General features: G+C 46.0%; 2 protein-coding genes across 4 annotated transcripts in view; one reads left to right on the forward strand and one right to left on the reverse strand.

The window, feature by feature from the left end:
* Positions 1 to 20,634: 20,634 nt before the first annotated feature.
* MXI1 (MAX interactor 1, dimerization protein) lies at positions 20,635 to 58,719 on the forward strand. Of its 2 annotated transcripts, none has more exons than XM_069754272.1 (6): positions 20,635 to 20,850; positions 41,927 to 42,059; positions 46,773 to 46,802; positions 49,771 to 49,885; positions 50,150 to 50,321; positions 50,989 to 58,719. In XM_069754272.1, the coding sequence occupies exons 1-6, from the start codon at positions 20,664 to 20,666 to the stop codon at positions 51,150 to 51,152; spliced, it is 801 nt and encodes a 266-aa protein (XP_069610373.1). In that variant the 5' UTR covers positions 20,635 to 20,663; the 3' UTR covers positions 51,153 to 58,719. The 2 variants fall into 2 exon arrangements, with proteins under 2 accessions (XP_069610373.1, XP_069610374.1); XM_069754273.1 differs by lacking the exon at positions 20,635 to 20,850 and adding an exon at positions 40,458 to 41,207.
* An 11,646-nt stretch (positions 58,720 to 70,365) lies between these two features.
* The window catches only part of SMNDC1 (survival motor neuron domain containing 1), an 11,933-nt gene continuing 10,209 nt past the window's right edge, over positions 70,366 to 72,089 (reverse strand). For both annotated transcript variants that reach the window (XM_069754274.1, XM_069754275.1), the window contains exon 6: positions 70,366 to 71,833. In XM_069754274.1, the coding sequence (XP_069610375.1) occupies positions 71,696 to 71,833 (138 nt within the window). In that variant the 3' untranslated portion in view covers positions 70,366 to 71,695. The remainder of the gene's footprint in view (positions 71,834 to 72,089) is intronic.

Genomic DNA, 72,089 nt, shown 5'->3' on the forward strand with positions numbered 1-72,089 from the left:
GTTTTCTTGGCATGTATAAAAATGTAAGTGGCGAAGGCTTCGGATGAGCCCGAGGGAAGTCGTGGGAGGACGCACTGACTATAAGGAGGCCGTAGTTATCGCCGTCAGCACCGACAGATGACAGCGGACACTAATAAGGGCCACTATCTGCGGACTGATAGCCCCCGGCACACTGAAGTCTCTTCCGCCACTTTGTCTCCTTTGGAATTTCCACAGAAAACTCCTGGACAAAACAAATAATGGCCGTCACTTCAGAGATGGCTGATGTCAGGGTGAGCCATTAGGACGGACTCTGAGTTGTGGTCTGCTGATGTAAAGGCAGATATGGGGGCTTGTATATGTGGGCTTGTCTATGGGGGCCTGTCACGTACCCACTTCTCAGCACGCGACTTAGATTAACCCTTGCAGGCGCAACCCCATCTCCCCTCTCTCAGTCCAGCATTCAACCTCTGTCCTATGCTGTAATGGGAGCATAAATCACACACCGACCCAGGCCACACACCCGCTCATACACGCTGCCACCACTCACCGAACACACGGGCGAGGAGTCCCGGAAATATTACTACTACTGTCTTCCAATCATGAGGCTCACACAGCTTAAGGCTATGGATTCCTTAGAACATGCAAGGTTCAACTTGTTAAAGTTTTATTCTTTAATACAAAAAGGTTCAGTGCTTACAGTAAGAAAAGGTATAAAAATATGATAATTAAAAGACATACAACTTATGCAAAACAGTATAAAATAACAGGAGAAAACTTACAGAAATATCTAACTTTGTAGTCTTTCTGCTCCCTGAAGGGGGGGGACGAATATGGACTGGAACACATCAGCTTGGCTGCCCCTTAATCTGTGAACACCGATTCTGTGTGTACAGGCCTAATTTATAGAGTTAACTTGGAGGTCAAATTTCTAGACCACCCTCTCATGTTAATATTTTTAATTGCTTGTTTGTGACTGGACCATGAACGCTCCACCAATGAATATATTATTTCCTCTGAAATTCTCTGTGTAAGTTTCTCACAGATAGTGTCAGGCTGTAAGTGACATCTTCCTTCAAAAGAGCCGAAGGTGTTAAATGTTTCCCCTTCCTGGTTCTTAGCAAGTCCCCCTGGCGAGATTGGAGACAGTAGACTGCTTTCTCAGGATAACATATGCTGTGACAACTGTGAGACCTGCAGTCTCAGGACAGATGTTAAATTACTGCTAGCCACACATATATACCTATACATATTTCACTACAGGGCCTGTCTATGGGGGCTTGTATATTGGGGCCTGTCTATGGTGGCTTATATATGGGGGCCTGTATGCCCCTCTAAGGTTGTGTCTGCAGAGCTCAGAATCCATTCTTCACCAGGTACCTTCAGAAGGAACATAGTCCTTTCCAGTTGGATGCTGCTGTTATAATGAAAACTTCTGCAACATTCTAATATACTTTGTGCCCAATTCATCAGGATCGGCGTTGTTCACCAGAAAGGGGGATTCTGGAGTCAGAGGCGCAGGACTCCTAATTAATCAGACTTGTCTGTAAAGTGACGTGCCCCTCTGTGAACCCCGCCAGCCACAAATCTTACTTTAGCTGTGCCCCAGTCTGAAATTTTAGCGGAGCTGTTCAAAACTGATTTGAAAGCACAAAACGTCTCTACGTTTTTTGCACAAATCAGCGTTGCGCAAAAACTTTGTGACATTTAAAAGTGTTTTACGGCAGAATTCTGACATAATTGCATTGATGAATCGGGGCCTATGGGTTTCAATTATTCATCATTTTCACGATCTTGGCTTTCTGTCAGTGATGGAAAACATTTGTTGTTTGTCTTTAAGCTGAAGAAGGTTGGAGAGCTTGTATCTGATCTGATCCCTCCTCTGTGGACTCCACACTGACACATTTTCCCCCATTGATACATTGTAGCAATTATCATTACGGCTCAGTAATAGCTGTTGATGACAACATCCGGCACCGACATCCAGTGTGTGAGAACCAGCCAAAATGAGCCCAGAAATAAATTTCACAGATTGTTCCCAGTCCTCGGGCTCGTGGAGATGACCGAGTTTTGGGACCATGTGTGATCCGACCGTGCTGCCCTGAAGCTGGCAGGATGGCTGGAGCCGGCTGCTTTCCCCCCTGTGCTCCTCACATGCTGTAGAGCAAAGCTGCCCTACTAGAGGCCTGGACCAACCATGGCATTGGTCAGGACTGTTAAATGGTCAGGACCGCACCGACCTAGGCAAAGCTAGAAGTCGGGGGCTCGGAGCGGTGCACCCCAGAAAATACAAACTTCAGAAAACCCCTTTATGGGTCTGTATGTTTAGCATGGACCCTGTACAGCACCACGCAGAGTCCATTGCTTCACATGAACATTGAATATTATAGCAACACAATGTTCTATGGGAAGAGTCCAGAATTCATCGTAGACATCCGCTGCCCTGCCCCCACCCCGGTACAACCACAGATAGGACACGATGGTCACCGTCTCCATTGCACCCACTTGACAGGTTCTTGTGAGGAGTGGGAAAGCTGGCCCAGTAAGCCTGGGGGAAAATGCCCCTTGTGCCCTCCCTATGCTGCAGCCCTGCTGTCAGTCCCCATTGTATGGGGTCACATTACAGGTAGACGTGTATTGTCTGAGGGGAGCAGGTGCACTGTGTACGGTCTATAGGATTCTGAGCACAAAAGCTGCAGGAACATTGTGCAACGAGAGCAGATGATGACGTCCCTCCACCCGGTGACCACACACTGCTGAGGACTGAGGGGGTCACAAACTTATCAGTTATATTGATCAGTGATTCATCAAGTGCTTTACAGACCACAGGTCAATAATAGTGATGATTGAGCAGTGAAATGCTGAGCGCTGGGATCGGACATGTTGGACGCACGGACGTGCTGGACTTGAATAGCGACTGTTATAACCCGTCACCTCTATCATCAGTAGACAGTGACCGCCCGTCGCCTCCATCATCAGTATCCAGTGACCGCCCGTCGCCTCCATCATTAGTATCTGGTGATCGCCCGTCACCTCCATCATCAGTATCTGGTGACCACTCGTCACCTCTATCATCAGTAGACAGTGACCACCCGTCGCCTCCATCATCAGTATCTGGTGACCGCCCGTCGCCTCCATCATCAGTATCCAGTGACCACCCGTCGCCTCCATCATCAGTATCCAGTGACCGCCCGTCGCCTCCATCATCAGTATCTGGTGACCGCCCGTCACCTCCATCATCAGTATCTGGTGACCTCCCTTCACCTCCATCATCAGTATCCAGTGACCGCCCGTCGCCTCCATCATTAGTATCTGGTGACCGCCCTTCACCTCCATCATCAGTATCCAGTGACCACCCGTCGTCTCCATCATCAGTATCTGGTGATCGCCCTTCACCTCCATCATCAGTATCTGGTGATCGCCCGTCACCTCCATCATCAGTATCTGGTGATCGCCCGTCACCTCCATCATCAGTATCTGGTGACCACCCGTCGTCTCCATCATCAGTATCTGGTGATCGCCCTTCACCTCCATCATCAGTATCTGGTGATCGCCCGTCACCTCCATCATCAGTATCTGGTGATCGCCCGTCGCCTCCATCATCATTATCCAGCGACCGCCCATCACCTCCATCATTAGTATCTGGTGACTGCCGGTCACCTCCATCATCAGTATCTGGTGACCGCCCATCACCTCCATCATTAGTATCTGGTGACTGCCGGTCACCTCCATCATCAGTATCTGGTGACCGCCCATCACCTCCATCATTAGTATCTGGTGACCGCCCATCACCTCCATCATCAGTATCCAGCGACCGCCCGTCTCCTCCATCATCAGTATCTGGTGACCGCCCATCACCTCCATCATCAGTATCCAGTGACCGCCCGTCGCCTCCATCATCATCATTATCCAGCGACCGCCCATCACCTCCATCATCAGTATCCAGTGACCGCCCGTCGCCTCCATCATTAGTATCTGGTGACCGCCCATCACCTCCATCATCAGTATCTGGTGACCGCCCGTCACTAATAGCGGCACATGCGACCACTATGGGGCCCGTGAGTTACAGGGGCCCGCCTAGAGCCAGCCCCCTCCCCCCGAGCACCGTATTCAACTGTATGGCCATCCTCTGTATCACTGCTCTGTATACACCACATATGATAATAGGACGCCCTCTTATATTGGGGTCTCGGCCATCACTGCAGGTTACAGAGGACGGTGCTGCTCCCAGGGGGAGATCAGGACAGTCCGGTAATCCCTCCATCACTTCCGACCTTATTAGCTCCTCTCCTTCCACAATGTTTTGGCTGACGAGGGGATTATACGTCTAGAAAGACCTCCGGACAACGGGATCCGATCCTGTGTCTCAGCCGCCAATATTACATTCTGAGCCTCTGACAATAAATCAGGAGGGGGTGGGATGTACCACAGTGGCACAAGTATCAGATACAGCAGCTCAGCCGAAAGCATCACACATGATAAGATTAGATACACAGCTATCACAAGTGACAGGATTAGATACACTTGCTAAGCAGACAGTATCACACAAGATTAGATACTGCAGCTCAGCTAAAGTTTTGGAATGAACAAGTCACAGTCTAGACCTTAATCCTATAGAAATGACCTGAAGCAGCTGCTTATTGCAGAAATAGACCAATGTAACAATGAAACGCATACCCTGATGAAGCGAGGCGAAACGCGCGTTGGGGCGCTAGGGCCGCATGCCACACTAGCTTCCTTGGAATGTCAGTACTTTTCCTCCTCTTTGGGACGTGTGCTTTGCCACTAAAGTTTTCATTGGACTGATATGGACTAGTATGTCCTATATACTGTGTGGATAGTGAGGATAAATAATACATCTAGTATGGGAATATACTGATAGCAGGTGGATTTCCATGTGCTCCTCCATTGTGTTACTCTGCTAATATGTAGTTGATGTTTTACTTATATAAGCATAATAAACATTGTATTTTAAGAGACGATATTCAGCTTATCCTTCTTTGATGGGATCGGTGATATTGACGGCTTCAGTCTACAGTCTGATGTGTATGGGGGCCGTCATCTGTGATACGGATCCAGCATGTCCGATGCCAGATGGGGGGACGATCTCAGAAAGAGAGAAAGAGATCCTGTGTATGGGACAGTCAGATGAGACAGCTGCCAACCGACCCATTGACAGATGTCCAGTGTTTATGGGGGCTTTATACGTATGATATGAGAAAGTATCACACTTTACAGGCTTAGATACAACAGTATATACTAGATACAACTTGTGTCAGCTGTACATATATAATTAAATGCAGAAGATACCCAGGTTATATCAGCTGTACATATATAATTATATATAGGAGATACCCAGGTTATACCAGCTGTACATATAATTTATATACAGGAGAAGCCCAGGTTATACCAGCTGTACATATAATTTATATACAGGAGAAGCCCAGGTTATACCGGCTGTACATATATTAAAAAAAAAAAACCAAGAAAAAAAGACAGAGCCGCTTACCTTCCGAGGCCTCAAAAACAAATGCACTAACAGGGCGCAGTGGCCCCATTTAAAGATGGCGGCTACACAGGTGCAGCAATACCAATGAGACAGCCAGCCTACAATCAGGGGATTGGCCGTTAGGAACACCAGTGCAACAAAATTAGTGCATTTATTTTGAGGCCTCGGCAGGTAAGCGGCTCTGTCTTTTTTCTTGGTGGTTTTTGCAGATTTTGGGGGGATTATCATGTCCTCTTTTTGTGGTTCAGCTGTACATACAGGTCCTTCTCAAAAAATTAGCATATAGTGTTAAATTTCATTATTTACCATAATGTAATGATTACAATTAAACTTTCATATATTATAGATTCATTATCCACCAACTGAAATTTGTCAGGTCTTTTATTGTTTTAATACTGATGATTTTGGCATACAACTCCTGATAACCCAAAAAACCTGTCTCAATAAATTAGCATATTTCACCCATCCAATCAAATAAAAGTGTTTTTTAATAACAAACAAAAAAACCATCAAATAATAATGTTCAGTTATGCACTCAATACTTGGTCGGGAATCCTTTGGCAGAAATGACTGCTTCAATGCGGCGTGGCATGGAGGCAATCAGCCTGTGACACTGCTGAGAGGTTATGGAGGCCCAGGATGCTTCAATAGCGGCCTTAAGCTCATCCAGAGTGTTGGGTCTTGCGTCTCTCAACTTTCTCTTCACAATATCCCACAGATTCTCGATGGGGTTCAGGTCAGGAGAGTTGGCAGGCCAATTGAGCACCGTAATACCATGGTCAGTAAACCATTTACCAGTGGTTTTGGCACTGTGAGCAGGTGCCAGGTCGTGCTGAAAAATGAAATCTTCATCTCCATAAAGCATTTCAGCCGATGGAAGCATGAAGTGCTCCAAAATCTCCTGATAGCTAGCTGCATTGACCCTGCCCTTGATGAAACACAGTGGACCAACACCAGCAGCTGACATGGCACCCCACACCATCACTGACTGTGGGGACTTGACACTGGACTTCAGGCATTTTGGCATTTCCTTCTCCCCAGTCTTCCTCCAGACTCTGGCACCTTGATTTCCGAATGACATGCAAAATTTGCTTTCATCAGAAAAAAGTACTTGGGACCACTTAGCAACAGTCCAGTGCTGCTTCTCTGTAGCCCAGGTCAGGCGCCTCTGCCGCTGTTTATGGTTCAAAAGTGGCTTTACCTGGGGAATGCGGCACCTGTAGCCCATTTCCTGCACACGCCTGTGCACGGTGGCTCTGGATGTTTCCACACCAGACTCAGTCCACTGCTTCCTCAGGTTCCCCAAGGTCTGGAATCGGTCCTTCTCCACAATCTTCCTCAGGGTCCGGTCTCCTCTTCTCGTTGTACAGCGTTTTCTGCCACATTGTTTCCTTCCAACAGACTTACCATTGAGGTGCCTTGATACAGCACTCTGGGAACAGCCTATTTGTTGAGAAATTTCTTTCTGGGTCTTACCCTCTTGCTTGAGGGTGTCAATGATGGCCTTCTTGACATCTGTCAGGTCGCTAGTCTTACCCATGATGGGGGTTTTGAGTAATGAACCAGGCAGGGAGTTTATAAAAGCCTCAGGTATCTTTTGCATGTGTTTAGAGTTAATTAGTTGATTCAGAAGATTAGGGTAATAGGTCGTTTAGAGAACCTTTTCTTGATATGCTAATTTATTGAGACAGGTTTTTTGGGTTATCAGGAGTTGTATGCCAAAATCATCAGTATTAAAACAATAAAAGACCTGACAAATTTCAGTTGGTGGATAATGAATCTATAATATATGAAAGTTTAATTGTAATCATTACATTATGGTAAATAATGAAATTTAACACTATATGCTAATTTTTTGAGAAGGACCTGTATATAATTATACACAGGAGATGCCCAGGTTATACCAGCTGTGCATATATAATTATATGCAGGAGATACCCAGGTTATATCAGCTGTGTACTTTATATATCACATGCATATACTATAGCTGTTGGTTGAGAAGGTACATGGTATAACATAAGCTTGTTGTGTTCCATCATGTATTCCTTGTACTGGCCCATTTTCGGCCCCTTGTCCCTATCAATATGCTCTGGAGCTCTGCACAGATGGGGAGCACAATTGTCACTAATAAAACAGGTTTGATCTTCAAATAGTGAGCGCCGGGCCGACAGCAGGTGATGGGCAGCGAGGATTATAACTGGCTGCTGCTCTGGTCGGGAACAGGTGCAGCAGAGGCCGCTACTAAAATCCTGATTATTCCGAACACTGATCATACGCGATAAACAGCACAGAAGGTAAAGACTGCACACAGTGACTGCACGGGAGGAAGAGGCTGCACACAGTGACTGCACAGGAGGGAGAGACTGCACACCGTGACTGCACGGGAGGGAGAGACTGCACACAGTGACTGCACAGGAGGAAGAGACTGCACACAGTGACTGCACAGGAGGGAGAGACTGCACACCGTGACTGCACGGGAGGGAGAGACTGCACACAGTGACTGCACAGGAGGAAGAGACTGCACACAGTGACTGCACAGGAGGGAGAGACTGCACACCGTGACTGCATGGGAGGGAGAGACTGCACACAGTGACTGCACAGGAGGAAGAGACTGCTCACAGTGACTGCACGGGAGGAAGAGACTGCACACAGTGACTGCACGGGAGGGAGTGTAGTCATTGTTTAGCATCTTCTGTGCAGTCACTGTGTGCAGTCTCTGCCTCCTGTGCACTCACTGTGTGCAGCCTCTGCCTCCCGTGCACTCACTGTGTGCAGCCTCTGCCTCCCGTGCAGTCACTGTGTGCAGCCTCTGCCTCCCGTGCAGTCACTGTGTGCAGCCTCTGCCTCCCGTGCACTCACTGTGTGCAGCCTCTGCCTCCCTCAGGCACTGTGACTGTACAGGAGGGAAAGAGATTGCACACTGTGTGTGGATAGGAGCCACATGGCTAATAAACCAACGGCAGAGACAGTGTACCTGTATCTACGTCAGTGTGCAGCCGAGTAAGCCAATCTACCACAGTTGGTGCTACAGCTGGCACATCAGGAGACCAGTAAGCTGCTTATGCAAGAGATCCAGCAACAGCGGCACCATATATGTATACACACACACACACACACACACACACACACACACACACACACACACACACACGCATTATATATGTACATGCAGCGCGCCCAGGGTCATGGTTGTTGCAGTAATATCATTCTCCTCTAGGGGAGAGTGGTGTTACATTTGGAGGCAAAGACGGACAACCGAATCCAGGTATCACAAACATGCAACACATTTCACACTCCAGGCCACCAGGGGGAGCTCTGCTCCTATTTATTAGGGCACTCTTCACACTTAGGTAAAACTGGTGACCTGTAGGGAAATTTAGTGAGTTGCTGGCTGAGCTTCGCTCAGGTAGTTGGTCCCTGACAGGGGTGGGGTCCTGTCAGAGATCGAGACAGAAGGACGCGGAGCTGTGCCTGCCCTGAGAGCTGCAGCTTCCAGAAAGAGACACTGAAGGAGAACTTTATTGCAGAGAGGGTGAAATAAGTCATAGCAAAAGAGTGGACACCAGGAGGGGAACAGCCCTACACAGGCCGCCTCCTTCTGAGCCGCAGGATCCCGATAGCCAGAACACTGAGGGAGCGACAGTCCTTTATGCCTTGCTCCAGAGACCGGCAGGACTGCTAATTTCACGTTACCTGTCCGCCCCTACACCCAGGAGACAAGGTGGCACCGCTTAGAGGCTGGGGCATGATAGAGTCCCTGTAAAATGCCTCAAGCCACCTGTCATACGGGTTTGTCCTATCCATCTGTGGGACAGAGAGAGAGACATAACATCTACAACATCTGTGAGGACATTATGAGAAGCTCAGCAGTAAGGGACTACAACACCACGGCGCTAGAGGAAGGCTACTGATTTCCACCTGGATAAGGGGACTCTGGATTTGCCTCCAAACCGGCCGGACTCTGCCTGCCCTGTGATCTGGTGCTCTGGACTGTGGATCCTGAAGTCTTCAGTAAAAAGGTAAAGAGACTGCAACCTTGTGTCCTCGTTATTACCTGCGCCTCTCACCATCCACCATCCACCTTACTGGGAAGCCCTGGGGACACACTTCACCTGTGGGAAGGTATACCATCTAGCTGCCATAACATCACCCCAGCGGACCCCTAAGCAGCGTCGGTCACCCTGACCGAATACCACAGGTGGCGTCACGAACACAAACTCTATCCCTTTTAAGACCTTTCCCTTTTACACGGACGTCCCAGGGCCACGGACCGGGTCAGCCACCGTGACATCCCCCTGTGAACCGCAGGACCCGGTACGGAGTACCCCGCTGCCCTTGGGGGCTCTCCATACACACAGTATATATTGTGAGGCAGAGAGGAGGATCATATACGAGGGCCGGTATGTGGCCCCCAGGATATGTATAGAGACATATTAATCCTGCTGGAACACATTGGGATTACAGCAAAATGTCTGTGGTTACAAGGCAGAGTAAAAGTGAGTACAGATTTGGTTGAAATAGTTGACCAAGTCAGATTTTTAGGAAAACCTGACATGGGCTTTTATTTTTACAGGGATTTGTAGGTTTGGTAGTGGGACGAATCCCTCCCTCCACTCCGGGTGTTGGGAGGGGCTCTATGTCTACAATTCCTATTTAAAGGGAACCTGTCACCTGAATTTGGCGGGACAGGTTTGCGGTCATATGGGTGGGGTTTTCGGGTGTTTGATTCACCCTTTCCTTACCTGCTGGCTGCATGCTGGCCGCAATATTGGGTTGAAGTTCATGCTGTGTCCTCTGAAGTACACGCCTGCGCAAGGCAATCTTGCGACTTGCGCAGGTGTGTATTTCGGAGGACACAGCATGAACTTCAACCCAATATTGCAGCCAGCATGCAGCCAGCAGGTAAGGAAAGGGTGAATCAAACACCCGAAAACCCCACCCATATGACCGCAAACCTGTCCCACCAAATTCAGGTGACAGGTTCCCTTTAAACTCTGGCCTTGGATGTGTTAGTTTTTGGTTTTGCAAGCTGCAGAGCAGGAGGCTCTGTGCACACAGGCCAGTGTGGAGCCAAAACAGAGCCAAGGACTTCAAAGCAGCTGATGCACCCAAGAGGTATATGGTGGTATAGTCGTCCATGGTAACAGGGTTGGAAACGGACTGTTATGAGGCCCCGGCTGCGAACCGGAGGATATTATTTATCTGTTTATGTGAGTTTTCTGGAATAAAGACATTTTATATTGGGGTTTCTGTGGTCCCCGCCTATCTCTCGCACTGTGAACACTGCTGTACTACAATATGTGCACACACCTATACATAAGCTGCAGCAGACGCACCCATAAGGCTCAGTGACGGCGACAAGTCATCTGGGGTCACATTTATGAAGAACTTTGACATTCATCACTCACCACTAGTGTTCAGCGATACTTTCCGATATTTCAAAGTATCGGTATCGGATGGTATCGGCCAATACCGGCAAAATATCAGATCTCGCCGATACCGATACCCGATACCAATACAAGTCAATGGGACACAAATATCGGAATGTATCCTCGATGGTTCCCAGGGTCTGAAGGAGAGGAAACGCTCCTTCAGACCCTGGGATCCATATTAATGTAAAAAATAAAGAATAAAAAATATGGCTATACTCACCCCTCTGAAGGACCCTGGCTGTCACCGCTGCAAGCGTCCGCCTCCGTTCCTGAGAATTGCAGAGAGTAAAGGACCTTCGATGACGTCGCGGTCAGGTGACCGGTCACCTGACCGCTCACGTGACCGCTCACCTGACCGCGACGTCATCGAAGGTCCTTCACTCACTACATACTCAGGAACGGAGGCGGACGCTAGCAGTGATGACAGCCAGGGTTCTTCGGAGGGGTGAGTATAGCCATATTTTTTATTTTTATTCTTTATTTTTTACATTAATATGGATCCAAGGGCCTGAAGGAGAGTTTCCTGTCCTCCAGACCCTTGGAACCATACGCACCGCACACGCCAATTCCGATTTCCGATATCACAAAAATATCAGAACTCGGTATCGGAATTCCGATACAACACGTATCGGCCGATACCCAATACTTGCAGTATCAGAATGCTCAACACTAGTCACCACATGAAAGCCACCACTAACCACTGTATAGCATCTGGCAGTCAGAAAACAATATCCACAGTGTCCCCATAATAACAGTAATATCCATAGTGTCCCATAATAACAGTGATATCTACAGTGCCCCCATAATAACAGTGATATCCACAGTGCCCCCATAATAACAGTGATATCCACAGTGCCCCCATAATAACAGTGATATCCACAGTGCCCCATAATAACAGTGATATCCACAGTGCCCCCATAATAACAGCGATATCCACAGTGCCCCCATAATAACAGTGATATCCACAGTGCCCCATAATAACAGTGATATCCACAGTGCCCCCATAATAACAGTGATATCCACAGTGCTCCCATAATAACAGCGATATCCACAGTGCCCCCATAATAACAGTGATATCCACAGTGCCCCATAATAACAGTGATATCCACAGTGCCCCCATAATAACAGTGATATCCACAGTGCCCCCATAATAACAGTGATATCCACAGTGCCCCCATAATAACAGTGATATCCACAGTGCCCCCATAATAACAGTGATATCCACAGTGCCCCCATAATAACAGCGATATCCACAGTGCCCCCATAATAACAGTGATATCCACAGTGTCCCCATAATAACAGTGATATCCACAGTGCCCCATAATAACAGTGATATCCACAGTGCCCCCATAATAACAGTGATATCCACAGTGCTCCCATAATAACAGTGATATCCACAGTGCCCCCATAATAACAGTGATATCCACAGTGCCCCCATAATAACAGTGATATCCACAGTGTCCCCATAATAACAGTGATATCCACAGTGCCCCATAATAACAGTGATATCCACAGTGCCCCCATAATAACAGTGATATCCACAGTGTCCCCATAATAACAGTGATATCCACAGTGCTCCCATAATAACAGTGATATCCACAGTGCCCCCATAATAGCAGTGATATCCACAGTGTCCCCATAATAACAGCGATATCCACAGTGCCCCCATAATAACAGTGATATCCACAGTGCCCCATAATAGCAGTGATATCCACAGTGCCCCATAATAACAGTGATATCCACAGTGCCCCCATAATAACAGCGATATCCACAGTGTCCCATAATAACAGTGATGTCCACAGTGCCCCCATAATAACAGTGATATCCACAGTGCCCCATAATAACAGTGATGTCCACAGTGCCCCCATAATAACAGCGATATCCACAGTGTCCCATAATAACAGTGATATCCACAGTGCCCCATAATAGCAGTGATATCCACAGTGCCCCATAATAACAGTGATATCCACAGTGCCCCCATAATAACAGCGATATCCACAGTGCCCCATAATAGCAGTGATATCCACAGTGCCCCCATAATAACAGTGATATCCACAGTGCACATAATAACAGTGATATCCACAGTGTCCCCATAATAACAGTGATATCCACAGTGTCCCCATAATAACAGTGATATCCACAGTGTTCCCATAATAACAGTGATATCCACAGTGCCCCATAATAACAGTGATATCCACAGTGCCCCATAATAACAGTGATATCCACAGCGCCCCCATAATAACAGTGATATCCACAGTGCCCCCATAATAACAGTGATATCCACAGTGCCCCCATAATAACAGTGATATCCACAGTGCCCCATAATAACAGTGATATCCACAGCGCCCCCATAATAACAGTGATATCCACAGTGCCCCATAATAACAGTGATATCCACAGTGTCCCCATAATAACAGTGATATCCACAGTGCCCCCATAATAACAGTGATATCCACAGTGCCCCATAATAGCAGTGATATCCACAGCGCCCCCATAATAACAGTGATATCCACAGTGCCCCCATAATAACAGTGATATCCACAGTGCCCCCATAATAACAGTGATATCCACAGTGCCCCATAATAACAGTGATATCCACAGTGCCCCATAATAACAGTGATATCCACAGTGTCCCCATAATAACAGTGATATCCACAGTGTCCCATAATAACAGTGATATCCACAGTGCCCCCATAATAACAGTGATATCCACAGTGCCCCATAATAGCAGTGATATCCACAGCGCCCCCATAATAACAGTGATATCCACAGTGCCCCATAATAACAGCGATATCCACAGTGCCCCATAATAACAGTGATATCCACAGTGCTCCCATAATAACAGTGATATCCACAGTGTCCCCATAATAACACCGATATCCACAGTGCCCCCATAACAACAGCGATATCCACAGTGTCCCATAATAACAGTGATATCCACAGTGCCCCCATAATAACAGTGATATCCACAGTGCCCCATAATAACAGTGATATCCACAGTGTCCCATAATAACAGTGATATCCACAGTGCCCCCATAATAACAGTGATATCCACAGTGCCCCATAATAGCAGTGATATCCACAGCGCCCCCATAATAACAGTGATATCCACAGTGCCCCATAATAACAGCGATATCCACAGTGCCCCATAATAACAGTGATATCCACAGTGTCCCATAATAACAGTGATATCAACAGTGTCCCCATAATAACACCGATATCCACAGTGCCCCCATAACAACAGCGATATCCACAGTGTCCCCATAATAACAGCGATATCCACAGTGTCCCCATAATAACAGCGATATCCACAGTGTCCCCATAATAACAGTGATATCCACAGTGTCCCCATAATAACAGTGATATCCACAGTGCTCCCATAATAACAGTGATATCCACAGTGCCCCCATAATAGCAGTGATGTCCACAGTGCCCCCATAATAACAGCGATATCCACAGTGTCCCATAATAACAGTGATATCCACAGTGCCCCATAATAGCAGTGATATCCACAGTGCCCCATAATAACAGTGATATCCACAGTGCCCCCATAATAACAGCGATATCCACAGTGCCCCATAATAGCAGTGATATCCACAGCGCCCCCATAATAACAGTGATATCCACAGTGCCCCATAATAACAGTGATATCCACAGTGTCCCCATAATAACAGTGATATCCACAGTGCCCCCATAATAACAGTGATATCCACAGTGCCCCATAATAGCAGTGATATCCACAGCGCCCCCATAATAACAGTGATATCCACAGTGCCCCCATAATAACAGTGATATCCACAGTGCCCCCATAATAACAGTGATATCCACAGTGCCCCCATAATAACAGTGATATCCACAGTGCCCCCATAATAAGTGATATCCACAGTGCCCCATAATAGCAGTGATGTCCACAGTGCCCCCGGATGTAACACACATACACACACACCTGCGCATATGCAGCGACGAGGCGCAATGATCCATTGCGCAGGCGCATCAAACCCCGCACCTATACTTCCGGTTTATGACATCACACGCCGAAGCTGCGCCTGCTTCCGGCTTCTCGCACCTGAGACCCAGGTAAATAGAATTGAAATGGTTTAAATAGCGCGGATACCATAGAAGGAACATACTCACCTTGAGAAAGACACCTTTGTTTGTCGGAACGCGTGGGCTTCCACACTCCCTCATATACTGGCTGCACCGCTGCTCTAAGGGACCAGGGGGCGACCGCAAAGTGACTGTAGACGACTGTTTGGGGATAAGTATACGTTTTTCTCTCCCACTAAGTTGCTCTGGGCTAACCAATTGTGCACCCCGCACAGACACTATTGATTCAGAATTTTGGTGGTGCCAATAGGAACATCTCTGGAGATCTAACCCTGGTTATAGTTATAAATCTTTACATAACTGTATATGCATATTTGCCTTGTTTAAAATCTGTGGGCACAAGTGAATACTTACCGCAATATACTAGATACAGTCCCTCTCACTACATCCAGGATTACCAGTCCAGAGGCCCCATGATATAGACAACATTGGTATATGATCTCTCAATGCAGCATTATTGGAAGTTATAAATCGGTGCAAGATATTTTAAGGCCAGACTATATGTTTATATAAAGTAAATGTATTTCACATGTAATGGTGGATTTTGTAATAATGGAGCTATTTACTCATTGGAGTAATTTTAATTGTTTTTAAATTGTGTGTAGCATTTCCTTGTAGAAATAAAATTTGATACTTTATTGCAACAAAAATTCTTTTGTGGAGTTCCAACCTTGGTGGGCATGTGCTTTTTTCTTTCTTGAAATTTTGAGGTACACAATACATGCCCGGTAGTGAACCCATTTGTCTTATATGTGGTATCTTGGATGGTGCCCACTGAACTAGGTGTGTTTTTACACATACACACACACGTCCCTCCCTTGTACATTATTTGTCTGACGACCCTCAGAAATAATCTGAATTGATATTTGCTTCGCTTACTGTTCTATAATGAAAAAAACAACTTCTATCCCTTTAACTATATGACTCTTTCTCGCCCTAGAATGGACTTTTATAGAATTTCTAGGAAACCTGGAGGAACAACGAGGAACACTGAAGATCTCTGAGAAATGTCCGTATCATCCCGCTATCTGGATGACAGAGCCCGCTCCTCTTCCCCGGCCCTGGAGGCCATTATCGCTGACATAGCTCCAGGGCCATTGACCAAAAGTACAAGAAGATACAAACAGTCATAAAAAGTCACAACTATGGATTCCAGAGTCTGGGAGAAACTGAGAGGACTGGCCATTTAAATTATTGTGTCATGCCCCGCCCCCTCAGGTCTTGCCCTTGGCATTACACAGTGCAGCAGATGTGCCTGGAGGATCCCTTTAAGGACAAGTCATTGACATTAAGTAGCCTTATCTCTCGATTCAGGACCTTATTATTAGGGTGACTAATAAAAAGACAAGTCATAAACTGACTAGCCATCATGACTGCAGTATGGGTCCACATGGAAGGTCAGAAACACTCTGCAATATCTCTGCTTTCTGTCACTGAATTGGGACATGAGAGGCCGATATCCTTCTTGTTCTTGTTGTTTGGATTGTTACAGGTGAGAATCTGATACAATGTAGCAGCTCCTGCATCTGTGATACTTGAATCATAAGGGATTTTTTTGCTTTTTGACATAAAATGTTTCTATTTACAAACAACAAGCAGAGATGTGAAAACCATCAGAAGAATGTCCAAAAATGACCAAATTCCGTCCATTGCAGCAGAGTGTTTGCCTGCGGGCAGAACTTGTGTCTGTTTCTAGTCCTGGCACCATTAAGCTTCATCCTCAGCAGCAGATTGTCCATTGTCATCTTCGCACCTTGGTCGGCCGGACCTTGGTGAGACCAGAGCAGAAAGCAGCCACAGGCCGCAGGATTTCAGGCCTTGGTGCGGAGGGATTACAGGGGGCATTCACAGAAAGATTAACCATTCAATGCCAAGGAGGAGCAGTGCTCAGGAATGATGGGGGTGGTATATTCCATTGCTTGGACCAGGAAACTAAAAAATGATGGGACTGTGTTTAGATGGAGCATTATGTCAGCAGATTTACCAAAGCTACAAAGTGAATGTGAATCAGTGTGTGATAATTGTTGGGGATTTTGTGCAGTGTCGCACATATAAAAGCTGCCAGACAAAAGAACAACCGCTTCCGACTGTGATTTAGGACACCTATTGGTCACTGTGCAAAAAAAGTCATGATAAACGGCAGCGGCAAGAAACACTCCCCCTAGTGGCGGGTACAGAGATGCCCCTTGCAACAACAGTATTTGGGCCCCTGGCGTGAAGCAGAAAGTATCCCCTAAATACTTTATAAAACTCTTCCAGTAATTGCGAGAAATGAAACCCATTGGTCCCTTACATGAAATCTAGGACACCGTAGGAAACTGGTTTTATTTGGACAATGGACCCCTTAACCTACAGGGCCCCTCTACAACTGTACAGCCTCTATCAGCTGGATCCGGAAGACACTCTCCCCTATCAGCCTCCTCTCTTTAGATACCTGAATTGTTTTATGTTTTTTTTTTATATGTTACCATTATATGTTCATTTCAGCTGTTGTGTGTGCACACGAGGAATATCACAATTTCTGGTCGTTATAAGACTTGTATCCTGCATTTTTCACCAGTATTTTCCTCTGTGAGCTCTTATCTCTAATTTCTTAACCCAAACATGGGGGATTCCAGATTTACTGTCTCCATGAAATAAAACTCTTACTAGAAAACAACAGCATGGAAGAAAAAACACAGCAGTACTGCTCAGTGTAGCTGTGCATCCAGCTCCAGAGTGAGATAAAACACTTACTAGAAGACAACAGCATGTAGGAAATTATGCAGGAGACTGGTCAGTGTAGCAGTGAATGAAGCTCAGGAGTGAGATAAAATACTTGAAAGCAACAGTATGGAGGACATTATACAACAGTACTGGGCAGTGTAGCTGGAAATTCATCTGAGATAAAACACTTACTAGAAAGCAGCTGCAGCAAATCCTGTTTTGGGCAGTATGGGTCTCTCTCTGTCTTTTTTTCCCTAGACCTTCCCCCTCCTCTCCTAGATTTTGGTAACTGTAGCCTGACCCCAAGGACAGCTGAGAGTCTGTTGTGTCTTAAGACAGATATTAGCAGTTTTCAAGAGTGAATGATGCGTTCAGGAGAAGTGGCTCATAAGTGGAGAAAGAAGCAGATTTCTCTGATAAAATATATTCTAAAGTTTCTCCTTTAGTCTTATTCCATTAATTTATGTAGTTTATTTAGAGTACAGCCACCATTTAAGTGCAAAGTTGTGAATTTTGTCAATTTACTTGATTTCTATATTATGTTGAATCAGTCAAAAAATGCTAAAATATTTAGAATGAAGAGTCCTAATTCTAAATATTTTTCTTTCCACTGGCTAACACGGTACCAAGATGTATATATCTCCTGTATCAAAAAATACTACTCGCTTGTTATTTTGTTTCTCAGTTTTATATGTATCACTTTTGAGAGTATTGATATTTTGAAGTTGTTTTCATGGTGACATTTAGAATTTTTCAGGCTCCGAGCACTTTGTTACAGCTCCACGTAAGATTTATTATACAGGTGAAATGCAGGCTATGTTTACATGTTGTGTTTTTGCTGTTGTTTTTTTTTATTTTTTTTATGCCAAGTATAAGCTGCAAAGCAGGTTTTGCTTGTTTTTTTGCTTAGGTTTTGCTGCGTTTTTGTCAGCATACATTTGTCTCTTGTGCATGCTGATAAAGTTTAGTGCTTTAAAAAAAATCTCATTCAACTTCATTAGGTTTTTCACTTAGAGCAAAAACAGCAAAAAGGCAGAGGTTTACCTGTCCAGGCCTCCAAACAACTGCACTGCAGTGGACCCATGAGGTTAAGATGGCGGCTACTAGGCTGTTAACCTGGATGCTGTGCATCTCCATTGTGTGAACAGCGCCTCATGCAGTCTTTTATGTGCAGTAATGTGCCACGCAGCCGCCCCCTCCATTAGTTAGTGAGCGGTTGCCTCATCGTATTCTTGCACCTGTGTTGCTGCCATCTAAACCACATGGGTCCACTGCATCCTGATAGTGCGTTTGTTTGGAGGCCTGGGCAGGTAAAGATTTCTGCCTTGTTGCTGTTTTTTTTTCAAAATTTTTGGAGGATCTCTGAATCCTCTTTTTGCGCTCTAAATGAAAACAGAAATAGCACAGCAAAACCTGATCCCTGCGTTTTTTTTTTTGCTGAGTTTTTTTGCTTATTGCTTTCAATGGGTGAAAGACGCTTGAAAAACCCCCACTAAGGCTATGTGCACTCGCTGCGGAATGGTGTGCGGATTTTTCCGCACTGATTTTGGTAAATCCGCACTGTGGAATTACCTCGGTTTTGTGTGCGGATTTCACCTGCGGTTTTACACCTGCGGATTCCTATTATGGAGCAGGTGTAACCCGCAGCGGAATCCGCACAAAGAATTGACATGCTGCGGAATGAACACGCAGCGTTTCCGAGCATTTTTTCCGCAGCATGTGCACTGCGAATTTACTGCGGAATTACCGCGGTTTTGTGTGCGGATTCCACCTGCGGTTTTTGTGCGGATTTCACCTGCGGTTTTACACCTGCGGATTCCTATTATGGAGCAGGTGTAAACCGCAGCGGAATCCGCACAAAGAATTGACCTGCTGCGGAATGAACACGCAGCGTTTCCGAGCGTTTTTTCCGCAGCACGTGCACTGTGGATTTTGGTTTACCTGGTACTGTGCACATGGCCTAACAGAAGTGACATGCTGCATTTTGCAAAAAAAAAAAAAACAAGTTCTTTGACAAAACAGTCGGAAAAAAAAAAAACCGAGGAGTGCATGACATTTCTGAAATCTCATAGATTTTGCTGGTATTGTGAAACGCAGCTGAAAATTTGCTTAAAAAAAAAAATCTGCAATGTGTGAACATAGCCTTAAGGTGAACCCCTGCGTCATACAGTGCTGCACACAGGCACAATATGGCGGCATGTGGAGCGACTATAGCGCATCGTACACAGGGGCGCAGTGTGCCCACGGGACGCTCATGGGGCCGAGAGGCAGTTTAGCCGAGGTCATCACACCGGCAGCCATTGGCCATGTAGAGGTAACTATGAAATCGCGCTCGACCTCTGACCCCGGTACACTGTATATTCTGGCTGATCTGTTTACAATCAATATTGTATAAATTGTTCAGATTTCTGACTTTCTCTTTCGCTGATCCGCCATGCACTGAATGCCTTTTACACTATTGTGGTACTACAGGTGCCAGCATGCCTGTGCATAAGCCAGATAGTAAAAGTTTACTGTTACATTGTATCACATCACATGCTGGGCCTCTGGGTCACATAATCTACAAAAGTTACAAAATGAAGCTAAAAAGTTACTTTTAGCTTTACTAAGGATTTAACCCCATATTTCCCCTGCCAAGGAATAGTGAATGGCCTCATGGCTGGAGCATGGGGGCAGGATGCTGGGTTTGTTGCCTGTATTGGTTGCACACTTGTCTGGTTGCTGGGTGGGACTGACTGTCCGGGGTTTAGGCGGTTAAACCAGTCGTCTGGCGGTAACTGTGCAGTGTCTGCTGCCTGCTGTCTATGCTAATGTAGGTCAGCCGGCGGCACTAGGACCGGCCCGGCCACCGCCTGCATCCAGTGAATAAAGTGCACAGGGGGTTAGTGTGGAGCCCCCCAGGACAGGGCGAGCAGATCATCCCGGCAGACATGGTCAGAGGGCGGCCCAGGAAGGACAGCATGATGGACACGGGCTCCCAGGTGCCCAGGTGCCCCCTGACCGAGCTGCTGGGCACTCAGGGGCAGGACATGGGGCACATCACTACTTTCCTGGACAATGTGCAGATCTTGCTGGAAGCTGCCAGTTACCTGGAGAGACTGGACCAAGACAGGAAAAGTAAGGCTGGAGGGGTCCGGGGTGTGAGAGAATGGGGGGCACAGTCCAGGGGCTGCAGAGAGACAAAGGATGGGGGTCTGAGTGCAGCCTGGTCCATTGTGCCTGGTGCCAGCCTGGCAGGAGATGGCAGGAGCAGGAGATGGCACTGAGCCATGAGCCTGCTGGAGGCCTGTGTGAGCCCGGACGGCAGAGGCTCCGGCTGCACAAAACTGCACAACTTTCATGGTTCTTCTTGTTCTTTTTTTTTTGTCCAGACAAAGAGCAGGCACCATCCCATTGTTAGCAGCCAGAACCTGCCAGCAGCAGCCCGGGCACTGGGCATGTGCCCCTGCAGCCACTATGTGCCCCCACATAAAGCACCGATCGCCCTCATATACAGTGCAGTGTATGTATGGTCTGTACATGTAACTGGTCCTGCACCTATGTATCTGTCCCCACATAAAGCACCGATCCCCCCCATATACAGTGCAGTGTATATATGTTCTGTGCATGTAACTGGTCCGGCACCTATGTATCTGTCCCCACATAAATCACCAATCCCCCCATATACAGTGCAGTGTATGTATGTTCTGTACATGTAACTGGTCCTGCACCTATGTATCTGTCCCCACATAAAGCACCGATCCCCCCCATATACAGTGCAGTGTATGTATGGTCTGTACATGTAACTGGTCCTGCACCTATGTATCTGTCCCCACATAAAGCACCGATCGCCCTCATATACAGTGCAGTGTATGTATGTTCTGTACATGTAACTGGTCCGGCACCTATGTATCTGTCCCCACATAAAGCACCGATCCCCCCCATATACAGTGCAGTGTATGTATGTTCTGTACATGTAACTGGTCCTGCACCTATGTATCTGTCCCCACATAAATCACCAATCCCCCCATATACAGTGCAGTGTATGTATGTTCTGTACATGTAACTGGTCCTGCACCTATGTATCTGTCCCCACATAAAGCACCGATCCCCCCCATATACAGTGCAGTGTATGTATGGTCTGTACATGTAACTGGTCCTGCACCTATGTATCTGTCCCCACATAAAGCACCGATCGCCCTCATATACAGTGCAGTGTATGTATGGTCTGTACATGTAACTGGTCCTGCACCTATGTATCTGTCCCCACATAAAGCACCGATCCCCCCCATATACAGTGCAGTGTATGTATGTTCTGTGCATGTAACTGGTCCGGCACCTATGTATCTGTCCCCACATAAAGCACCGATCCCCCCCCATATACAGTGCAGTGTATGTATGTTCTGTACATGTAACTGGTCCTGCACCTATGTATCTGTCCCCACATAAATCACCAATCCCCCCATATACAGTGCAGTGTATGTATGTTCTGTACATGTAACTGGTCCTGCACCTATGTATCTGTCCCCACATAAAGCACCGATCCCCCCCATATACAGTGCAGTGTATGTATGGTCTGTACATGTAACTGGTCCTGCACCTATGTATCTGTCCCCACATAAAGCACCAATCCCCCCATATACAGTGCAGTGTATGTATATTCTGTACATGTAACTGGTCCTGCACCTATGTATCTGTCCCCACATAAAGCACCAATCCCCCCCATATACAGTGCAGGGTATGTATGTTCTGTACATGTAACTGGTCCTGCACCTATGTATCTGTCCCCACATAAAGCACCAATCCCCCCCATATACAGTGCAGTGTATGTTCTGTACATGTAACTGGTCCTGCACCTATGTATCTGTCCCCACATAAAGCATCAATCCCCCCATATACAGTGCAGTGTATGTATGTTCTGTACATGTAACTGGTCCTGCACCTATGTATCTGTCCCCACATAAAGCACCGATTTCCCCCCATATACAGTGCAGTGTATATATGTTCTGTACAATTAACTGTTCCTGCCCCTATGTATCTGTCCCCACATAAAGCACCGATTCCCCCCCCCCCATATACAGTGAAGTGTATGTATGTTCTGTACATGTATCTGGTCCGGCACCTATGCATCTGTCCCCACATAAAGCAACGATCCCCCATATACAGTGCGCAGCTTCCCTGTATGTTCTGTACATGTAACTGGTCCTGCATCTATGTGTGATGTATCCTTACCATACATGAATGTTTGCCTCCTGCGCTGGTAAGATTTACACTTATGTCTACAGTCACCTCATATACAGCCATGTGCACTGACCCAGGTATAGAGCCTGCTCCTAAAGATTTACTGTATGATCTCCTACATATAAGTGTGTGATACTATGTGATCTGCTCCTACATGTGTGATACTATGTGATCTGATGTTATGTGTGCTTGCTGCTAGTATTTCCCCTTTCCTGTTTGCTCTGATACTATAGGTAACTCATCTATGGGTCATGGACACTACATGTGTCTATACTGTGTGAATTCTCTTATAGATGTGCTGTGTGCTGTATTCCCATGCGTATATACTGTGTGCATTCTCTTATAGATGTGCTGTATTCCCATGCGTATATACTGTGTGCATTCTCTTATAGATGTGCTGTATTCCCATGCGTATATACTGTGTGCATTCCCTTATAGATGTGCTGTATTCCCATGCGTATATACTGTGTGCATTCCCTTATAGATGTGCTGTATTCCCATGCGTATATACTGTGTGCATTCCCTTATAGATGTGCTGTATTCCCATGCGTATATACTGTGTGCATTCCCTTATAGATGTGCTGTATTCCCATGCGTATATACTGTGTGCATTCCCTTATAGATGTGCTGTATTCCCATGCGTATATACTGTGTGCATTCCCTTATAGATGTGCTGTATTCCCATGCGTATATACTGTGTGCATTCCCTTATAGATGTGCTGTATTCCCATGCGTATATACTGTGTGCATTCCCTTATAGATGTGCTGTATTCCCATGCGTATATACTGTGTGCATTCCCTTATAGATGTGCTGTATTCCCATGCGTATATACTGTGTGCATTCCCTTATAGATGTGCTGTATTCCCATGCGTATATACTTTATACCTTGTGCTGCATTCCCTTACAGATGTGCTGTTTGCCCCATACACTGGGGGGGGGGGGGGGGGGGGTGGGGTATTAGTCGGTATCTGGGGCATCAGGGCAGTGACTGTTCCTGGGGTTTATTGTCTACTGTGATGCCGGCACTGCACGTGTCATCAGGACACAATGAGCCCCCAGTGCCCGGAGGAGGGTGGTCCTGTGCCCGCGGGTGTAACTCTGCACCCCCACCTGGGGCAGAATGTATCCACGGGGCAGAAAGGTAGAGGCCAATGATCCCGAGGCCGGAGCTCCACATCCGAGAATGGGCCCCGCGGTCTGATCTTATTATTATAGGGCTACACGGTGTCTGCTCCCCAGGACGGACCACCATCATCCGCACATGGCATTGGGGGTCTCCAGTGAAGCCCCCTCTGCACAGCGCAGATACAGAACTTCATAAATAGCTTCTATATTCCACAAACTACTAAAGATCCCGGCTGGTCGCTGTTTAAGGTCGGTGACCGGGGGTCTCACCAGACAGAGGAGATTTCCCTCTGTGCCCCCCATCTGCACCTGTAGATTAACCCTTAGCAGTGACTGCTCCAGTGCAGCTGCACAGACCCCCACCCTCCCTGTCTGCGGTGGTACAAAGACCCCGTCTGTCCCCAGCATGTGGCTCCAATCCCGCGGCCATTGTGTCTGCAGACTCCTCTGCTCCAGAGTAAAGTGCAGCCCTTCTGCGGGTATATAGCTACATACTGGGGTATACAGGTGTATACTGGGGTCTATAGCTACAGACTGGTGTATACAGGTGTGTGTGTGTGTATATAGCTACATACTGGGGTATACAGGTGTATACTGGGGTATATAGCTACATACTGGGGTATACAGGTGTATACTGGGGTATATAGCTACAGACTGGTGTATACAGGTGTGTGTGTGTATATAGGTGTACACAGCTACATACTGGTCTGGTGTATACAGCTACAGACTGGTGTATACAGGTGTGTATATAGGTGTATACAGCTACATACTGGTGTATACTGGTCTGGTGTATATAGCTACAGACTGGTGTATACTGGTGTGTGTATATAGGTGTATACAGCTACATACTGGTGTATACTGGTCTGGTGTATATAGCTACAGACTGGTGTATACTGGTGTGTGTATATAGGTGTATACAGCTACATACTGGTGTATACTGGTCTGGTGTATACAGCTACAGACTGGTGTATACTGGTGTGTGTATATAGGTGTATACAGCTACATACTGGTGTATACTGGTCTGGTGTATATAGCTACAGACTGGTGTATACTGGTGTGTGTATATAGGTGTATACAGCTACATACTGGTGTATACTGGTCTGGTGTATATAGCTACAGACTGGTGTATACTGGTGTGTGTATATAGGTGTATACAGCTACATACTGGTGTATACTGGTCTGGTGTATATAGCTACAGACTGGTGTATACTGGTGTGTGTATATAGGTGTATACAGCTACATACTGGTGTATACTGGTCTGGTGTATATAGCTACAGACTGGTGTATACTGGTGTGTGTATATAGGTGTATACAGCTACATACTGGTGTATACTGGTCTGGTGTATATAGCTACAGACTGGTGTATACTGGTGTGTGTATATAGGTGTATACAGCTACATACTGGTGTATACTGGTCTGGTGTATACAGCTACAGACTGGTGTATACTGGTGTGTGTATATAGGTGTATACAGCTACAGACTGGTGTATACTGGTCTGGTGTATATAGCTACAGACTGGTGTATACTGGTGTGTGTATATAGGTGTATACAGCTACATACTGGTGTATACTGGTCTGGTGTATACAGCTACAGACTGGTGTATACTGGTGTGTGTATATAGGTGTATACAGCTACATACTGGTGTATACTGGTCTGGTGTATATAGCTACAGACTGGTGTATACTGGTGTGTGTATATAGGTGTATACAGCTACATACTGGTGTATACTGGTCTGGTGTATATAGCTACAGACTGGTGTATACTGGTGTGTGTATATAGGTGTATACAGCTACATACTGGTGTATACTGGTCTGGTGTATATAGCTACAGACTGGTGTATACTGGTGTGTGTATATAGGTGTATACAGCTACATACTGGTGTATACTGGTCTGGTGTATACAGCTACAGACTGGTGTATACTGGTGTGTGTATATAGGTGTATACAGCTACATACTGGTGTATACTGGTCTGGTGTATATAGCTACAGACTGGTGTATACTGGTGTGTGTATATAGGTGTATACAGCTACATACTGGTGTATACTGGTCTGGTGTATATAGCTACAGACTGGTGTATACTGGTGTGTGTGTATATAGGTGTATACAGCTACATACTGGTGTATACTGGTCTGGTGTATATAGCTACAGACTGGTGTATACTGGTGTGTGTATATAGGTGTATACAGCTACATACTGGTGTATACTGGTCTGGTGTATATAGCTACAGACTGGTGTATACTGGTGTGTGTATATAGGTGTATACAGCTACATACTGGTGTATACTGGTGTATACTGGTCTGGTGTATACAGCTACAGACTGGTGTATACTGGTGTGTGTATATAGGTGTATACAGCTACATACTGGTGTATACTGGTCTGGTGTATATAGCTACAGACTGGTGTATACTGGTGTGTGTATATAGGTGTATACAGCTACATACTGGTGTATACTGGTCTGGTGTATACAGCTACAGACTGGTGTATACTGGTGTGTGTATATAGGTGTATACAGCTACATACTGGTGTATACTGGTCTGGTGTATATAGCTACAGACTGGTGTATACTGGTGTGTGTATATAGGTGTATACAGCTACATACTGGTGTATACTGGTCTGGTGTATATAGCTACAGACTGGTGTATACTGGTGTGTGTATATAGGTGTATACAGCTACATACTGGTGTATACTGGTCTGGTGTATACAGCTACAGACTGGTGTATACTGGTGTGTGTATATAGGTGTATACAGCTACAGACTGGTGTATACTGGTGTGTGTATATAGGTGTATACAGCTACATACTGGTGTATACTGGTCTGGTGTATATAGCTACAGACTGGTGTATACTGGTGTGTGTATATAGGTGTATACAGCTACATACTGGTGTATACTGGTCTGGTGTATACAGCTACAGACTGGTGTATACTGGTGTGTGTATATAGGTGTATACAGCTACATACTGGTGTATACTGGTCTGGTGTATATAGCTACAGACTGGTGTATACTGGTGTGTGTATATAGGTGTATACAGCTACATACTGGTGTATACTGGTCTGGTGTATACAGCTACAGACTGGTGTATACTGGTGTGTGTATATAGGTGTATACAGCTACATACTGGTGTATACTGGTCTGGTGTATATAGCTACAGACTGGTGTATACTGGTGTGTGTATATAGGTGTATACAGCTACATACTGGTGTATACTGGTCTGGTGTATATAGCTACAGACTGGTGTATACTGGTGTGTGTATATAGGTGTATACAGCTACATACTGGTGTATACTGGTCTGGTGTATATAGCTACAGACTGGTGTATACTGGTGTGTGTATATAGGTGTATACAGCTACATACTGGTGTATACTGGTCTGGTGTATATAGCTACAGACTGGTGTATACTGGTGTGTGTATATAGGTGTATACAGCTACATACTGGTGTATACTGGTCTGGTGTATATAGCTACAGACTGGTGTATACTGGTGTGTGTATATAGGTGTATACAGCTACATACTGGTGTATACTGGTCTGGTGTATATAGCTACAGACTGGTGTATACTGGTGTGTGTATATAGGTGTATACAGCTACATACTGGTGTATACTGGTCTGGTGTATACAGCTACAGACTGGTGTATACTGGTGTGTGTATATAGGTGTATACAGCTACATACTGGTGTATACTGGTCTGGTGTATATAGCTACAGACTGGTGTATACTGGTGTGTGTATATAGGTGTATACAGCTACATACTGGTGTATACTGGTCTGGTGTATATAGCTACAGACTGGTGTATACTGGTGTGTGTATATAGGTGTATACAGCTACATACTGGTGTATACTGGTCTGGTGTATATAGCTACAGACTGGTGTATACTGGTGTGTGTATATAGGTGTATACAGCTACATACTGGTGTATACTGGTCTGGTGTATATAGCTACAGACTGGTGTATACTGGTGTGTGTATATAGGTGTATACAGCTACATACTGGTGTATACTGGTCTGGTGTATATAGCTACAGACTGGTGTATACTGGTGTGTGTATATAGGTGTATACAGCTACATACTGGTGTATACTGGTCTGGTGTATACAGCTACAGACTGGTGTATACTGGTGTGTGTATATAGGTGTATACAGCTACAGACTGGTGTATACTGGTCTGGTGTATATAGCTACAGACTGGTGTATACTGGTGTGTGTATATAGGTGTATACAGCTACATACTGGTGTATACTGGTCTGGTGTATACAGCTACAGACTGGTGTATACTGGTGTGTGTATATAGGTGTATACAGCTACATACTGGTGTATACTGGTCTGGTGTATATAGCTACAGACTGGTGTATACTGGTGTGTGTATATAGGTGTATACAGCTACATACTGGTGTATACTGGTCTGGTGTATATAGCTACAGACTGGTGTATACTGGTGTGTGTATATAGGTGTATACAGCTACATACTGGTGTATACTGGTCTGGTGTATATAGCTACAGACTGGTGTATACTGGTGTGTGTATATAGGTGTATACAGCTACATACTGGTGTATACTGGTCTGGTGTATACAGCTACAGACTGGTGTATACTGGTGTGTGTATATAGGTGTATACAGCTACATACTGGTGTATACTGGTCTGGTGTATATAGCTACAGACTGGTGTATACTGGTGTGTGTATATAGGTGTATACAGCTACATACTGGTGTATACTGGTCTGGTGTATATAGCTACAGACTGGTGTATACTGGTGTGTGTGTATATAGGTGTATACAGCTACATACTGGTGTATACTGGTCTGGTGTATATAGCTACAGACTGGTGTATACTGGTGTGTGTATATAGGTGTATACAGCTACATACTGGTGTATACTGGTCTGGTGTATATAGCTACAGACTGGTGTATACTGGTGTGTGTATATAGGTGTATACAGCTACATACTGGTGTATACTGGTGTATACTGGTCTGGTGTATACAGCTACAGACTGGTGTATACTGGTGTGTGTATATAGGTGTATACAGCTACATACTGGTGTATACTGGTCTGGTGTATATAGCTACAGACTGGTGTATACTGGTGTGTGTATATAGGTGTATACAGCTACATACTGGTGTATACTGGTCTGGTGTATACAGCTACAGACTGGTGTATACTGGTGTGTGTATATAGGTGTATACAGCTACATACTGGTGTATACTGGTCTGGTGTATATAGCTACAGACTGGTGTATACTGGTGTGTGTATATAGGTGTATACAGCTACATACTGGTGTATACTGGTCTGGTGTATATAGCTACAGACTGGTGTATACTGGTGTGTGTATATAGGTGTATACAGCTACATACTGGTGTATACTGGTCTGGTGTATACAGCTACAGACTGGTGTATACTGGTGTGTGTATATAGGTGTATACAGCTACAGACTGGTGTATACTGGTGTGTGTATATAGGTGTATACAGCTACATACTGGTGTATACTGGTCTGGTGTATATAGCTACAGACTGGTGTATACTGGTGTGTGTATATAGGTGTATACAGCTACATACTGGTGTATACTGGTCTGGTGTATACAGCTACAGACTGGTGTATACTGGTGTGTGTATATAGGTGTATACAGCTACATACTGGTGTATACTGGTCTGGTGTATATAGCTACAGACTGGTGTATACTGGTGTGTGTATATAGGTGTATACAGCTACATACTGGTGTATACTGGTCTGGTGTATACAGCTACAGACTGGTGTATACTGGTGTGTGTATATAGGTGTATACAGCTACATACTGGTGTATACTGGTCTGGTGTATATAGCTACAGACTGGTGTATACTGGTGTGTGTATATAGGTGTATACAGCTACATACTGGTGTATACTGGTCTGGTGTATATAGCTACAGACTGGTGTATACTGGTGTGTGTATATAGGTGTATACAGCTACATACTGGTGTATACTGGTCTGGTGTATATAGCTACAGACTGGTGTATACTGGTGTGTGTATATAGGTGTATACAGCTACATACTGGTGTATACTGGTCTGGTGTATATAGCTACAGACTGGTGTATACTGGTGTGTGTATATAGGTGTATATAGCTACAGACTGGTGTATACTGGTCTGGTGTATACAGCTACAGACTGGTGTATACTGGTGTGTGTATATAGGTGTATACAGCTACATACTGGTGTATACTGGTCTGGTGTATATAGCTACAGACTGGTGTATACTGGTGTGTGTATATAGGTGTATACAGCTACATACTGGTGTATACTGGTCTGGTGTATATAGCTACAGACTGGTGTATACTGGTGTGTGTATATAGGTGTATATAGCTACAGACTGGTGTATACTGGTCTGGTGTATATAGCTACAGACTGGTGTATACTGGTGTGTGTGTATATAGGTGTATACAGCTACATACTGGTGTATACTGGTCTGGTGTATATAGCTACAGACTGGTATATACTGGTGTGTGTATATAGGTGTATACAGCTACATACTGGTGTATACTGGTCTGGTGTATATAGCTACAGACTGGTGTATACTGGTGTGTGTATATAGGTGTATATAGCTACAGACTGGTGTATACTGGTCTGGTGTATACAGCTACATACTGGTGTATACTGGTGTACAGGAGGAGCACAGTCTGCTCTGCTTCCACTTTAGGAATCTTTGGAGCTCCCTGTTCTGTCACTTTCCACCAACAAATCTCCAGAACATGTTGCCGTCCTCTAATCTCAGTGCTCTAGAACCAGTCATTAGTCCCCTCTGTTCTTGGGAAAGCTGGGTGCTGATGTCTCCCGGGCGGGTCTCCTGCTGCCCCTCATCTCTGCCTTCAGTCCCGCTGACATCTTTGTCTCCTCGTCCCTATGGGTCACTTTCCACGGATGGACTGGGCCGAGTCGTCTGTAGAATCGCTTCCTCATCGCTCTGAAGTTACAGAACATTTATTAGACCCCCCCATCTCGCTGACTGCACATGGAACGTTCCGCCCGCACTTGTTACATTGTATCAGCGGTCACGTGTCCCGGCCCCGCACTAGTCTCAGGTGCTCCCGCAGCATCACGCGACCTGCACTTCCTCTCCGCACACGTGGTTTCCACATGGAGCCAATCGCTGGTTTTCTATTGGCTATCTGTCAAGAAAGGCAGGACCAGGTATTAACTGTCCACCAATCAGAGCGCCGCCGACTCTGTGATGTAGGCGGTTGCCGGGCTCAGCAGAGGGGCGGGACCTGATTGTTCTCTGGGCTGATGACATCATCCTCTTGTCTTAAAGCGACAGGACTTATTTGCTGTGGACAAAAGACTTGTGAGGGGGCGACCTCTTGTCACTGTGCTCGGTCATATGGGGTGAGGGGGGCAGGCTCTGTAGTGGTGGAGCTGGAGAGGCCTCCAAAAAAGTGAATTGCTTTTACCAACCCGGATAATCATTTTTAAGTGGAAAAAAAAATAATAAAAAAAATAAGTGTGTATGTGTATATATATATATATATATATTTTATTTGTGATATCGTTCTAATAGATGATAGAGTAGATCAGAAGGATTCTCGGGGCCCTGGTTCACTGGTTCTGCTGCCATTTTTGTGGTCCATGGGCCTCTGATTCTTTTGCTACCTTCTTCGGCTCTTCTGATTCGTAGGTCCAGCATGATGTCATCTGTGAATCCCCCCCGCAGTGATGACATCACCCTGGACCTACTAATCAGAAGAGGCTCAGAGCAAGGAGGACAAGATCTGGTGGCCATTGACTACCAAAATGGCCACTAACCCGAGGCCCTGAGAATCTTTTTGGTCAACCCTGATGACTAGATGGACATACAAAAAATAATACGCTGTGGTAAGGACGGATGCAACAGTCCTCCTATAATATGGAGCAAAACTGGGAGAGATCCATGTCCCAGATATAAGGGTGGATTGGATCGGCCCATCTCGGGGCCGCCGGGGTCACTGCTGCCTCTATCCCCCTATAGCTACTGGCCGGGATGAGAAAGGCTGCAGGAAGAACACAGATGTTGCTGTTGGATTTGCACTTATTGTTTTCACTTATGGGAGTAGAATTGCGTTTTTTGTTTTTTTTTTTATATTGGAGAGGACAGACCAATAAATTGGCCGTCATGACTGGGCTTTTGGTGACCTGTCGGACATTTTAAGCCAATGGATTTTGCAAAATGTATTGGACAAGCATGTCAGAAACTCTGAACTCTCCAGAATGTTCCACTAGTAGTAATAATAATAATCTTTTTTATTTTTATATAGTGCTAACATATTCCGCAGCACTTTACAGGTTGCACACATTATCATCGCTGTCCCCGATGGGGCTCACAATCTATATTCCCTATCAGTATGTCTTTGGAATGTGGGAGGAAACCGGAGAACCCGGAGGAAACCCACGCAAACAAGGAAAGAACATACAAACTCCTTGCAGATGTTGTCTTTGGTGGGATCTGAACCCAGGACTCCAGCGCTGCAAGGTTGCAGTGCTAACCACTGAGCCTCCATACAGTGCTAACCACTGAGCCTCCATACGGTGCTAACCACTGAGCCTCCATACGGTGCTAACCACTGAGCCTCCGTACGGTGCTAACCACTGAGCCTCCGTACGGTGCTAACCACTGAGCCTCCGTACGGTGCTAACCACTGAGCCTCCGTACGGTGCTAACCACTGAGCCTCCGTACGGTGCTAACCACTGAGCCACCGTACGGTGCTAACCACTGAGCCACCGTACGGTGCTAACCACTGAGCCTCCGTACGGTGCTAACCACTGAGCCTCCGTACGGTGCTAACCACTGAGCCTCCGTACGGTGCTAACCACTGAGCCTCCGTACGGTGCTAACCACTGAGCCTCCGTACGGTGCTAACCACTGAGCCTCCGTACGGTGCTAACCACTGAGCCTCCGTACGGTGCTAACCACTGAGCCTCCGTACGGTGCTAACCACTGAGCCTCCGTACGGTGCTAACCACTGAGCCTCCGTACGGTGCTAACCACTGAGCCTCCGTACGGTGCTAACCACTGAGCCACCATACAGTGCTAACCACTGAGCCACCGTGCTGCCACCACTTGTAAATGATATATTGAGCGGCAACTGATCCTAGAGGCAGAATATTGTTCTTGTGTCTATAAGCAGTGATGTGCCCTCAGTGTATCCGGTTCAGATTACTAATACTGACCTACAAAGCCATCCACAACCAGTCCCCTCCCTATATCTCTGAACTAATCTCTCGATATCTTCCATCACGTGATCTCCGGTCCTCCCAAAGACCTCCTTCTCTCCTCCACACTTATTCGCTCCTCATCCAACCACCTCCAAGACTTCTCCCGAATATCCCCCATCCTCTGGAATTCTTTGCCCCAACACGTCCGACTATCAACCACATTCGGATCCTTCAGATGGAACCTGAAAACCCACCTCTTCAGGAAAGCCTACAGCCTGCGCTGACCCCGCTGTCTCCTCACCAACACCGGAGCTCCTGCAACCCTCAACCTATTGTCTCCTTCCCCACCATCCTGTAGAATGTAAGCCCCCAAGGGCAGGGTCCTCGCCCCTCTGTATCAGTCCGTCATTGTTAGTTTGTTTACTGTATGTGATATCTGTAATTTGTATGTAACCCCTTCTCATGTACAGCACCATGGAATCAATGGTGACATATAAATAAATAATAATAATAATATGCCGCTACACCAATGCCTCTGCCCTGTGCCAGTCATTGCACTGGTTACCCATCCAATCCAGAATTCAATATAAACTCCTCACTCTCACCCACAAAGCGCTCCATGGCTCAGCACCACCCTACATCTCTTCCCTGGTCTCAGCCCACCACCCTACCTGTGCCCTCTGCTAATTACCTAAGATTAACATTCTCAATAATCCGAACCTCCCACTCCCGTCTCCAAAGACTTCTCACGTGCTGCACCAGTTCTTTGGAATGCACTACCCAGGACACTTCGACCCCAATAATCACAGCTTTAAGCGTGCCCTAAAAACACATTTCTTCAGACTGGCCTACCCCCTCAACGCATTTATCTAACTATTCATACAATACCCCTCTGTGCTGTACTTTTATACATACTGGTTGGTTACTGGTTCCTGCAGTGTTACATGAACATCCTATTTATTACATTGATGGCTGCACCGTACGATGAAAGCAATTGTTACCATCCACCTCTCGTGTCTCCCCTTTATCCTATAGATTGTAGCTGTGAGCAGGGTCCTCATTCCTCTTGGTATCTGCTGATCTATGTGATTATTGTTATTCTGTAATGTCTTTATTGTCTGAGTCAGTCCCCCTCTAAAATGTAAAGCGCTGCGGAATATGTTGGCGATATAGAAATAAAATGATTAGTATTATTATGAATTCTAGAGATGATGAGATATATGTGGAGGACCTTGGTGCAGCCGCCGCCTTGGCAGCCATTGTGCCGAGCCTGCTGATCAGGAGACACCAGGATTCCAGCACTTCGGCCTCATTCACATGCGATTTTTCCGTGTTTTCCGTGATGTTCGCACTCGCACCTGTGACAGCCTATGTGGACATTCACGTGTCTGATTTTTCTCTGTTTTTTCCTTTGGACTGTGCAGTCTGGAGAAAATATTGGAGACGTCCAATTTTGATCCAATACAAGTCCGTGAAAATAAATTGTACTGCACTCAGATGACGTCCGCGTGCGGTGCGATTTTCATGAACTGTCAGAATGAAGAAGGTGGAGAAATAGTTTTTTTTTTTTTTTTTTTTTTTCTCCATGTATGAGAAAGTCAGATGACACTCGGCCCACACTCTGATTAAACTCAAACTTTAATCAAAATAATTGATCCGATTTTCTCGAGGGAAAAAAAAAATCTGACATCTGAATGAGATTTCCAGAGGCCACAGACCACCCTACCAATATGGCTGCTGGCTCCTCGGGGTCCGGGGAATCTTTTCGATCGCGTCTATTATGTTGTTCTGCTGTAATAGTAAATAGGTTTTCTCATCCCTCCAAAAGACCCCGCGGACCCCCAGTCTGCACAATCTCATGGTTCCTCTTTAGCTGAAGCCTCCTGACCTGCTTGAGATCATTTGTGACCTTCTCACCTCACTTCCCCTTACGTCCAACTTCCCAATTTGTAGTTTTAAAAAATGAAAGAAAAACCTAAGGCTGTGTGCACACGTTTAGGAATTTTTGCGTTTTATTTGCGTTTTTCGCTATAAAAACGCTCACATTAAGCATCCTATTTTTTTTTAGAATGCATTCCGCATTTTTTGTGCACATGTTGCGTTTATTTTCCGCGGCAGAATCGCATTCCGGAAAAAAACAGCAGCATGTTCATTAACCCCTTTCTGACATCAGACGTACTATCCCGTCGAGGTGGGGTGTGCCCGTATGACCACCGACGGGATAGTACGTCATAGCGATCGGCCGCGCTCACGGGGGGAGTGCGGCCGGGTGTCAGCTGACTATCACAGCTGACATCCGGCACAATGTGCCAGGAGCGGTCACGGACCGCTTCCGGCACATTAACCCCCGGCACACTGCGATCAAACATGATCGCGGTGTGTCGGCAGTATAGGGAAGCCTCGCGCAGGGAGGGGGCTCCCTGCGGGCTTCCCTGAGACCCCTACAGCAACGCGATGTGATCGCGTTGCTGCGATGGTCTCTTACCTCCTCCTTCTCCCTGCAGGCCCGGATCCAAGATGGCCGTGGCATCCGGATCCTGCAGGGAGGTGGCTTACCAAGTGTCTGCTCAGAGCAGGCGCCGTAAAGCCAGGAGAAGTGCACGTCAGATCGCTGATCGACACAATGCACAGCAAAGTGTCAGATCAGCGATCTTATGCTACAACACATGATGCCCCCCCCCCCCCCTCCCGGGGGGGCAATGTTATAGTGTAAAAAAAAAAATCACGTGTAAGAAATTTTTTTAAAAAAAATTCCCCCCCCCCCCCAAAAAAAAAAAGTATTGTTCCTATAAATACATTTCTTTATCTAAATAAAAAAAAAACAATAAAAGTACACATATTTAGTATCGCCATGTCCGTAACAGCCCGACCTATAAAACTGTCCTGCTAGTTAACCCCTTCAGTGAATGCGGTAAAAAAAGCAAAAAAAAACAAACAAAAAAAAACCAACGCTTTATTATCATACCGCCAAACAAAAAGTGGAATAACACGCGATCAAAAAGACAGATATAAATAACCATGGTACCGCTGAAAACGTCATCTTGTCCTGCAAAAAACGAGCCGCCATACAGCAACATCAGCACAAAAATAAAAAAGTTATAGTCCTCAGAATAAAGCGATGCAAAAATAATTATTTTTTCTATAAACTAGTTTTTATCGTATAAAAAGCGCCAAAACATAAAAAAATGATATAAATGAGATATCGCTGTAATCGTACTGACCCGAAGAATAAAACTGCTTTATCAATTTTACCAAACGTGGAACGGTATAAACGCTTCCCCCAAAATAAATTCATGAATAGCTGGTTTTTGGTCATTCTGCCTCACAAAAATCAGAATAAAAAGCGATCAAAAATTGTCACGTGCCTGAAAATGTTACTAATAAAAACGTCAACTCGTCCCGCAAAAAACAAGACCTCACATGACTCTGTGGACCAAAATATGGAAAAATTATAGCTCTCAAAATGTGGTAATGCAAAAAATATTTTTTGCAATAAAAAGCGTCTTTCAGTGTGTGACAGCTGCCAATCATAAAAATCCGCTAAAAAACCCGCTATAAAAGTAAATCAAACCCGCCGTCATCAGCCCCTTAGTTAGGGAAAAATTAAAAAAATGTATTTATTTCCATTTTCCCGCTAGGGTTAGGGCTAGGGCTAGGGTTAGGGCTAGGGTTTGGATTACATTTACGGTTGGGATTAGGGTCAGGGGTGTAGTTAGGGTTAGGGGTGTGTTTGGATTAGGGTTTCAGTTATAATTGGGGGGGTTTCCACTGTTTAAGCACATCAGGCGTCCGATCTCAATTCCAGCTAATTCTGCGTTGAAAAAGTAAAACAGTGCTCCTTCCCTTCCGAGCTCTCCCGTGCGCCCAAACAGGGGTTTACCCCAACATATGGGGTACCAGCGTACTCAGGACACATTGGACAACAACTTTTGGGGTCCAATTTCTCCTGTTACCCTTGGGAAAATACAAAACTGGGGGCTAAAAAATAATTTTTGTGGGAAAAAAAAGATTTTTTATTTTCACGGCTCTGCGTTATAAACTGTAGTGAAACGCTTGGGGGTTCAAAGTTCTCACAACACATGTAGATAAGTTCTTTGGGGGGTCTAGTTTCCAATATGGGGTCACTTGTGGGGTGTTTCTACTGTTTAGGTACATTAGGGGCTCTGCAAATGCAATGTGACGCCTGCAGACCAATCCATCTAAGTCTGCATTCCAAATGGCGCTCCTTCCCTTCCGAGCCCTCCCATGCGCCCAAACGGTGGTTCCCCCCCACATATGGGGTATCAGTGTACTCAGGACAAATTGTTCAACAACTTCTCCTGTTACTCTTGGGAAAATACAAAACTGGGGGCTAAAAAATAATTTTTGTGGGAAAAATTATTTTTTTTATTTTCATGGCTCTGCGTTATAAACTTCTGTGAAGCACTTCGTGGGTCAAAGTGGTCACCACACATCAAGATAAGTTCCTTAGGGGGTCTACTTTCCAAAATGGTGTCACTTGTGGGGGGTTTCAATGTTTAGGCACATCAGGGGCTCTCCAAACGCAATATGGCGTCCCATCTCAATTCCAGTCAATTTTGCATTGAAAAGTCAAATTGCCCTCCTTTGCTTCCGAGCTCTGCCATGCGCCCAAACAGTGGTATACCCCCACATATGGGGTATCAGCGTACTCAGGACAAATTGTACAACAACCTTTGGGGTCCATTTTCTCCTGTTACCCTTGGTAAAATAAAACAAATTGGAGCTGAAGTAAATTTTTTGTGAAAAAAAGTTAAATGTTCATTTTTATTTAAACATTCTAAAAATTCCTGTGAAAAACCTGAAGGGTTAATAAACTTCTTGAATATGGTTTTGAGCACCTTGAGGGGTGCAGTTTTTAGAATGGTGTCACACTTGGGTATTTTCTATCATATAGACCCCTCAAAATGACTTCAAATGAGATGTGGTCCCTAAAAAAAAAAAAAAAATGGTGGTGTAAAAATGAGAAATTGCCGGTCAACTTTTAACCCTTATAACTCCCTAACAAAAAAAAATTTTGGTTCCAAAATTGTGCTGATGTAAAGTAGACATGTGGGAAATATTACTTATTAAGTATTTTGTGTGACATATCTCTGTGATTTAATTGCATAAAAATTCAAAGTTGGAAAATTGCGAAATTTTTTAAATTTTTGCCACATTTCTGTATTTTTCATAAATAAACGCAGGTAATATCAAAGAAATTTTACCACTATCATGAAGTACAATATGCCATGAGAAAACCTTGTCAGAATCACCGGGATCGGTTGCAGCGTTCCAGAGCTATAACCTCATAAAGGGACAGTAGTCAGAATTGTAAAAATTGGCCCGGTTATTAACGTGCAAACCACCTTTGGGGGTAAGGGTGTTAAAGTGCGGAATCGCGGGGATTCCGCACACATAGGAATGCATTGATCCGTTTACTTCCTGCATGGGCTTATGCCCACCATGTGGGAAGTAAGCGGATCATGTGCGGATGGTACCCAGGGTGGAGGAGAGGAAACTCTCCTCCAGGCCCTGGGAACCATATACCTGTAAAAAAAAAAAAAAAAAAATAGTGATATCCTCACCTTCCAGCGTCCCCCCCCGTAGCTTTCTCGCTCCTCGCGACGCTCCCGTTACCAATAATGCTTTGCGAAAATGACCTGTGAGGACGTGCGGTCTCGTGAGATGCTGCGTCATCCGGGGTCATGCCGCAAAGCATTACTGGGACCGGAGCATCGCGAGGAGCGGGAAAGGCTGCTGGGGACGCCAGGAGGTGAGAATATCATGATTTATTATTTTTTTAGAATGTTAAAAATCATTTATCTTTTACTATTGATGCTGCACAGGGAGCATGAATAGTAAAAAGTTGGTCACACTTGTCAAACACTAGGTTTGGCAAGTGTGAGCAACCTGTCAATCAGTTTTCCAAGCGATGCTACAGATGGCTTGGAAACCGCCAGCATTCTGCAAGCTAAAAACGCTAGTGTTTAGCGGGTATATGCATGCCAATTTCGCATGTGATGTACCCGCAGCAGGAGTTGCGGAATTGCCGCGGAACTTTCCGCAGCAATTCTGCAATGTGTGCACTTAGCCTTAGGCTATGTGCACACGTTGCGGATCCACAGCGTTTTTTACCGCGCAGAAACGCTGCAGATCCGCAAGTGATTTAAAGTACAATGTAAATCAATGGGAAAAAAATGCTGTGCTAATGGTGCGGAAAATTCCACGCGGAAACGCTGCGGATTAAAAGAAGGAGCATGTCATTACTTTTGTGCGGATCTGCAGCGTTTTTGTACCCATTCCATTATAGAAATCCGCAGGGTAAAAAACGCAAGAAATCCGCATAAAAAACGCATCAAATCCGCACCTGCGTTTTCTGCCAACAGATGCAGAATCCGCACAAAAAATTCCAGAGGCAAATCTGCAACGTGTGCACATGGCCTAAGAATCTGATTGCCCCAAGCGTCCATGGCTTATAGGTAAGAAAGGGGTAACCCCAACTGTTTCTGTCTATAGCATTAACCTCCATAGGACATCCCTTCTTCACCAGTAATATTGGGGGTGTGAGATGGGGCGAGGATGGGAACACCTACCGCTCACTACAATCCTGCCGTGCCGCATGTATCTGTCGGCTGGTGGGAATGGGATCTGGCCACAATGTGGTGTCTATGGGGCAAACAATTGTATAAATGAGATTTCTTCTGCCTGATGTTATGTCCCCTGAAATAAGTGTTTGTTAGACGCCTCATCTCTATGTAAAAACCAGAAAAGGAAGGTGCCCAATCACACTTGGAGCAGGACTGCATTGTTGCTGTGAGTCCTGCTCCATCACATCAATGGTGGACGTCACGGAGCTCAGATCTGCCTCCCTGAGAACCAAAGAGCCATTGTATCACCAAGCAGTGCGCACTGTGGCCTACAGAAGAGCTGGATCTGAGACCCCCTCAGAGGTTGTCTGTCCTCCCACAGGGGTCACATACCATCAAGCCTACTTATAAAATAAATGGATGAGGGACCCCAGAGGCAAATAATCTCCCCCAATGTCCGACCCCACAAACCACTGTGCTCAGAGGTAGAAAAGCAACAAAAGGAAACAAAGTATCAAAATAGAAGATACAAACATAAACACAATTAGAAGACATAACAAACATTATAAATACAATGTTGCAAACGGAACTCTAGACTATGTAGACGACATTTTGTATCTATAAATCTTCACTTTCCAAAAGTTGGGTTTATTCGGATATCTGTGTGGAGATTCTGGCTCATTTGCATTTATGCAAATGTCCCAGCCCCAGCTTGTCTGCTGCATGTTACATCTGCATATTTATAAGCTTGGCTTCTGACAAGGGGTCCTTTTGTTACCATTAAAAAAAAAAAAAAAAAACTTCTAGCAATGAGAGGGTTAAGAATGTGCTCGCTGCAGAATGGAAAACTACAACTCCCAGTGCCCCTTGCAGCTCAGCCTGATGGGAGCAGCCCTCTGCCTCTGCTGCAAGAAGTAAACAAACTCTTCAGTGGGTGCCAGTGCAGGGTGGCAGCTCCCAGCCCATGTCCTCAGCCCCCAGCCCATGTCCTCAGCCCCCAGCCCATGTCCTCAGCCCATAGTTCCCCTTTTCTTCCCTATTTTCTCTTCTTTCTTCCTTTCTGCACGATCAGCTGCCATTCCTCCTTCCTTTTATTCTGCACTGATCCCTCACCAGGCTCCTCTGCCCTATTGAGGCCTTGATCTGCTGCAGAAACTCACTGGGCCCTTTAAAAATCTCATTATTTTCATGCAAACAGCATTTAGTCTTTTTGGATTGGAGACATTTTTGAACTTTTTTTTAGAATTTATTTGGAAATAATATAGCAGATTTTTTTTTGCATTTGAAATTGACGTTTTTTGGAGGCTACAAACTGCATTATGGACGGCGTCCGAATGGTGAATATTCAGAGGCTCTTGGACGCTGCCGAATATCTGGACAGGAGGGAGCGAGGTAAAGATGTCCTCTGTCTGTATAGAAATGTTCCTGTTTTTTTTTTTTTTTTGTGGTCTTTGCATTTCTGCATTGCATTGTGGGGGATGTAGTGTGCGTGCAGCAATGGGGTCTCTGGTTGTTTTGATGTGTGATCCCCACCCATGTGTGGAGGGAGTGTTGGACACTCAGGGGTAATGTGTGGTTTTTAGGTGAAATGCTATAAATATATGTGTGAGTAAGTAGCAGGGGGGATTGTGTGACTTTCTTGTGTGTCGGGTGTCAGACGACGCCCCAGATGGCACGACGCTTGGCACTCATGCCCGTGCACAGGTCCCTATGTGGTGACTCAGTTTGTGAAGGGTGGATGGTACAGAGTTCTGATTGTGAAGATGTAGGTGATGGATACAAAGTGTTCACGCCTGGAGACGGAAAAAAACATCATTATATATTAATAATGTAACTTTCTGTATCCTTTATAAAAGTGCAACAATGTATCTCATTTATATAGAAGATCAGACCCCTAATCGACCATCCGATTATCCATAATCCCACTGATTACACATTTATTATTTCATTTTTTTTTTGTGGGAGCTTTAATGGTGGCAATTGATGATGTGTTGTCCAGCTGTCGCAGAATTAATTGATCAAGTGAAAACAAATGGGAAAACTACAAGTCCCAGCACTACCACGGCCATTGTTCTAGCACAGATTCTTACTCCTGATTTTTCTGTCCGCAGAGTGTGAACATGGCTACGCCTCCAGCTTCCCCTCTGGAGACAGCTCAGACCTTCACAGGCTAAAAACACGAAGACTAAAATCCAAGAGGTGCAGCAGCAGTGGAAGTAGTAATCTAGGAAGCAGCACAAACCGGTAAGAACCGATCTGGTGTGTAATACAGAATGGGGGCTCCCCAATCCCCCACGTTCTGTCCTATTGGTAGAAGTTCTGCTAGGCTCCTTTGGTTCCTGGGTCGCCATTGTCGCCCCCGTAGGGTTGTCGCCCACAGCGCTCACTCGTCCACCTGACTAGTTGTGTTAATGAATCTGCATTGCCGTTCTCTTTCTTGGGCAATTTCTGGCTCCACATTTACCCCAGTCCTATTATATTCCTAAGCTGCAGGTGTAATGCTGATAGATGTTATTGGAAACCATCAGCAAGCTGGTGACTAGATCCTTGGCCGAGCGCCTACCATACAGTGCGGCGGCTAACTCATCAGATGACTGTACCCCCCCACCTGGTGTGAAGACCATTGTTCCCAGAATACAGGGATCTAGGCAGAGCGATAAAATCCAAAAAAGCATCAAAGAAAAGAAGAGGCCGTACAGCAATATGGGGTCACATACTAGAAACCTGCAGGATGGCGGCGTGAGTACAGGTGTATGTACTGGTGGACAACTACTCACACTCCCATCATCCATCATATGGGTATTATAAGTGCACACCGATAAGGCGCCAATCACACATATACTTGTAGTCCACCACAGCCTATTGGACACACTCATACTATTGTATCAGGCGGCTGCCCAGCATTATATGAGGACACCCCCCCAGGGACAGACACCCCCCCAGGGACAGACACCCCCCCAGGGACAGACACCCCCCCAGGGACAGACACCCCCCCAGGGACAGACACCCCCCAGGGACAGACACCCCCCAGGGACAGACACCCCCCAGGGACAGACACCCCACAGGGACAGACACCCCCCAGGGACAGACACCCCAATTCCCCCCGCCTCCACGACCGGACCCGGCCGCATCCTGCAAAGATGAACAATCCAAGATCACAACCAACGTCCCCGATCCTCATTGTCCAGCGAGACCCTACACTAAGATCAACAGCAATTCACTCAACAGTAAATAAATACCAGCAGAATAGTGAGTGCAGCTCTGGAGTATAATACAGGAGGTAACTCCGGATCAGTAATGTAATGTCTGTACACAGTGACTGCACCAGCAGAATAGTGAGTGCAGCTCTGGAGTATAATACAGGATGTAACTCAGGATCAGTAATGTAATGTATGTACACAGTGACTGCACCAGCAGAATAGTGAGTGCAGCTCTGGAGTATAATACAGGATGTAACTCAGGATCAGTAATGTAATGTATGTACACAGTGACTGCACCAGCAGAATAGTGAGTGCAGCTCTGGGGTATAATACAGGATGTAACTCAGGATCAGTAATGTATGTACACAGTGACTGCACCAGCAGAATAGTGAGTGCAGCTCTGGAGTATAATACAGGAGGTAACTCAGGATCAGTAATGTAATGTATGTACACAGTGACTGCACCAGCAGAATAGTGAGTGCAGCTCTGGAGTATAATACAGGAGGTAACTCAGGATCAGTAATGTATGTACACAGTGACTGCACCAGCAGAATAGTGAGTGCAGCTCTGGAGTATAATACAGGAGGTAACTCAGGATCAGTAATGTAATGTATGTACACAGTGACTGCACCAGCAGAATAGTGAGTGCAGCTCTGAAGTATAATACAGGAGGTAACTCAGGATCAGTAATGTATGTACACAGTGACTGCACCAGCAGAATAGTGAGTGCAGCTCTGGAGAATATGTAAGCAGTGCTCTAATGTACAAGGACCTGCTTCTATGTAAAAGCTGCAGTTTTCTGCGGCAGTATTCGGGTTTCCTGTTTTGCTACTTCTCGGCGTGACTCTATATGACTCTATACTGTATGACAGCAGGAAATGATATCAGCGACCACTAATATTTGAGAGTGGACAATGCTGGGTAGAGTTGTCTCTGATTTTTTTCCCGGGAGATTTGGCCTTTATTTCTGGATATGAACATTGTGTCTGCAGTTCTTTTATATCAAGGATTTCCTGCTCTTATTTGGGGTCTTTTTTACGACTCTTGAATCAATGGAAAAGAACAGGGATGGAGAGATGGCCCAATATTGAGGAATCCAATTCGAATGGCCGAGTTTACCATGTTAATAAGTTTGGGAGCAGCACTGATGGGATCACGACAAGCTCGGCTCTGCTGCATCTGCCCCACAGTCACCATTCCGGCCTCCTCGGCAGCAGGAGGGTTAAACGTGGAGCAAAGTGATTCCAGATGGGAGATAATCTGTATCTACTGCAGCCCAGAAAAACACAAACCCCCAGTGATGGAGATTTTCCACTCAGCGTTTTTTGGCTCCTTCATCTTGGGCTGTGTGACCTCATGGTACCCCAGTCCCATACAGGGAGGGGGCCGCGTCCTGCAGGTTTATGCCCCCGGAGGGATCGGCGCTGTCGTCCGCCTGCTGTGATATTTGGGGCCGGTTACTGTACGAGGCGGCTTATGTCCCCGGGTCCGGTTATTCTGCATCCTCTAACCTCAAGTGAACTCTGTCATACAAGATGTCCTGAGACCCCTCCAAGAGCGAAGGGGCGGCTGTATCTACTGTCTGCTGTATCTAAGCCCCTCATGTGTGATACTGCTGCACCTAAGCCCCTCGTGTGTGATACTGTCTGCTGTATCTAAGCCCCTCATGTGTGGTACTGACGGCTGCATCTAAGCCCCTCGTGTGTGATACTGCTGCACCTAAGCCTCTCATGTATGATACTGTCTGCTGCATCTAAGCCCCTCATGTGTGATACTGTCTGCTGCATCTAAGCCCCTCATGTGTGGTACTGACGGCTGCATCTAAGCCCCTCGTGTGTGATACTGCTGCACCTAAGCCTCTCATGTATGATACTGTCTGCTGCATCTAAGCCCCTCATGTGTGATACTGTCTGCTGTATCTAAGCCCCTCATGTGTGGTACTGACGGCTGCATCTAAGCCCCTCATGTGTGGTACTGACGGCTGCATCTAAGCCCCTCGTGTGTGATACTGCTGCACCTAAGCCTCTCATGTATGATACTGTCTGCTGCATCTAAGCCCATCATGTGTGATACTGGCTGCTGTATCTAAGCCCCTCATGTGTGGTACTGACGGCTGCATCTAAGCCCCTCGTGTGTGATACTGCTGCACCTAAGCCTCTCATGTATGATACTGTCTGCTGCATCTAAGCCCATCATGTGTGATACTGGCTGCTGTATCTAAGCCCATCATGTGTGGTACTGTGTGCTGCATCTAAGCCTCTCATGTGTGGTACTGTGTGCTGCATCTAAGCCTCTCATGTATGATACTGTCTGCTGCATCTAAGCCCATCATGTGTGATACTGGCTGCTGTATCTAAGCCCATCATGTGTGGTACTGTGTGCTGCATCTAAGCCTCTCATGTATGATACTGTCTGCTGTATCTAAGCCCCTCATGTGTGATACTGCTGCATCTAAGCCTCTCATGTATGATACTGTCTGCTGTATCTAAGCCCCTCATGTGTGATACTGCTGCATCTAAGCCTCTCATGTATGATACTGTCTGCTGTATCTAAGCCCATCATGTGTGATACTGAGAGCTGCATCTAAGCCCATCATGTGTGATACTGACGGCTGCATCTAAGCCCATCATGTGTGATACGGTCTGCTGTATCTAAGCGCATCATGTGCGATACTGGCTGCTGCATCTAAGCCCATGTGTGATGCTGTCTGTGGCATCTAAGCCCCTCATGTGTGATGCTGTCTGTGGCATCTAAGCCCATGTGTGATGCTGTCTGCGGCATCTAAGCCCAACGTGTGATACTGACTGCTGTATGTAAGCCCATCATGTGTGATACGGTCTTCTGCATCTAGGCGCATCATGTCTGCTGCATTTATGCCCATGTGTGATACTGTTTGCTGAGCTGCTATATCTAAGCCCATGTGTGATGCTGTCTGCTGCATCTAAGTCCATCATGTGTGGTACTGTCTGCTGTATCTAAGCCCATCATGTGTGATACTGTGTGCTGCATCTAAGCCCAACATGTGTGATACTGATTGCTGCATCAAAGCCCAACATGTGTGATACTGACTGCTGCATCTAAGCCTCTCGTGTGATACTGTTTGCTGAGCTGCTGTATCTAAGCCCATGCGTGATGCTGTCGGCTGCATCTAAGCCCCTCATGTGTGATACTGTCTGCTGTATCTAAGCACATCATGTGCGATATTGTCTGCTGTATCTAAGCCCCTCATTTGTTACTGTCTGCTGCATCTAAGCGCATCATGTGTGATACTGTCTGCTGTATCTAAGCCCCTCATGTGATAGTGTGCTGCATCTATGCCCATGTAATAGTCTGCTGAGCTGCTGTATCTAAGCCCCTCATTTGTGTTAGTCTGCTGCATCTAAGCCCCTCATGTGTGATACTGACTGCTGCATCTAAGCCCCTCATGTGTGCTACTGTGTGCTGCATCTAAGCCCCTCATGTGTGATACTGACTGCTGCATCTAAGCCCCTCATGTGTGATACTGACTGCTGCATCTAAGCCCCTCATGTGTGATACTGACTGCTGCATCTAAGCCCCTCATGTGTGATACTGTGTGCTGCATCTATGCCCATGTGTGATAGTCTGCTGAGCTGCTGTATCTAAGCCATTATGTGTGATCCTGCTGGTTACACAGTTACATCTAAGCTTTTCGTGTGTGATACATTCTCCAGAGCTGCGCAGCACTACAACCCCCATCATTGCTTGTTACTGATATTATTTCTTCCTCTTTCTTCAGGTCGACGCACAACGAGCTGGAGAAGAATCGGTGAGTCGGCTGATAGATACATAATGGCTGCATGTGGGATTTGTCTCTCAGGAGTCGGGGAAAGCTGGGTGACAGGCGGCGGGGGGGGGGGGGGGGGGCAGTGATGATAACCCTCATCCTCCTCTGGATCTGGGCTAATGTGAGAAACTCTGAGAATGCAGGGGCTGTGTGCCGGAGGCGGGGGTCCGCAGGGGGAGTGAGGGCTGGAGGAATGTGGGAGGCTGGGGGGGCGCGAGGTCAGGACGGGGTCACGGGATTTATTACACGTTGTCCCTGTGTCCGATGATTTATTAGGGAAATATCTAGAATAATAAACATTTTATAATCACCGAGGGGGGAGTTATTACAAGATCAGGCGACCCCCTCCCCATAAAATATATATGAGGCAACCCCCCCCATAACTTATACTAACTCCCACCGGTTGTGGTATATGTAAGATGACTCCTATATATCAGTCTGCAAAATAATTGTTTTCAAAGATTTTTTTTTTTTTTTTTTTTCCTCTAAATCTTTTGTAAGAAACAACAAACGATGAAATAATGGTCAGTAATAATGTATGGGGAGACTGGAGGCGTGGGGAGACTGGGGGCGTGGGGAGACTGGAGGCGTGGGGAGACTGGAGGCGTGGGGAGACTGGGGGCGTGGGGAGACTGGGGGCGTGGGGAGACTGGGGGCGTGGGCAGACTGGGGGCGTGGGCAGACTGGGGGCGTGGGGAGACTGGGGGCGTGGGGAGACTGGAGGCGTGGGCAGACTGGGCGTGGGCAGACTGGGCGTGGGGAGACTGGGGGCGTGGGCAGACTGGGGGCGTGGGGAGACTGGGGGCGTGGGGAGACTGGGGGCGTGGGGAGACTGGAGGCGTGGGCAGACTGGAGGCGTGGGGAGACTGGAGGCGTGGGGAGACTGGGGGCGTGGGGAGACTGGGGGCGTGGGGAGACTGGGGGCGTGGGCAGACTGGGGGCGTGGGCAGACTGGGGGCGTGGGGAGACTGGGGGCGTGGGGAGACTGGAGGCGTGGGCAGACTGGGCGTGGGCAGACTGGGCGTGGGGAGACTGGGGGCGTGGGCAGACTGGGGGCGTGGGGAGACTGGGGGCGTGGGGAGACTGGGGGCGTGGGGAGACTGGAGGCGTGGGCAGACTGGGCGTAGGGAGACTGGGGGCGTGGGCAGACTGGGCGTGGGGAGACTGGGGGCGTGGGGAGACTGGAGGCGTGGGGAGACTGGGGGCGTGGGGAGACTGGAGGCGTGGGGAGACTGGGGGCGTGGGGAGACTGGGGGCGTGGGGAGACTGGGGGCGTGGGGAGACTGGGGGCGTGGGGAGACTGGGGGCGTGGGGAGACTGGGGGCGTGGGGAGACTGGGGGCGTGGGGAGACTGGAGGCGTGGGCAGACTGGGGGCGTGGGGAGACTGGGGGCGTGGGGAGACTGGGGGCGTGGGGAGACTGGAGGCGTGGGGAGACTGGGGGCGTGGGGAGACTGGGGGCGTGGGGAGCCTCACACCTCATTCTATGGGGGAGCTGTGAATAACCACAATGACCAATAGACAGAAGGAATGATGATGAGGATGATGATGAAGCTGTGGATGACGGAGCTCAGCGTTGCATTGATGCTGCCGTCTTACAGCAGTCGTTACATTGTATCCCGGCTCTTCGTGGCCCCCATATTGGTTGCTTCCTACTTGCTCTCGGTGACGATCCTCGTGGGGCTGTAATGGCGTCTTGTCAGTAGTCGCTCCTCTTCACCAGTGTCCTATAGAACTAGTCACGTTTTCTTGTGTTCCGTCACTTTTACGTGAAACATTGGCCTCCAGTTTGGTAACATGGAGTGTTCCGGACAGGTCAGGCGTAGTCCGGGCGCCGCGCCAGGTGTGTCCTGTACAGATAGAGGCTCGGAGTGAAATTCTTTGGCAACTGGTGACCGCTTTGGAGCTAATAAAAATGGAATAAAAATAATCTACTAGTGAGAACAGAGACGGGAACAGGACAGTGGACGAGGGGCCGTGATCTGTGGTCACCCCTGGGCCAGCGCGGATGGGGGAAGACTTTAGGGGATTCTCTTCTTAAATGTATTTATGCAAATAGAAATAATTCCGGCAGGAAAAGAGGTTTCAGCCCTTCTTAAGATTGTCAGACACCAAACAACCTCCACTGATCAACTGTTCCTGGTCCGGTTGGATGTGATCAGTTAGAGAGCGGCACAGCATTGTGAACTGTGTGGTGGCCGTAGAAAGGCATCTGCGCAGTACCCCATGGCATCTGCCCACTACCCCATGGCATCTGCGCAGTACCCCACCACAGCCACGCAGTACCTCATGGCCTTTGTGCAGTAATAATAATAATAATCTTTATTTTTATATAGCGCTAACATATTCCGCAGCGCTTTACAGTTTTGCACACATTATCAGTAGCACCCCACGGCCTCTGTGCAGTACCCCACGGCATCTGTGCAGTACCCCACGGTAGCTGCACAGCACCCCACAGCAGCCACACAGCACTCCACGGCATCCGCGCACACCACATTCGTGCAGTACCCCATGGCATGTGCGCAGCACCCCACCCCAGCCGCGCAGAACCCCAACGCAGCTGTCGATTGTGCAGTGCAGATCTGCATCTGGTCACATCCGGCCATCACCAGGCACAGCTGATCAGTGGCGTTGCCGGGTGTCGCACCTCCACAGATCTGATATTGTTGTCCTCAGGATAGGACATCAATATAAAAGTAGACAAGAATAGGGTGATCCCCGGCACAACCATCCAGTAATAAAACAGATTTCTCTATCACTACATGGTTGTGCCGAGGATCACCCTATTCTTGTCTGTCTGGAGTTCTGCGGTCACCAGCGGTTTCAGCACTGAAAATCGAACGACGTGTTGAGCCCAATATGTCTCTTTTTTTCCAATAAAAAGTAGTGGACAATTCCTTTAATTAATCTCCGAGAAATCATGTGTCAGGTGCATCACTTTTGTTTTTCAGGAGGGCCCACCTACGACTCTGCCTAGAGCGGCTGAAGGACCTTATACCCCTAGAGGACGACAGCGCCAGGCACACCACCCTGGGGCTACTAAACAAAGCCAAACTGCACATCAAGGTGTGGAGAGCGGGCATCACGTGTCATGGTGGTGGAGGGAAGGAGGGTGGGGGGCAGATCTGCGTCCCGGGAATTTCACCTAAGTATGAGGGCGCTAGAGGATGTGAAATCCTCCATCAGTTAGGTTGGGTGCACGGGGCCTGACAAGTCTCAGCCTCGAACATTCACGTCTTTTATACTAAGAGGAAAGGTCGTCCCCTGGGATTCGAGATCAGTGATGTCATTTTTGGGGGTGTAAAGTCCATTTTTTTTATATCCCTGCAGAAACTTGAAGATTCAGCGCGGAAGGGCCAACATCAGATGGAGATGTTGGAAAGGGAGCAGCGGTTTTTGAAGAGAAGGTTGGAGCAGCTGCAGGGCTGTGGGGAGCCGGAGCGCATGCGAGCGGACAGTGTCGGCTCCAGCATGTCGTCTGACCGGTCTGACTCCGAACGAGGTGAGACTGATGAAAGGGTAATTCCTCTGTTATAAAATCTGCCCTTCTTATAGAATACTAGATTGTGGCCCGATTCTAACGCATCGGGTATTCTAGAATATGCATGTCCCCGTAGTATATGGACAATGATGATTCCAGAATTCGCGGCAGACTGTGCCCGTCGCTGATTGGTCGAGGCAACCTTTATGACATCATCGTCGCCATGGCAACCATTATGACATCATCGTCGCTGTGCCCGTTGCTGATTGGTCGAGGCCTGGCGGCCTCGACCAATCAGAGACGCGGGATGTCTACGTCCTTTATGACATCATCGTCGCTGTGCCTGTCGCTGATTGGTCGAGGCCTGGCGGCCTCGACCAATCAGAGACGCAGGATTTCCAGGACAGACAGAAAGACAGACGGAAAAACCCTTAGACAATTATATATATAGATTATATCACTCTGATCATTGAAGGGGCAGCAGCATGGGTTTGGCACTGCGTCTTCCTGTGCTGCAGTGCCCGTACACTGGGTGGTTGGAAATGGTAATGCCTCTGGTCCGAACCCATACGCCCAGGGTAGACATTGTAGCATGATCCGGACGCCCTGTGCCCACATGCAGTGATGAAGGTCAGGAATATTTTCCTACGGAGTCACCATAATTAATTATGTTCTATTTCTCCAACAGAAGAGATCGAGGTGGACATCGAAAGCACAGAATTCTCCAACTTAGAAGTGGACAGTTCTAGCAGCACCAGCATCAGTGACCTGGACGACCACAACAGCCGGCAGAGCCTGGGCAGTGATGAAGGATATTCCAGTGCTAGTATCAAGCTGCTATACCACTCCTAAGAGTCCTGGGCTGACGGCAGTGGATCCAACTTGCTGCCCGCGCCTAAGAGTCCTGGGCTGACACTGGTGGATCAGACTTGCTGCCCGCGCCCAAGAGTCCTGGGCTGGCGGCAGTGGACCCAATTCGCTGCCCGCGCCTAAGAGTCCTGGGCTGACGGCAGTGGATGAGGCTCTCTGCTCGAGCCTAAGAGTCCTGCGCTGACACCGGTGGATCAGACTCGCTGCCCGCGCCTAAGAGTCCTGGGCTGACGGCAGTGAATCAGACTCACTGCCTGCGCCTAAGGATCTTTGGCTGAGGCAGTGGATCAGACTCGCTGCCCGAGCCTAAGAGTCCTGGGCTGACGGCAGTGGATCAGACTCGCTGCCCGCGCCTAAGAGTCCTGGGCTGACACCAGTGGATCAGACTCGCTGCCCGCGCCTAAGAGTCCTGGGCTGACGGCAGTGGATGAGGCTCTCTGCTCGAGCCTAAGAGTCCTGCGCTGACACCGGTGGATCAGACTCGCTGCCCGCGCCTAAGAGTCCTGGGCTGACGGCAGTGAATCAGACTCACTGCCTGCGCCTAAGGATCTTTGGCTGAGGCAGTGGATCAGACTCGCTGCCCGAGCCTAAGAGTCCTGGGCTGACGGCAGTGGATCAGACTCGCTGCCCGAGCCTAAGAGTCCTGGGCTGACGGCAGTGGATCAGACTCGCTGCCCGCGCCTAAGAGTCCTGGGCTGACGGCAGTGGATCAGACTCGCTGCCCGCGCCTAAGAGTCCTGGGCTGACGGCAGTGGATCAGACTCGCTGCCCGCGCCTAAGAGTCCTGGGCTGACGGCAGTGGATCAGACTCGCTGCCCGCGCCTAAGAGTCCTGCGCTGACACCAGTGGATCTCTCTCTGCCCGGGCATAAGAGTCCTGCCCTGACACCAGTGGATCACTCTCTGCCCAAGCCTAAGAGTCCTGCGCTGACACCAGTGGATCATTCTCTGCCCAGGCATAAGAGTCCTGCGCTGACACCAGTGGATCATTCTCTGCCCAGGCATAAGAGTCCTGCGCTGACACCAGTGGATCATTCTCTGCCCAGGCATAAGAGTCCTGCGCTGACACCAGTGGATCAGACTCTCTCCCCGCGCTCCCTAGTTCTGCACTATTGGATTCAATCAAAATTTTGGTTCCTCCAGATCTCCAGTCCTGAATGGAGTTGGACAGTTGTACGGGATTTTCTTCTGTTTTGCTGGACCAAAAAAAGAAAAGCCACTTTTGACCAGCTCATTCTCTTAATAAGGGCATTCCCTGAAGACCACACAACTCCCGCAGGGTCGGAGATCATTACGGTCTAAACTTTTTTTAGCACAACTGCCTACGGTGTTACGTTTTCCATACAGATCTGTATGTTGTCTTTGAAGATGAGATTCATTGTCACGTGGTCTTTGCCTTAATTCGGCATCTTAGAAGACTTTTATACAAACTCACCATGGAATGGTGTAAAACAAAAAGAATTTCCTCATTGTGGTCAACGGCGTGCTCTCTGCTGGGTCTTGTAGTACCCTTCATTCCGGAGACCGGTTATTATTCTTTAGTTCCTTCCTGAGATGGTCCTTTATACTCATTCAATCTACCAGCAAAAAGTTTCTACACTTGCATGAGCCAAGTTTTCAAGAAGTTTGTCCCAGCCTCTGATCTTCTCAACCTCTAATGACCCGGTACCTGGCAACTCGTGCTGTAACGTCCACACTTGGTGACTTTGGGATGGTATCACATTTAGATGTGTCACTATTCACTAGATAACTTTTATTTTTCGAACTTTTATTTTGGATGCACTAGACAAAACTCTGGCAGAACTACAAGCCCCAGGATGGCCTCGTTATAGCATGCGCAGAACCTGTGGCACTTCTTCTATAACTGCACCGCCTGAGCCATTTCCGTAACCAACAAGCATTTGGTTGATAGTTTAAAGGGAGTTCTCTGCCTAAGTTTAAAAAAAATTCTGATTAATAAGGCGGCGGCAGCAGCAGATTGCCTGACATGACTGGTGGCCGACCACTCCAGATATTTGGCACCCTGCAGCCAATATGACCCACATGACTCACGTCCACAGTTGCCAGCTGTGATGGAAGCAGCAGCCGTGACTTGCCATTCACCATATCATCTGCATTACTAATGAGATTTTTTTTCTTAAACTAAATTTAGGTGGAGATGACCTTTTAAAGAGAAGCAATCACCAGAAAAAGTGATCTAGTGTTAAAATTAGGTTGTTTTTTTTGTGCTACATGTAATTTTTAAACATTTTTGGCAAACGTAATTTTGTTTTCATATCAATCTTTATTAAGCAAAATTAAGTAATCTTGTAATTTTCACACTGACCAATCGGGCTTTTCTAGACTTCTACTTCTTGTCCTTTCAGAAAGAGTTTTCAGCAGCTTCATTATCATCATGGGCAGGATTACAATGACACACAACACCTCAGTACACAGCTGATATCACAGGATCCACTATTCACAATAGGTGATGTCACAGCTCACCTCCTCCTCCTGTACAATGAATGATAACACCTCTATATACAGTAGCTAACACAGGATTAACTATTCACAATATGATAATAATCTTTATTTTTATATAGCACTAACATATTCCGCAGCGCTTTACAGTTTTGCACACATTGTCATCACTGTCCCCGATGGGGCTCACAATCTAGATTCCCTATCAGTATGTGATGTCACAGCTCACCTCCTCCTCCTGTACAATGACTGATAACACCTCTATATACAGAAGATAACACAGGATCCATTCACAGTAGGTGATGTCACAGCTCACCTCCTCCTCCTGTACAATGACTGATAACACCTCTATATACAGAAGATAACACAGGATCCATTCACAGTAGGTGATGTCACAGGTCACCTCCTCCTCCTGTACAATGACTAATAACACCTCTATATACAGTGGATAATACAGGATCCACCATTCACAATAGGTGATGTCACAGCTCACCTCCCCCTCCTGTACAATGACTAATAACACCTCTATATACAGTAGATAACACAGGATCCACCATTCACAATAGTTGATGTCACAGCTCACCTCCTCCTCCTGTATAATGACTGATAACACCTCTATATACAGTAGATAACACATGATCAACCATTCACAATAGGTGATGTCACAGCTTACCTCCTCCTCCTCCCTTCATAATGACTTTTGTACACGCTCATGAGATGGCTCAATACAAAAGATAGGCTCAGAGTCTGTTGAATGTGGCTAATGTACATGTGATGTCTGAACTAGCCCCAATGATCAGTTTGAAAATTGCAACATTTTTTATTAAGGCCGATTGTAGTATGGGAAAAAAATTAAAAATACTTCCAACAAAAGCCTGGTTTACACAGTAGGTAACGTTCTGGTGACCGCTTTGCTTCGACATTGGGTTCAGTTCTATATAATTCCATATAATGGAATCTTTTAACAGTGTTTCCTTCATGTCCACGATGTGACCATCTTGAATCCGGACCCTTCTAATGCTCCCGATTCCCAGGGTCACACGAGCACTGATCCGCTGTCTTTGCGGGAAATGAGAACACTAATTGTAGCTTGCAGTGCAAGGTCGCTCGGTCCGTGGGCGGCTGCTGTTTCGTCACACTGTCATCTAGACAAGTAAATGTTCAACTTTGTAAGTTGCGTGACGTCGCGATCCGTTTTTTTTTTTTTTTCCTTTTTTTTTTCTGCTTGTGAAGTCCTGCGCCTTCTAAGACTCTTCTATCCGGTAGTGGTTTTTAGGTTCATTGTGTAATTTTGATTTTATTTCTCTTGTATTTTCTTTAGGGTTTTACTGTGGGGTGGAAGGAATGATTTACACTAAAACTAATACTCTGGATTTTAGAAGACCAAATAATGTAAAGTGATGGTCTGGTATGAGGTTGTTCACCGCTGACAAACAAGACTGTCCATAAAAATGCATGCTCAGATTGGTTGAGTGTGCATGATTATGACAATGTATATATTTTTATACTGCACCAATGCATTTTTTTTAAATTCAACCCTGAATTTTCATTTGTGTATACAGCTCCTAAGCAGAGATACATGTCTCCATGGTAACAGATGGCAAACAAAACTGTGAAATGTTACTCCCACCTTCAGAGAAGGGAAACCTAAAGAAGTGACACATTGACTCCAGGATTAGTTGTCTGTAACTGTGGAGACACGTATCTCTGCCTAGGAGCTGCATACTTAAAATGGTAGATGATTGTGGGTTTTTTAAATCCAGATTCCAGTTGCAAAATTCTTTTTTTTTTTTAAAGTGCATCAGAGCAATAAGTTTTGGTTGCAAAAGTATCCACACCCTTTTAAAGAGGCAGATACAGGAACGTATCTACAGTGATACCCGGGTTACAGATACTAATGATGACGGCCATTTGTGAATAGTAATGATCATTGATAACTTATATTTTAGGTTAATAGCAAGGATCCAGAGGGAAAATTAGATTAAAAAATGACAGAACAGTCTAAAAAAACCCCCCCAAAAATCAGACTATCGACCCCCCACCAACCCCCATGTGTTCACTTAATGGATGTGCCTCCATCAGATGGTGATCTGACCGCTACGTAGTTATATCCCGAGTCCACCAGCGACTTGTGACCTCGCCGAGGTGCGAGGCTTTCCTGTTAGTAGCCCTCTAAAAACGCGATACATTGTGTCTGGTGTATCAATAAGCCACAGATTAGAGCAGTGACCTGGTTCTTGGGGTCTGAACATCCAGTAATCCTGAGAGTTATGTTATCCCCCCACTGTCTACTCAGACATCGCTCCTGAACGTCCCGGTGCAAAACCCAAAATGTTACTTTAGTTTAATTTTTTTATTTTTTCCCCATTTTGCACTTTTTGATTTACTAAATATTTACTATTTATGTCGATGTGCATTTAGATGATTCTTCTCGCTGCTTCTTAGAGCGGTTATAGTTCAACCACAGCGCTAGTGAGCTATGGTCAGCTGAGTCGGTCCGCTTCTATATCACCCCCCCCCCCGTTTCTGTACCCCACCTTCCGCTTCTATACCCCCCTCTGCTTCTATATCCCCCCCTTCCGCTTCTATACCCCCCTCTGCTTCTATATCCCCCCCTTCCGCTTCTATACCGCCCTCTGCATCTCTATCCCCCCCTTCCGCTTCTATCCCCCTCCGCTTCTGTACCCCCCTCTGCTTCTATATTCCCACCTTCCGCTTCTATACCCCCTTCCGCTTCTATACCCCCCTCTGCATCTCTATCCCCCTCCGCTTCTGTATCCCCCTTCTGCTTCTGTGCCCCCCTCTGCTTCTATATCCCCCCCTTCTGCTTCTATACCCCCTCTGTATCTCTATCCCCCTCCTGCTTCTGTACCCCCCCTTCCGCTTCTGTACCCCCCTCTGCATCTCTATCCCCCTCCGCTTCTGTATCCCCCTTCTGCTTCTGTGCCCCCCTCTGCTTCTATATCCCCCCCTTCTGCTTCTATACCCCCTCTGTATCTCTATCCCCCTCCTGCTTCTGTACCCCACCTTCCGCTTCTGTACCCCCCTCTGCATCTCTATCCCCCCTTCCGCTTCTGTACCCCCCACACACCGTGAAATCCTTGAGAAAGCAGCTTTTGTGCTCTGCAGTCTCCAGCGTTTTGCACTAGTCTTTAAGGATATGGGGGCAATTTTTTTTTTCCTTTAGTTAAGTTGTTGTATTTGGAGCTAAAAATATTTTTTACAATCGGGATTTATTACTAATTTTGTGTGGTTTCCCTCCTCCAGCGTCTGTATTGCAGAATGCGTTGTCCATCACCGAATTTGTTTTGACACTTTGTAACTTTTTCGTCTCTCAGCTGATTTTATGATGGCATGAAAGTGCAGCTAAACTTTCGTGTGGACAAAATACGGAATAAAAGAGATACAAGCTCCCATATAGACCAGCTCACTGATTGTTCTTGGTTAACTCATTCTGTAGCCAGCATTGTGCAGCGAAAAAAAAAAAAAAATTGCAGTAGCCAAAGCTTGCAAATTTTTTTTTTTTTTTTAAATGAAACACCAATTGCAAAAATCATGTAATGTCCATGGCCTTTATATTGCTAGATGATCTACACTGAAAGTCGTGACATAGTATTTCTTTGAATGTAATTATGTCCAGATGCAACTGCCCCAAAATGTAGCGGCCACGGAGCAGACGTCACCCTCCAAAATGAATACGTCCAAGTCTATAGTCGCACGACGTTCCCCATGTGCCACCATTCACGTGCTATAATGTCGCACAATTTGGGCCCTCGGTCCTCAAGGCTTTCAGAAATGCCAGAAACTCCCGCAAATGGGATATAAATAATATATCAATTACTAAAATAATGCGACTCCCCAGACAGAGGTGCCAGCAATTAAATAGGGATATATATATATATATATATATATATATATATATATATATAATTTTATTAATGAACTGGGGTCACAATGTAACATTCCATCTGAAAGCTAAAGCTTTTTTTTACAGATCCTAAAAATCCAACTAATAATTTGAAAAGATACGAAACTTTTACGCCAAGGTTTTGGTTTTTAATAAAATTATAGTGCACTTTTTATGTAACCATCCTTCACTTCGCATGTTGTGCTGATGAGCGGTGCCAAGTTACTATTTTAGAAGGTAATTTTATTGTCTTTCATTGCAAAAAAAAAAAAATATTTAAAGGGCAATTCCAGTTGTCCATAAATTGTCCTGGCAGATGAGGTTCCACATTTTATCCCATAGGGGGCAGTGTTATAGTATTTAATATTGATGCACTACAGATAATCAGGCCGTCATCCATTGGGACTGGAGAGTGATGCAGAAATGTGCACAGACATTGTCACTTCCCAACCTGAATAATAGCATCATACATAGCGATGATGAGCGATAAGAGATGAGAAAATATAATACGTAATATTATTATTAATATACCATTACCATGAGGATAATACGGGTAGGAGTGGAATTGCCCTATATCATCACTAGGCTATGTTCACACAGAGTTTTGTAGCGGATATTATTTATTTAGCCTTATTTTTTTCTAAAGATATTTAAAAAAAAAAAAAAAAAAAAAAAGACCCCTCTTGGGATCAGCTCCCGATGCAATCTGCTCCATTCTAACCACTGTCCAATCCAAAGGCTGCAAAAAAAAAAAAAAAACGCATTTAGAAAAGAAAAACTTCCCAGAAAATTTTTTAACTAGCAGTTTCCACTTGAAAAACTTAGTTTATAAAAATGCCTCAATTGTTTTAAAGCATCCAACAAAAAAATCCCCTCCCCCCATCACTCTGATTTCCAGCATTAATGACTAATCTTCTAGAATGGTGTGCACACGGTAAATGTCGCCTCTCGTCTGACTTCACGACTGTCATTTTCTCCCTTCCCCTTTGTAATATTTCTGCTGTAAAATAAGAAAAAAAACTTACCCTGTTGGTAAAGACATTCTTTATAGAAATGCCTAAATTATTGCCGAACTTGTTAATTATTTTATTTCATTCTAGTAGTTTTTTTTTTTTTTTTTATGCATTATGTAAACTGGTGCGAAACCAAGAAAGGACAAAACAATAAAAAAAAAGTCTCTGTATTGTGATGGTTTTTTATTTAAACTTTTTTATCTTTATCTGGGTGCGCGGAGGATAATGTAATGCTGGGGGTACACGGCGACTGTGTCATCCCCGGGGCGCAGGGAAACACCGCACGCACGCTGTGATCACGGCACCGGATGTGGCGCAGCGCTCTGCCATCACGGCATCGGATGTGGCGCAGCGCTCTGCCATCACGGCGCCGGATGTGGCGCAGCGCTCTGCCATCACGGCGCCGGATGTGGCGCAGCGCTCTGCCATCACGGCGCCGGATGTGGCGCAGCGCTCTGCCATCACGGCGCCGGATGTGGCGCAGCGCTCTGCCATCACGGCGCCGGATGTGGCGCAGCGCTCTGCCATCACGGCGCCGGATGTGGCGCAGCGCTCTGCCATCACGGCGCCGGATGTGGCGCAGCGCTCTGCCATCACGGCGCCGGATGTGGCGCAGCGCTCTGCCATCACGGCGTCGGATGTGGCGCAGCGCTCTGCCATCACGGCACCGGATGTGGCGCAGCGCTCTGCCATCACGGCACCGGATGTGGCGCAGCAGCTGGGATCTTGCAATCCATTAGGAGATACACTTTGTCTCCCATTTACTATTGTACTTGTGCAGTGTATGTACAGAGATCTGTATAATGGTCTTTACACTTAAGTTAGTAACACCAACAAGGAGCATCCTGTACGCACTGTACAAGCACGGAAACCATGGATTCTTTGCGGTACAATCAGTACGAGTGTAGATTATTTACCGCACAACTAGTGATACTTACGGGCATTTTATTGAACGAACAGTGAAAGTATGATCTTCTTTTACTATAGGAGAAGATAGATAAGTGATACATTACATCAACATTGGGACTTTAGATTCTTCACTGTACAAGCAAAGGAAATAGGAAAGTACTGTAAGACTGGAGACATTATGCATAGAGTCTATAGGTGCAATGAGATTGGATTTTCTTAATTTTATGGCTTCTTTACTTTAAGAGCAGTGACAATTGATTCTTGCTGTGAGGTTTTGGATTCTTTACTGTACATGCAGTAGAAATTATCCCACAATCCACAACTATTTCATGAGGTTTGGATAAGCATTGATTTTGATGGAGTTTTTTTTTTTTTTTTTAAAGTTCTAAACTATTAATTTATAAGTGTGTATATGAAATCAGGAAAAGTGCACGGGCGCCACTATACTATGGCGAGTCAGGTGGCAATCTACGCTAGAAGCAAAGCTTTCCTATATCTCTGAATATACATCCAATGGAGCAGCCACTGAATCCAGTGACTTAAGGACAAACAGACGGGTTAAGACAATTTCAGGCCATTTCCTTCTATTAAGGTTCACTAAGGACAAAACCAAAAGATATTACATAATCAGCATTGTCCACACAGCAGATACTTTACTGTGCAGCACAAATTCTCCTGAGATTAGCACAAATCCTCAGCTTAAAATCTTACTGCTGTAGTCCTGGCTCAGCTATGCCAGCTAATGAGAAACTGTACAAGGACAAACTGGAAACGCTAGAAGAAAAACAGAGCAATCCAAAAAGAATAAGGGAAACACACCTGCTCCAGCACAAGGCGGCACTGCGCTATGCTAATCCAGAGGAGCAGTATTATAGTGGTTATATTCTCGTACGTAGGAGCAGTATTATAGTAGTTATATTCTTGTACATAGGAGCAGTATTATAGTAGTTATATTCTTGTACATAGGAGCAGTATTATAGTAGTTATATTCTTGTATATAGCAGCAGTATTATAGTAGTTATATTCTTGTACATAGGAGCAGTATTATAGTAGTTATATTCTTGTACATAGGAGCAGTATTATAGTAGTTATATTCTTGTACATAGGAGCAGTATTATAGTAGTTATATTCTTGTACATAGGAGCAGTATTATAGTAGTTATATTCTTGTACATAGGGAGCAGTATTATAGTAGTTATATTCTTGTACATAGGAGCAGTATTATAGTAGTTATATTCTTGTACATAGGGGCAGTATTATAGTAGTTATATTCTTGTACATAGGGGGCAGTATTATAGTAGTTATATTCTTGTACATAGGGGCAGTATTATAGTAGTTATATTCTTGTACATAGGGAGCAGTATTATAGTAGTTATATTCTTGTACATAGGGGCAGTATTATAGCAGTTATATTCTTGCACATAGGAGTAGTATTATAGTAGTTATATTCTTGTACATAGGGGGCAGTATTATAGTAGTTATATTCTTGTACATAGGAGCAGTATTATAGTAGTTATATTCTTGTACATAGGGGCAGTATTATAGTAGTTATATTCTTGTACATAGGGGCAGTATTATAGTAGTTATATTCTTGTACATAGGGAGCAGTATTATAGTAGTTATATTCTTGTACATAGGGGCAGTATTATAGCAGTTATATTCTTGCACATAGGAGTAGTATTATAGTAGTTATATTCTTGTACATAGGGGGCAGTATTATAGTAGTTATATTCTTGTACATAGGGAGCAGTATTATAGTAGTTATATTCTTGTACATAGGGGCAGTATTATAGTAGTTATATTCTTGTACATAGCGGCAGTATTATAGTAGTTATATTCTTGTACATAGGAGCAGTATTATAGTGGTTATATTCTCGTACGTAGGAGAAGTATTATAGTAGTTATATTCTTGTAAATAGGAGCAGTATTATAGTAGTTATATTCTTGTACATAGGGAGCAGTATTATAGTGGTTATATTCTCGTACGTAGGAGAAGTATTATAGTAGTTATATTCTTGTAAATAGGAGCAGTATTATAGTAGTTATATTCTTGTACATAGGGAGCAGTATTATAGTGGTTATATTCTCGTACGTAGGAGAAGTATTATAGTAGTTATATTCTTGTAAATAAGAGCAGTATTATAGTAGTTATATTCTTGTACATAGGGAGCAGTATTATAGTAGTTATATTCTTGTACATAGGGGCAGTATTATAGTAGTTATATTCTTGTACATAGGGGCAGTATTATAGTAGTTATATTCTTGTACATAGGAGAAGTATTATGGTAGTTATATTCTTGTACATAGGGAGCAGTATTATAGTAGTTATATTCTTGTACATAGGGGGCAGTATTATAGTAGTTATATTCTTGTACATAGGGGGCAGTATTATAGTAGTTATATTCTTGTACATAGGGGCAGTATTATAGTAGTTATATTCTTGTACATAGGAGAAGTATTATGGTAGTTATATTCTTGTACATAGGGAGCAGTATTATGGTAGTTATATTCTTGTACATAGGGAGCAGTATTATAGTAGTTATATTCTTGTACATAGGGGGCAGTATTATAGTAGTTATATTCTTGTACATAGGAGAAGTATTATGGTAGTTATATTCTTGTACATAGGGAGCAGTATTATAGTAGTTATATTCTTGTACATAGGGAGCAGTATTATAGTAGTTATATTCTTGTACATAGGGGGCAGTATTATAGTAGTTATATTCTTGTACATAGGGGCAGTATTATAGTAGTTATATTCTTGTACATAGGGAGCAGTATTATAGTAGTTATATTCTTGTACATAGGGGCAGTATTATAGTAGTTATATTCTTGTACATAGGGGCAGTATTATAGTAGTTATATTCTTGTACATAGGAGAAGTATTATAGTAGTTATATTCTTGTACATAGGGGGCAGTATTATAGTAGTTATATTCTTGTACATAGGGGGCAGTATTATAGTAGTTATATTCTTGTACATAGGGGGCAGTATTATAGTAGTTATATTCTTGTACATAGGGAGCAGTATTATAGTAGTTATATTCTTGTACATAGGGGGCAGTATTATAGTAGTTATATTCTTGTACATAGGGGGCAGTATTATAGTAGTTATATTCTTGTACATAGGGAGCAGTATTATAGTAGTTATATTCTTGTACATAGGGGGCAGTATTATAGTAGTTATATTCTTGTACATGGGAGCAGTATTATAGTAGTTATATTCTTGTACATGGGGGCAGTATTATAGTAGTTATATTCATGTACATAGGGGCAGTATTATAGTAGTTATATTCTTGTACATAGGAGCAGTATTATAGTAGTTATATTCTTGTACATAGGAGCAGTATTATAGTAGTTATATTCTTGTACATAGGGGCAGTATTATAGTAGTTATATTCTTGTACATAGCAGCGGTATTTATAGTAGTTATACTCTTGTACATAGGGGCAGTATTATAGTAATTACAGTGCCTTGCAAAAGTATTCGGCTCCCTGTAACTTTTCAACCTTTTCCCACATATCATGCTTCAAACATAAAGTACCAAATGTAAGTTTTTGGTGCAGAATCAACAAGTGGAACACAATTGTGAAGTTGAACAAAATTTATCGGTCATTTTAAATTTTTGTGGAAATTCAAAACCTGAAAAGTGGGGCGTGCAATATTATTCAGCCCCTTTACTTTCAGTGCAGAAGTTCATTGTGGATCTCTGAATGATCCAGTGTTGTCCTAAATGCCTAATGATGATAAATATAATCCACCTGTGTGTAATCAAGTCTCTGTATAAATGCACCTGCTCTGTGATAGTCTCAGGGTTCTGTGTGAAGCACAGAGAGCATCATGAAGACCAAGGAACACAACAGGCAGGTCCGTGATACTGTTGTGGAGAAGTTTAAAGCCGGAATTGGATACAAATAGATTTCCAAAACTTTACGGGTATATATACACGTAGAATGATCCTCTGCGGATTTTTCCGCAGCGGATTTAATAAATCCGCATTGGAAAACCGCTTTGGTTTTTACTACGGATTTATTGTGTTTTCTACTGCGGATTCCGCTGCTGTTTTACATCTGCAGTTTTCTATTGGAGCAGGTGTAAAACCGCTGCGGATTCCGCACAAAGAATTGACATGCTGCGGAAAATCCGCTGCGCTTCCGCACGTTTTTTTCCGCAGCATGGGTACAGCGTTTTCTGTTTCCCATAGGTTTACACTGTACTGTAAACTCCTGGGAAACTGCTGCAGAAACGCTGCGGATCCGCAGCAAAATCCGCAACGTGTGCACAGAGCCTCAACATCCCAAGGAGCACTGTGCAAGGATCATATTGAAATGGAAGGAGCATCATAGCACTGGAAATCTACCAAGACCCAACCGTCCCTCTAAACTTTCATCTCACACAAGGAGGAGACTGATCAGAGATGCAGCCAAGAGGCCCATGATCACTCTGGATGATCTGCAGAGATCTACAGCTGAGGTGGGACAGTCTGTCCATAGGACAACAATCAGTCGTACACTGCACAAATCTGCCCTTTATGGAAGAGTGGCAAGAAGAAAGCTAGAAGAAGGTGCTCTGGTCAGATGAAACCAAAATCGAACTGTTTGTCAACAATGCCAAACGATAGGTTTGGCGTAAAGGCAACACAGCTCATCACCCTGAACACACCATCCCCACTGTCAGACATGGTGGTGGCAGCATCATGATTTGGGCCTGCTTTTCTTCAGCAGGGACAGGGAAGATGGTTAAAATTGATGGGTAGATGTATGGAGCCAAATACAATTCTTGAAGAAAACCTGGTGGAGTCTGCAAAAGACCTGAGACTGGGACGGAGATTTGTCTTCCAACAAGACAATGATCCCAAACATAAAGAAAAATCTACAATGGAATGGTTCACAAATAAACGTATCCAGGTATTAGAATGGCCAAGTCAGAGTCCAGACCTCAATCCAATGGAGAATCTGTGGAAAGAGCTGAAAACTGCTGTTCACAAACGATCTCCATCAAACCTCACTGAGCTCGAGCTGTTTGCCAAGGAAGAATGGGCAAGAATTTCAGTCTCTCGATCTACAAAACTGATAGAGACAAACCCCAAGTGACTTGTAATCGCAGCAAAACATGGCGCAACAAAGTATTAAGTTACAGGGGCCGAATAATATTGCACGCCCCAGGTTTTGAATTTCCACAAAAATTTAAAATAACCAATAAATTTCGTTCAACTTCACAATTGTGTTCCACTTGTTGTTGATTCTTCACCATGCAAATTGCCTCTTCAGAGAAAAAAGGTCTTAAACTATAGCGCCACCTGTTGGAAGTAGCGATCCTACAAGTCACAATCAACCCTTTAACGAGTCGTGCAATAATAGGACTTAGGATAAAAGCCAAATCAGTATATGAATTCGCAGACACGGTGTTTCGGGCTGTTGGCCCTCGTCAGTGCGAAGCATGAGAACTGATTTGATTCTTCACCAAATACTTACATTTAGTATCTTTAGGTTTGAAGCATGATATGTGGGAAAAGGTTGGAAAGTTCCAGAGAGCCGAATACTTTCCCATTGCACTGTATAGTCTTATACATAGGGGCAGTATTATAGCAGTAATATTCTTGTAAATAGGGGCAGTATTATAGTAGTTATATTCTTGTACATAGGAGCAGTATTATAGTAGTTATATTCTTGTACATAGGGGCAGTATTATAGTAGTTATATTCTTGTACATAGGAGCAGTATTATAGTAGTTATATTCTTGTACATAGGAGCAGTATTATAGTAGTTATATTCTTGTACATAGGAGCAGTATTATAGTAGTTATATTCTTGTACATAGGAGCAGTATTATAGTAGTTATATTCTTGTACATAGGGGGCAGTATTATAGCAGTAATATTCTTGTATATAGGGGCAGTATTATAGTAGTTATATTCTTGTACATAGGAGCAGTATTATAGTAGTTATATTCTTGTACATAGGAGCAGTATTATAGTAGTTATATTCTTGTACATAGGAGCAGTATTATAGTAGTTATATTCTTGTACATAGGGGGCAGTATTATAGCAGTAATATTCTTGTAAATAGGGGCAGTATTATAGTAGTTATATTCTTGTACATAGGAGCAGTATTATAGTAGTTATATTCTTGTACATAGGGGCAGTATTATAGTAGTTATATTCTTGTATATAGGAGCAGTATTATAGTAGTTATATTCTTGTACATAGGGGCAGTATTATAGTAGTTATATTCTTGTACATAGGGGCAGTATTATAGTAGTTATATTCTTGTACATAGGGGCAGTATTATAGTAGTTATATTCTTGTACATAGGGGCAGTATTATAGTAGTTATATTCTTGTACATAGGGGCAGTATTATAGTAGTTATATTCTTGTACATAGGGGCAGTATTATAGTAGTTATATTCTTGTACAGAGGGGCAGTATTATAGTAGTTATATTCTTGTACATAGGGGCAGTATTATAGTAGTTATATTCTTGTACAGAGGAGCAGTATTATAGTAGTTATATTCTTGTACATAGGAGCAGTATTATAGTAGTTATATTCTTGTACATAGGGGCAGTATTATAGTAGTTATATTCTTGTACATAAGGGCAGTATTATAGTAGTTATATTCTTGTACATAGGAGCAGTATTATAGTAGTTATATTCTTGTACATAGGGGCAGTATTATAGTAGTTATATTCTTGTACATAGGGGCAGTATTATAGTAGTTATATTCTTGTACATAGAGGCAGTATTACAGTATATTCTTGTACATAGGAGCAGTATTATAGGAGAAAACCTGAGGCACTTGTGTTTGATGCTGGGGGATCTGGTTCACGGTCTTGTAATTATTTTACAGGTCACAGTAAATGCTGGTAATGAGTGCATGGTTTATAGATTTCTGTCTGTACAAAACGTGAACAATATTTTTTAGGTAATTTGCCTTTAAAAGGAAAGCTCATGATTGCGCACCTGGGGTTCATCGGTGTTTTGCATGTCCCTCAGTTAATAACGTGCTCAGTGCTGGTGTTCTATATTATATACGGCTCTTGTAGCATTAGTAGGTCATTGCTTTAGTCATGTTGGTAATTTGTTCTTATTCTCGCTCATGTTTTTTCTCCCACCGGTGTTGATTTTTATGGAGGAAGTGTTGACATGCTGCATTTTTCTACAGACTTCTTGCCACAGCTTTGGTCACCTCTTCAGTGACAGGAGCGAGGCCTTTTCACCCCATCTACCGGCGGCAGCTGACCCAGATCCTGCAACGCTCAGTATTACAGGGGTGTCATTGATGGCATGTGGTGCTGGACCCCCGAGATTAGACCTCCGCTTATCTTGGCAGATGTTCCCATCTAGCTTTGTGATAACAGATTAGTTGTTTTTCTGCTCCCCATGACTGTGCCCCGTACATAAAGGTATAGTTAGAAAACTGGCAGCACAAAGTAAGGACCTGACCCCCCGTCCTACAGGCGTCTCCCCTAATATCCGCATCAGACCTTATAAATGATCTTTCTCCTGAATGGGTAAAAATCCCAGATCCTCTACAAAAAAGGGAGGAGAATGGAGGCTGCTACCGCCACAAGAAATGGGGACGAAGCTGTAGGAACAAGCTCATTGGGTTAGCGGAAGGGATCACCCACTTCTGACATCTTTGACAGTTTACGTTATAGATTATTTCTCCTTGTCTCGGTGCATTTAGCGTACAGCGGCTTTCTGCAATGGCCTTTATTGGGCGGCACCCCCCCTCTTCCCCTTCCATGTCCTCTGACTTATTCTCACACATTCTCCTCCGTAGTGGGCGGACAGAGCCGGGAACATGCAACTCAATGTGGCTACTCACACGACTGGTTTCCCACTCGCCCGTTGGAGAGGAGGTCACTGCTGGTCTCATTCTGGTCCATTTCTGTGAATCCGACACGTTCAAGATTTTGAGAATGAGAAAAAGAAATATAAAAGAACACAAACGGAGCTTCAGATGTAAAACTAACAATTGTATGATGAAGCCTAATGCTGTACTACAGCGCCCGAATCACTGCAGCTTGGTGAAGATTAGTAGTTTTCCTCTGCATTGTGGTCCAACTCTTATTGGTGTGAGGGGCTCAGAAGCTCTGCAGCCGCATCCCCATCCAGCAGAGACAGAAGCCCTGCAGCTGCATCCCCCTCCCCTCCTCCAGAGACGGAAGCTCTGCAGCTGCATCCCCCTTCCCTCCTCCAGACACTGAAGCTCTGCAGTTGCATCCCCCTGCCCTCCTCCAAAGACTGAATCCCTGCAGCTGCATCCCCCTCCCCTCCTCCAGAGACGGAAGCCATGCAGCTGTATCCCCCTCCCTTCCTCCAGATACGGAAGCTCTGCAGCTGCATCTCCCTCCCTCCTCCAGATACTGAAGCTCTGCAGTTGCATCCCCCTCCTCTAGACACTGAAGCTCTGCAGCTGCATCCCCCTCCCCTCCTCCAGAGACGGAATCCCTGCAGCTGCACCCCCCTCCCCTCCTCCAGAGACTGAAGCTCTGCAGTTGCATCCCCCTCCTCCAGAAACTAAAGCTCTGCAGCTGCATCCCCCTCCCCTCCTCCAGATACTGAAGCTCTGCAGCTGCATCCCCCTCCCCTCCTCCAGAGACGGAATCCCTGCAGCTGCATCCCCCTCCCCTCCTCCAGAGACGGAAGCTCTCCAGCTGTATCCCCTTACTCCTCCAGCATAGACGGAAGCTCTGCAGCTACATCCCCCTCCCCTCCTCCAGATACTGAAGCTCTGCAGCTGCATCCCCCTCCCCTCCTTCAGAGACTGAATCCCTGCAGCTGTATCCCCCTCCCCTCCTCCAGAGATGGAAGCACTGCAGCTGCATCCCCCTCCTCCTTAATAGACGGAAGCACTGCAGCTGCATCCCCCTCAATAAACTGAAGCCCTGCAGCTGCATCTTCCAGAGACAGAAGCCCTGCAGCTGCATCCCCCTCCCCTCCTCCAGAGACGGAAGCCATGCAGCTGTATCCCCCTCCCCTCCTCCAGATACGGAAGCTCTGCAGCTGCATCTCCCTCCCTCCTCCAGATACTGAAGCTCTGCAGTTGCATCCCCCTCCTCTAGACACTGAAGCTCTGCAGCTGCATCCCCCTCCCCTCCTCCAGAGACGGAATCCCTGCAGCTGCACCCCCCTCCCCTCCTCCAGAGACTGAAGCTCTGCAGTTGCATCCCCCTCCTCCAGAAACTAAAGCTCTGCAGCTGCATCCCCCTCCCCTCCTCCAGATACTGAAGCTCTGCAGCTGCATCCCCCTCCCCTCCTCCAGAGACGGAATCCCTGCAGCTGCATCCCCCTCCCCTCCTCCAGAGACGGAAGCTCTCCAGCTGTATCCCCTTACTCCTCCAGCATAGACGGAAGCTCTGCAGCTACATCCCCCTCCCCTCCTCCAGATACTGAAGCTCTGCAGCTGCATCCCCCTCCCCTCCTTCAGAGACTGAATCCCTGCAGCTGTATCCCCCTCCCCTCCTCCAGAGATGGAAGCACTGCAGCTGCATCCCCCTCCTCCTTAATAGACGGAAGCACTGCAGCTGCATCCCCCTCAATAAACTGAAGCCCTGCAGCTGCATCTTCCAGAGACAGAAGCCCTGCAGCTGCATCCCCCTCCCCTCCTCCAGAGACGGAAGCTCTGCAGCTGCATCCCCCTGCCCTCCTCCAGAGACGGAAGCTCTGCAGCTGCATCCCCCTCCCCTCCTCCAGATACGGAAGCTCTGCAACTGCATCCCCCTCCTCCTCCAGCATAGACGGAAGCTCTGCAGCTGCATCCCCCTCCTCCAGACACTGAAGCTCTGCAGCTGCATCCCCCTGCCCTCCTCCAGAGACTGAATCCCTGCAGCTGCATCCCCCTCCCCTCCTCCAGAGACTGAAGCTCTGCAGTTGCATCCCCCTCCTCCAGACACTGAAGCTCTGCAGCTGCATCCCCCTCCCCTCCTCCAGAGACTGAAGCTCTGCAGTTGCATCCCTCTCCTCCAGACACTGAATCCCTGCAGCTGCATCCCCCTCCCCTCCTCTAGAGACTGAAGCTCTGCAGTTGCATCCCCCTCCTCCAGACACTGAATCCCTGCAGCTGCATCCCCCTCCCCTCCTCCAGAGACTGAAGCTCTGCAGTTGCATCCCCCTCCTCCAGACACTGAAGCTCTGCAGTTGCATCCCCCTCCTCCAGACACTGAAGCTCTGCAGTTGCATCCCCCTCCTCCAGACACTGAATCCCTGCAGCTGCATCCCCCTCCCCTCCTCCAGATACTGAAGCTCTGCAGCTGCATCCCCCTCCCCTCCTTCAGAGACTGAATCCCTGCAGCTGTATCCCCTTCCCCTCCTCCAGAGATGGAAGCCCTGCAGCCACATCCCCATCCAGCAGAGAGCTCTGCAGCTGCATCCCCCTCCCCCAGACACAGAAGCCCTGCAGCTGCATCCCCCCCTTCCTCCTCAAAAGACGGAAGCACTGCAGCTGCATCCCCCTCAATAAACTGAAGCCCTGCAGCTGCATCTTCCAGAGACAGAAGCCCTGCAGCTGCATCTCCCCCTCCAGAGACAGAAGCCCTGCAGCTGCATACCCCCTCCCCTCCTCCAGAGGCGGAAGCCCTGCAGCTGCATACCCCCTCCCCTCCTCCAGAGGCAGAAGCCCTGCAGCTGCATACCCCCTCCCCTCCTCCAGAGGCGGAGGCCCTGCAGCTGCATACCCCCTCCTGTCCTCCAGAGATGGAAGCCCTGCAGCTGCATCTCCCCCTTAAGACTGAAGCCCTGCAGCTGCATCCCTCTACAGAGACTGAAGCCCTGCAGCTGCATCTCCCCCTCCTCCAAATCCTGAAGCCCTGCAGCCGCATCCCCCCTCTCAAGAATGAAGCCCTGCTGCTGCATCCCCCTCTTCTCCATATACTATGTACTGTATTACATTACTTATAGATGGTAACCATCGTTTTAAAACGTTTTATTTTGGTAAAAAGTTACATACAAAACCAAAATTCACACTTGTTATACAAAATAAGTCACCATCCAGCACAGAAGAATAAACCATTTACCTGCTATATGAGTGGTTGCTGCAGATGTGGCCTCGGTAGCGCCCCCTTCATGTCTCAGGAAGTGTTCTGCTGATACAGGGGGAATGGAGGCCGCGTACTTGATGTGAAAAATCAATGCTGCATGTTGCCGGATGGGTGAGGGGGGATTAAACGGATGAGGAGTTTGCCGCGTCCTGGTTTTTTAGCGAACATTTTGGAAACTGTACAAGGTTACAGAGGTACAAATGTCCTATTTACAAGAGAGAAGTTCGGGACGATGACCTGGGGTATGTGGAGACCGCACACTCCACTACATATATATACAGGACGTATATACAGGACACGAGGGCTACCCCACTGTCTGAACGGTGACACGCACCATTCACTGACAGCAAGCAGAGACCTTGAAAATGGCTAATTACAGAACCAAAACTAAACTAAAATATGTAACAAAATTGAAGAATATTTCATTATATATTTATTAAAGGGGTTGGACACTTTCTGGCCAATATTTCTTAAAAAAAAAAAAAAAAGCCCTAAAATTGGGCACAGAGAAACAATCATGAATATCGCCAATACTTACCCCCCAGACCAGAGTTTGAGAATGCCTACCAGGGACTTCTGATTTGGAGGCATCAGGTTCCAGATCACAAGAGGTGGAGAGGATGCCGGCAGCAGAAAGTAGGACGTTCACAGGGCTCTGGTCCGGGGGTCCCAGATTACAGACGTAGCACCTGGACCAAGGTCCTGCAAACCTACAATGCACAGCACGGGTAAGTGATGGGAAAACTCACGATTGCTTATGACTGTGCACAATACAGGGCGTCATAGAAATTGGCCCTTAATGCGGTTAACCCCACTAAACTTGATTTACACAAGACTAAACAATCCCTCGAAGTCGCCAGCTGCGTGATCTGCAGCACCGTGCGGATTGCATGGAAGTTTCTAGTCATCGCGGTCACGATTATTCCATCACAGATTCTCATTATTTCTAGGTCTACACCGGCGCAGCCTCTGGATCGGGTGCACGACCGAGGCTTCGTCCTCCTTATACACATCTCTGCGTGGCCCCTTCAACCTCACCTGGTTCCACAGACACCGAGATGTCGACGGCCCGGTACCTGGGGTAGGGAGGCCTCCAGTAATGAATGGAGAGTCGCGCTTTTCCTCAGACGACAACAAATAATTTAGTTTTAGAAAAATAGTACAATAAAAATGAATATGCTGGCCTAAGGGTCCGGGGCATTATTGGGGCATCAGATGCCGTACGTTGTATTTGGAGGTGTCTTGATACTGTGTCATTGGTTTGTCCGCGATGCCGCACGTGCCGACTCCAACCTTGCCGGTGACGCTTTCAGGGGAGGCGAAAATACTTCTCTTCACCTAGAAAAGAAATGTACAACCAATAAGACATTAAACTTTGTCACAGTGTCTATTCAGGACGCGGCTCCCACAGATGCCTCCGATAGGCGAAGAACGGCTGACCATCACCTAGTATCATGTATGGCAGAGAGCTGTGAGCATGCTCTATAGCCAGGACAAAGGAGAGGGGAGGAGGTGAGCTGTGATCGTCACCTAGTATAATGTATGGCAGAGTGCTGTGAGCATGCTCTATAGCCAGGACAAAGGAGAGGGGAGG

The sequence above is a fragment of the Ranitomeya imitator genome, chromosome 2, assembly GCF_032444005.1.
Source record: "Ranitomeya imitator isolate aRanImi1 chromosome 2, aRanImi1.pri, whole genome shotgun sequence".
Classification (NCBI taxonomy): domain Eukaryota; kingdom Metazoa; phylum Chordata; class Amphibia; order Anura; family Dendrobatidae; genus Ranitomeya; species Ranitomeya imitator.

What these genes read in the sequence shown, in the direction of transcription:
- MXI1 (XM_069754272.1), top strand. Translation starts at nt 20,664, where the DNA reads ATGGTCAGAGGGCGGCCCAGGAAGGACAGCATGATGGACACGGGCTCC. An exon ending in AACGAGCTGGAGAAGAATCG is followed by an intron (nt 46,803 to 49,770) that starts GTGAGTCGGCTG and finishes TTTGTTTTTCAG; the next exon opens with GAGGGCCCACCTACGACTCT. An exon ending in CCGGTCTGACTCCGAACGAG is followed by an intron (nt 50,322 to 50,988) that starts GTGAGACTGATG and finishes TTTCTCCAACAG; the next exon opens with AAGAGATCGAGGTGGACATC.